This window comes from Panicum virgatum, chromosome 9K, assembly GCF_016808335.1.
Source record: "Panicum virgatum strain AP13 chromosome 9K, P.virgatum_v5, whole genome shotgun sequence".
Lineage (NCBI taxonomy): Eukaryota > Viridiplantae > Streptophyta > Magnoliopsida > Poales > Poaceae > Panicum > Panicum virgatum.
This window is the reverse complement of record NC_053144.1, coordinates 11,222,180-11,283,127: the sequence shown is the minus strand read 5'-3', so window position 1 is coordinate 11,283,127 and position 60,948 is coordinate 11,222,180. Positions and strand designations below refer to the sequence as shown.

Sequence of the window (60,948 nt, the reverse complement as noted above, 5' to 3'; positions counted from 1 at the left end):
AAGCTCGAAGGCAAAGGGGCGCAAAGGTTGGAAGGAAGAAGGCGAATGCGGGAAAGTAACCGCGGTATGCGGTTCGCCCCATTATAAAGCCTGACTCAACCGGCGCGCCCCGGAACCGTCGCCGGAACCCAAGCGACGCCCGCACCTGGTGTTAACCGCCCAGTCCATGACATGGGGGCCAGGCCCACCTGTCGGGGTGAGCGGGTAACCAACAAAGGTGTGAAAAGACGGGATCTGAACCGTCGCCCGCGCGCGAAGCGAGGCGGAAGCTGAGCTGACGTGCGCGTATTAAGCGCTGGCGTGGCCAAGTTTTTCGGGAACTGCGCCGATAGTAAATATCCCGTTTATTCCGGCCGCAACAATGCTGAGCGTCGCGCGTGTGACGAGGTGAACCACTGTATGTGGGGACCATGAGTCAGTAAGCCGTTGCGATGCGATGAGGCAGCAAACAACCCGATAGATGGTCAAGGCCGGTCAAAGACCCCTGCAGTGAGAAGCTTCAAGCTATGCAGAGCTAAATCACAGTAGTGGCCCCACCTGCGGGTTCGTACCTCCCCCGAGGTGGGCCCGGGGGCCACTGTCGGTACCCTGTAGCAGGGTACCCACTCTTACTGCGGCAGGGCAGGACCCGTGTAGTTATCCGTAACTGTGCGCAAAGGATGGAGTAGCCAAGCCCACGGGCCAGGCTCCTTCCTCACCAGGCCAATGGCCCCGGACCTGTTCCCCGCCTGGGGATGGGTCCGGAGACGCCACGTGCCCTTAAGGAAGGGAAGCTCCGTGTCGACAGCCGAGGCCTCGGACCCCCATAGGGGTCCCGGACCTCCCGCGTCCATCCGGACCCCCCTTACCGTGCGGGGGTCCGGAGCCGCCACGTGTCCCAGAGGCACGGGCGTCGGCTCGCGCGCAAGCCTTCCGCTGGAAGACTCGCCCACCCACTGCATTTAATGCGGATGGCTGAGGCGTGCTCTACCGCCGCGGCACGCGGGACAGCCTTTGTCACTCCTCACTGTGCACCGCGTATTAGCAAGGTACAGTGCAGCCGCCTGTGTCGCACCCACGCAGAGCCCGTCTGCAGCATTAAATGGATACGACGGCACGTCACCTTTCCATCATGCCGCCTACGCCGCAAGCTACACAGCCCGTTCAGCTACGTGGCAGGCGACGCCACTAGCTACGTCTGGCACCGTTCCGACAAGACAGCGTCTGGACATGACGAATGAGGGGCTCCAGGAGCAGGCAAGGGAATCCAGGAGAGAGATCTCCTTTGCCTGCGACGCCATAATGTATGAACAGTACGCTATTTTATACTACATCGTTGGGCCCACCTGTCGGGGACCCAATAGCCATGTACGCGCCTCCCTTGAGATATTAAAGGGAGGCGCTCGTTGTGCACTACAGGAAAAAAACGGACACACAACACACAAGCCCTCTCGAACTCTCTCGAGGCAAGGCAATACAACTCACAGTGGACGTAGGGTATTACGCTCCGGCGGCCCGAACCACTCTAAATCTTGTTGTGTTCATCGTGTTCTTGAGTGAGATCTAACTAGGACTAGCTAACCCCCGAGTACACACCCTCTGGGCTAGGTCGGGTGCCTTCCGCCACCCGGCTATGGTTTGCAGCACCACGACAGGCGGAATATCTGACATGCTCTCGGGGTATCTGAGCAACCCTTGGAATGAGGTAACGTTGCGCTGTGGACTGTTATTAGCATGTAACATGTAAAAAATAGGATATCCATCGTGCCAGGTGGCCAGATCTTCCGCACAATGTACTATGTAAATGTAATACACCTACAATATTGAAGTGCTGGTACCATTCCTCTTAAGTATTACTTGGTGTATCATGAACTGCTGATTGTCTAATTGAGTTGCGTTGCTTATAAACTAGGCTTATGCTGAAATTGCAAGCTTGTATTTTCTTTTTTCTGCGACCTTAATTTAACTGCTGAAGCTCGATAGCCAAATGACGGTAGCCAAAGATTGTTCGCGCGGTGCTGCCTAAAGCTTTCTACAAATGACGAAACGGGCAACTTCATATCTGCCACCTGTTCTCAAATTTCAAGTGTGGAACACTAGAAAGTTGATGAAAGTGTCGGGTACAAATCCACAAAGATAACGTGGCAATCAAATGTCCACAAATGTACAAATGCGACAGCATCTTGCTCAGTTGCTTGTAAAGATCGTGACGAACGGCAGTGTACCAGCTTGTTCACAGCTCGAACAATCCTCTCAGGGTGTCGAAGGCAGAAACTACAGGAAGTTTAAGAAAAAGGTTAGTGATGATAAGATAACAAACATCAGATGCTTTAGACAAGACAGTTGCTGATCCATTTATGCGTCAAGAAGTGGGCAGACCACAACTCATTTTTTAAGGCTTCAATATTGTTTGGAGGGCCACATCCATCTGGGGGACTGCTGCAGTCCGGCTGGTTGCCGTGTTGATGCTACAGTGCACACAGCTGGAAGTGGAATCAGCGCCCGGCTGCAACGGCTCCAGCCCAGCCCAGCCATAAGTATACCAGCCGAAAATGAATCAAGTTTCTAGTGAAATCGACCAATAAAAGCATACTGCTGGGATGGTGGGATCCCCCCCCCCCCCCCCCCCCCACACACACACAGACACAAAAGGAAATCGGTTAAACAAACTCTAGAGAGTGGTGAAGTGGTTTGCTGCGATCGGAAATAGGGAAACAGAAATACAGCCCAATAACAAGTTTCCAGCCAAACTGTTTTCTAAGCAAAAATATCCCTTACCAAGTAGATTGCCATAAATTATTAGATAGATGATTATTTAGCAGTATGAAAATGAATGATCAAGGGTTATACAAATGCTTTACCTCACGCGATACTGGACTTCCCCCATCCCCTAAAATTGGGCAAAGAAGTCCTGCAAGGACCAAAACAGTATTAGATCAACCAAACTCACACAGGTACCAAATACCATATAGAAAAGGTCATCAATTGCATGGTGAGTCAACCAAGCACATCAAGTGCCTATATACTGAAACAATCATATCATAATATTTTGTTTACATGTCACACACAGAATTCCGAAAGGAAATTAAATGCCAACGTTGACAAGTCAGATTCCCGAAACATTATGTTTATATGTAGCAATTTGCCCATAAGTTGAATCATTTATCCTAATCATAAATGGGATTTTTTCCTCCATTTCTCCAATTTCATATTGATCACTCTAAACAATAATAACTCTTGCTTCGGCAGAAAATACATTGTTACAGAATACCTGAATCAATAAATCAATTTCATTTCCATTCACCTTTTACGCTGCAATTTTCATGTCCAATTCATGATTTCTGTATATCAGTATATGTAATATACCACTTGAGAGACCTAAAAATCAAATTAACTTCCGCAGACACAATTCACAGCTGTATTGTGCAAACAAAGCACACACATGAACTATCAGTAAACTAAACAGTAGACAATACACTTGGACAATTATTCATAAACATAACTCATTCAAAAGAAAACTTCAGCAACCACACGGCTAATAATTCATAAGCTTACAAATCTGTAAATGGTAACAACCAGGCAATAATACAAAATAAGAAAATCACATAGGTAGAGTATCTCCTTTGAGCAATACTCTGATACTACCTGACTAATCTCACAAATTCACTCCTAAATCTTCAGCGCAGAAATAAGTTTGTGGACTATACCGGTCCTGTGGTAGCAAATCATGACCTCAAAACTAAGTTGTGCATTGTGCGACCCTTTAAGACTGATTTTTTCCCCTCTCCCTTACAATAAAGCATAAGTAAGGATTCGAGGAGTTCATCCCCTCCACTACCACCAATACTTTGGTCTTTCACTTACAGTGTAAACAGTAACTAATTGCTCTTCCATAGAGAAGCTTACTAAAACTGAGATGAATGGTTTATGGTCATCTCAATTTGTGAGATCTTAATGTAGTACCTTCCCACCTCAAAGTCAACACATGATATATTATTATTGAACAAAAAAAAAAGGTTAGGACCACTCTAAAGAACTTCCACGCGATGCAGTTATGCATATTATTTTACAATCACGTGCCGTTCCTTTAATACCCATGTCAGATTATCTGCAATAAGCAATTCTCAGTTGTATTCCCCCACAACCACGCTACCTCCTTAGTCTATTGGAAGTCAAAACCAGCCACCATAGACACCAAACAAACCTCTAGAAAGAATTCACGAGCCAACAAGAAAAACACCCAACAAATTGACTTGGCTAAGTGGCTAATCACTTGTCATCAACTCAGTTTGTACTGAGGGAGCAAATTCATCACCATAGAAATTCCAGTAAGCTCGAACAAGGAACCGGTTGAACGCAAATGGCTGCTCAAGTCACAAAAGCATCCGGGGAAGGAGGGTGATTGCTCCTTACCTGGAGCCATTTGGCGGCGACTGCGAGGGCGGAGGAGAGGCGGCAGCGGTTGGATTCCTCGCAGGAGTGGACGGACTGGAAGTCGGAGGCGGGTAGCCTGCGCGTGATCCACCCGATGTCGAGGTAGACGTAGCGCGGCGGCGGGGGCAGGTCGACCTTGATGCGGATGACGTTGAGCCAGATGAGGAAGCGGCGGACCTGGACGCCCTGGAGGTCGGAGAGGGAGCCGTAGCGAAGCACCCCCGTGACGCGGGGCGCGAAGTAGGTGAGGTACTCGAAGTGGACGTAGCAGGGCCCCGCGAGGTCGACGGAGATGCTGCCGTTGTTGGCGAGCGAGAAGGCGGTGACGGTCGAGGGGAAGACGCCCGGGGGCAGGCCGTACAGCGGGAGGAGCTCGGCGAGCGTCGCGTTCTTGTGCGGGGACGGCGGAGTCGGAGGAGGAGGGGGGGTGGAGGTCGCGGGCCCCTCCACCGCCGCCGCGGCGCCGGCGGCGAGCAGCAGCGGCAGCAAGAGGAGAGCGAGACGCCGCATTGGGAGGAGACGGAGAGCGAGCACGTTTTCCCCCCCTCTCTGTGTGTGTCTTGGTGGGGCCACCGTGACGGCCTGATGGGGGAGGGGTGCCGGCTGGGCTGGCTGTGGGGTTTTGGGCTCGATGCTTCGAGTATATGGTTTGGGTTCAAGACTTCAGGTCTTTGCCAATTCTTTTTGTTTTGTTTTGATCTAATAAAATATTTTGCTCTCTTTATTTCTAAGATAAGATTCTTTTTGTTTTGTTTTAAGTTGTATGGTCAAACACTCAAGGGTGACAGAAGCTGAGAAATTGCTTTAAGTAACAAAAGATCAGACCAGACGGAATCCCAGTGATGCATATGCCACGGCGCTGTCTAGTTACGTACTTACGTGGCACGCAGATCAGGAACTAGAGATTCGAAATGTTCTATCTAGTACATTTCTACTCTGAGCTGTTTGGCCGAAATGTTCTATCTAGTACATTTCTACTTCCGACCGGCCATTCTTCTTGCTTGCTTCAATAGTGCAAATTAGAACTTTCCAAGTTTGCTACTGCTGTTTCTTTCGTGGGGTTTGGAATGCTATTGCTGATGGCGTGTCAAATAATGTGGCCAATCCCCTAAGAAACGCATTAAACTTTTTTCTTTTGAGAAACAGCAATGCCTTGGGCGAGTTTTTTGGTTTTTTTTCTAAGGCTTGCACTACACGAGTTGCTGAGTTGAGACTTGAGAGGAAAGAAGGATGATGACAGGCCTGATTTCTTACGGGCCTCTATGATGATGCACGCACGGCCTGATCGGATCAGAGCGGGCCGAAAACACATCCAAAGCCTACCAGGAAGCCCAAAAGAGTGCAAAAACAAACGGAGGATTCGCCGTGCTTTTGTTGGTTTCTTAGGAGAGGTCGATGACAGAGTCTCAAAGAAAAGAGGCAAAACTTCATAGAGTGGAGTACAATTTATCATGTTTACTAATTTTTATTCGTGTATATGCTTCTCAGAGAATAAATTTCCTACTAGTGTGTTGCTGATGCGTGTGAGTTCAGATTGTGCTCGGCATGTTTGCCAGCGAGAGATGCATAGCAGTGGTGGAGTGCAAGCGGGGCTTGCCTTTTTTTACTGAACTGGTCCGTAAAACGCTCATCCTGGTTCCCCAGAATTGTAAAAAGAAAATATTTTATATTATTTTTTTGGAAGTAACCGGCAAATGTTTACTGCATCCAACTGTACATCACTCAGCTCATGAATCCTTCCTTCCATGCCAAGCATAGCCAAATCTCGAATCAGCAGGAGTGACCTTGGATCGATGCAGGCCAGTTTCAAATGGGGCCCAGCTCATGCATTGCTCGTAGCCTCAGGGCCAGAGCTTTGCTCATACCTCCATATACACGTAGCAGGATGAGACAGCGGTTACTGTCCTGATCAATGGTGTCTTCCAGCCTTGAGAAAAGGTGTCGTCGCTCGCTTGTACAACTGGGAACACGCATCCGGCGAGTTTGCCCGGCCCGTCACATGTTATATGAGGTGATCGTCGTCGTCCGAATCCCCATCCCCATCTCTCCATTGTTGCGACTCTGCCAGAGAGAAGAAGAGGAAGAAGAAAAAGAAAAAGCAGCAGCCATGGCGCATGTCCTCGTGGTGCCGTTCCCCGCCCAGGGCCACATGAACCCTATGGTGCAGTTCGCCAGGCGGCTGGCGTCCAAGGGCGTGGCCACCACGCTCGTCACCACTCGCTTCGTCGCGCGGGCGGCCGGCGGCGTGGACGCGGGCCCGGTGGCGGTCGAGGCCATCTCCGACGGGCACGACGAGGGCGGGCTCGCGTCGGTCGCGAGCGTCGCCGAGTACCTGGAGAAGCAGGCGGCCGCCATGTCCGCGTCGCTGGCGGCGCTCATCGAGGCGCGCGCGGTGTCGTCGCCGGCTCCGGGGCAGCAGGGGCGCTTCACTTGCGTCGTGTACGACTCGTACGAGCACTGGGTGCGGCCCGTGGCGCAGCGGGCGGGCCTGCCCGCCGTCCCCTTCTCCACGCAGTCGTGCGCGGTCAGCGCCGTGTACTACCACTTCAGCCAGGGGAGGCTCGCCGTGCCGCCGCCGGCCGAGGACGGCGGCGCCGCACGGAGCAAGGCGCTCGAGGGGCTGCCGGAGATGGAGAGGTCGGAGTTCCCGTCGTCCGTGTTCGAGGGTGGGCCGTACCCGATGATCGCCGAGAGCGCGCTGAAACAGTTCGCCCATGAGGGGAAGGATGACTGGGTGCTCTTCACCTCGTTCGAAGAACTGGAGAGCGAGGTGAGTGAACAAAAAACTGGAAGCTTTCGTTTACTCATCCTTCAATTCAGTCATATAGTTCATACGTTGCTCAGTGGTTTAGTATGCTTGTTTCGGGGGAATTTCAAATGCATTTTTTATTTGATTTATTTTTTTGCAAACTACGGCGTGACCATTGGTTAGAACAGTATCCCTCCATTCTAAATTATTATAATCGTTTTAATTTTTTTAGATATATTAATTTTACTATGCATCTGGACATTATATATATCTAGATATATAATAAAAATTATGTATCTAGAAAAGTCAAAATGACTAATTATTTAGAAAAAAAAAGTATTAAGAAAAGCGGATTACACAAGAAGTACATACAGGGGAAAAAAACCGACTAATAGTCTGGACCGCTTCTTCATGTACCGTGCCTACTAGGTCTTGGCAGGACTGACAAACTACATGAAGGCCCGAGCCATCGGCCCGTGCGTGCCGCTGCCAGCCGCTGGCACCGGCGCCACCGGCCGGATCACCTACGGCGCCAACCTGCTGAACCCGGAGGACGCCTGCATCAAGTGGCTGGACACCAAGCCCCCGGGCTCCGTGGCCTACGTCTCCTTCGGCAGCTTCGCGTCCCTCGGCGCCGCCCAAACGGAGGAGCTCGCCCGCGGCCTCCTCGCCGCCGGCACGCCGTTCCTCTGGGTGGTGAGGGCCACCGAGGAGGACGAGCTCCCGCGCCGCCTCCTGGACGAGCCCGCGGCGTCGGGTGCCGCGATGATCGTGCGCTGGTGCCCGCAGCTGGACGTGCTGGCGCACCCGGCCGTGGGCTGCTTCGTCACCCACTGCGGCTGGAACTCGACGCTGGAGGCGCTCAGCTTCGGCGTGCCGATGGTGGCGCTGGGGATCTGGTCCGACCAGCCGACCAACGCGCGGTGCGTCGAGGCCGCCTGGGGCGCCGGCGCGCGCGCGCCGCCGCGGCGCGGGGACGACGGTGTTCCCGCGCGGGGAGGTGGAGCGGTGCGTGCGCGCTGTCATGGGCGCGGGCGGGGCCGCCGCGCGCGAGGCGGCGGGGAAGTGGAGTGTCAGGGCGCGCGCGGCGGTGGCGCCCGGCGGCAGCTCCGACCGGAGCCTGGACGAGTTCGTGGAGTTCGTGCGCGCCGGCGCCGCGGAGAAGTGGAAGGCGCTGGTTCTGGAGGGAAGCGAGGGTGCAGGCTCTGAGATGTGATTGCGCGATGCGTGTCTGCTTTGCTGCTTTGGTTTATGACTAGCCGGTCGGCGGCCATAACAAATAATTTGCTTGAGACTTGTTTGTGGTTTGTTTATAAAGCCGGTTTTATTTCCGAGTACTGCTCTGGATTATTACTATTCTGCACTCTTTTGTTTATCTTTTTCGCAATCGTGTCTGGACACGTTTTTCATTAAGAGGAAGGAAAAAAAGTTACGTTACAGAAGGCTGGGTCCGGAGAAGTGGAACCAGCCCGAAACTCAGGACCCGATTACTCGGTAATAAAAGCGCGACCTGAAAAAACACCAGTAGTTATTAAAGCCAACCCTGCATGGGACCACGCTACGACCTCATCGCACACACTCAGCACAACCTCATCTACTACTCTAACCCGACGATCAAAAATTCTGTCATTTCTTTCTTTCCACAGTAACCAAGATATTAAGATAACCAAAGAGTCGAAGCTGCGTCAGTCGACTTTGGGAAGCTCCTTTCGTGCCTCAGACCACCAGGAAGCAAGGCTGTATGTGTGTGTGTTGGGCATGACTCTCTCCCACCCAACCTTGCGTAGAACTTTGAACCAAACTTCAGGGGAGAACGGGCAGTTAGTTAGAAGATGATCAATTGTTTCTGGCAGCTGAGCACAATGCACACAAGAGTCATCGTCCTGCAAGCCATGCTTTTTTCGTCGCACGGCCGTCCAACATCGGTCATGGAGCACAAGCCAGATGAAGAATTTGCACTTGGCTGGAGCGCGGGCTTTACGGAGCAATTTTGCACCTTCGATTGGGTGCTGCCCAATGAAGAAAGCCAAGTACGCTGAGGAATTTTGTCTGACGTCCATTTCCAACAAATCCTATCCGGTTGGTTCTTTGTTAATTGAATCGAACGTGTCTGATCCCAAATTTGCAGGTAGTCCAGAAGCACCTACACCGTGAGAGCCCCGGAAATGTCCCTGATCCATTGGTCCCCTAACAGTGCTTGAGCCACTGTTCTTTGTCCCTTGATTCGGGCGCCGACTGCGTTGCAAAGGGATGGCGCGAGATCAAGCAGGGATTGGCCCTGTAACCATCGATTAGTCTAGAATAGAGCCTTGCACCCATCGCCCAGCTCAACATAGATGGAGGATTGGAACATGGCCTCTACTAGAGGCTCCTTCTCCATGGGGAGCTGATGCCACGACCTTGAATCATCCGTTCGTTTCATCCAGAGCCATCTCATTCGTAAAGCATAGCCGAACCGCTGTAAATCAACAATTCCCAACCCACCAAGGTCGGGTGGTCTGCACACACGTGGCCAGTCTAGCAAGCAATGACCCCTTTTTGCAGATTGAGCCCCTTTCTAGAGGAAACTTCTCCTGTAATTGTCGATGTGCTTGGTCACCCAAGGAGAAAGATTGACCGCAAGGGCTGTGTGAGTAGGGATGGCTGATAGTGTACTCTTGATTAATGTAGCTCTACTAGCCTTGTTTAGAAGTCCGGCCTTATTCCAGGTCGTTAACCTGTTCGCGACCTTGTCAATCAAAGGCTGAAGATCATTCTTGGACAGCTGCCTCAACCCAAGTGGTATGCCTAAATAGCGGATGGGGAAGGGGTCGATTTTGCCTGGGAAGTGACTGATGAGTGTTACCGTTGCCTCCAGATCGCACTGTATAGGGGATATCATGCATTTTGACATGTTTGTCTTTAACCCCGAGGCTCCAGCAAAGATCTCTAGAATTGTTGTTGTGATCAACAAATCCTACTGCACCGGTGATAGGAAGACGACGACATCATCGGCATACATGAAAGTTCTTTCCTTGATCTTGGGATGCAGAACCCATAGGAGTCCCTTATTGTCGGCCAACTTGAGTAAAGCGTTCAGTCCTTCCATAACAATCACAAATAATAGTGCGCGACAATGGATCCCCTTGACGTAAGCCCCTGGCGTGACATATCCTCCTCCCTGGCGACCCATTTAGAATTACTTTGGTGCTTGCCGAGGACAGCATGAGGGAGATCCAGTCAATCCACAGTCTAGAGAAGCCAAGGTACTGCAGCAGGCTGAGGAGAAAGCGCCAATTCACCATGTCAAAAGCCTTAGAAATGTCCACCTTGATGAGAGCACTCAGAATCCTGGCACGATGCAGTAATTTTGCAGTCAAATGAACTGCCTTATAATTCTCATGAATGAGCCTTGACCGAATAAATGCACTCTGGTTATGCTTGACGAGGCCATGCATGTGTGGGGCGAGGCGACGTGCCAGCACCTTGGTGAAAAGTTTAGCGAAACTGTGTATCAAGCTAATTGGCCTGTAGTCACCAACAGCACACGCATCCTGTTTCTTGCGGAGTAAAACCATGAAGGCCTGATTAACCAAATAGAAACTGCGACCATCAAGAGACCAAATGGCTTGAAAGGCCCCAACGATGTCCCCCTTGATAATCGGCCAAGCCGTTCTGTAAAAGAGGCCCGTGAACTCATCCGGACCCGGCGCCTTGTCCGTGGGCATCTCAGCGATAGCCTGCCAGATCTCATCTTCACTGAAGCAATGATCAAGGTGCACATCCTGTAGTGGTTGCAGATCCAGCTCCTCCAGTTTAATGTGGTTGAGGAGTTCTCCTCTGGAACCAAAGATGGAGTCGAAATGATTGAAACATTAAACTAGTACCAATCAAGGTGCACTCTTTTGTTTATCAACTAGTACCAATGAATGGCAAAACTCCTACATTTTATTTTTTAAAAGAAAATATTCGATTCCATCGCATTGGTTTCTTAGACATAATCAAACATTAAAAATCACACATATATGTAGTTTCATTTGTTACATCACACATGAAAAATGAGCAAATACATTTTGATTCCCCGACATAGGTAGTGAACCTCGAGGCCATTGGCTAACGTACAATTTGAATATTTGAATATCAAATATTCAAATTGTACGTTGTTGATCCGATGGGCTCCAATTTCCTAGGGATATAAATCCGCGAAGCCATGATGGGACCAGCCGGCTTTCATCAGTACCCACCGGTGAACTTGGACTTGAGGAGATCGACGACCTCGGCGTCCACCCGGAGCGCCTTGACGAGCACCGGCGTCGGGATCGGCGGCGAGGACCCGAACAGCGTCAGCGGCACGAAGACGATGCCGGGGTTCTAGCTGTTGAACGACACCACCATATGGTGGCCGCCTCCCTGCCGACGTTGAACTGGAAGTGCATGAGGCCGCGCGGGATGACGAAGGTCTCACCGGCGCGACCACCTTGGAGTAGTACCGGTTTCCGGAGTCGAGGCTGCCGATGATGCCCACGAGGAGCTCACCGCGGGTGACCAGCCCGACCTCGGTGGCGCGCGGGTGGATGTGCGGCGGGTTGGTGCCCCCGGGCGCGAAGTCGACGCGGTTCATGGACACGCCGGGCCACTCGGACACGTCGAGCTCCGTCACGTTGGAGCCGTTCGGGTTCGCCAGCGGGTCGCCCCCGGCGGCGATCCTGGTCGAGAAGAGGAACTCGTCGCCCGCCGCCAACGGCGGCAGGCACGGGTGGCCGTTCACCGACGGCGTGCCGTTGAGGTCGGCGACGCAGAAGTCCTGGAGAGGGTCGGGGTCGGCGGCCATGACGAGGAGAGGAGCCAGCAGCAGCAGCAGCAGCAGCGTGGCGGACAGCGCCGTTAGGGCTTTGCTGAAGTGCTCCATCGCTAGTGAAAGTGAACTAGGGCGGCTAGTGACAAAGCAGCTAGCTCGTGACTGGTGTGTTGTGGAGAGCTGATCGATGAGGTAGCAGGGAACCATGGTGCCCTTTATATAGGCCGGGGCGCATGCTGAAAGATGACAGTATCGTTCGTACCTACGCCGAACACTGCTGCATTCGAGACCACCATTTAGAACAAGCTAATTAGTTTGTACCATACTACCTGGACATCCATTTTTTCAGCGACAAGATCTCCATGTGACAAAAAAAAAGAAGACAAATTGAGCTGCTTCTGTGCTACCGTTGTTGGTTAAGGCCATACCGGCTACTAAGGCTATCTCTAGTGGTAGCGTGCATTACTGTAGCGCGCATCACTGCAGCGTGAGAGGGGTAACGTAGCAACACTGTTTAACACTGTAGCAGACACTGTTTACAGAGTGGAGTTTGAAATGAGGATGGGGATGGGGAGCCTGTCTAGAGATAGCCTAAGGAACGGAGAATAATTGTTCTGCATGCAAGACACTCAGAGAGACAGAGAGAGAGAGAGTGTATTGCAATTGGCCTCGCACCTTTGTGCTCTTGTTCCAAGTTCAGATTCTCGCCGGCTACGACAGGTCGACAGCTTCGGGTTGATCCAGAATTCACTATCCATGCTAATATAACGGCCACAAAACATTTGCTAGCAGACTGCACTTCGGAAGTAACACAGAACGAGATCAAAATTCAGAATGGCAGTCCATGTTTCTCACCGTCAGTTAAGTTAGCTTCAACATTTGTAGGTGGCGGCTAAGGTTTTGTTGGTGGGTCAAGGAGACAAGCAGGAGAGGCACAGTGGATAGACAATTCTGATTTATTTATTTAGTAGCTTGCATTGGCGTCTCTCTCGCTTCGGTCAAATGGAAAGGAGCTTGCATTAGGGATTTTTTTTCCTTTTCTTTTTCTTTTTTCTTGAGACTTGAAGTTGGACTGGTACAGGCACACCGTTCTTTTTTATCAAGGAGAGAAAGTGGGTTGGAGTAGATACGACAATCTCTTAGAAGGCACCCTCTTAGAATATAGTATGTTCACACAAACACCTCATGATTATCATGCAAAATCATGAAGATATACCATCTTAGCATATTTTTAGTTCATTTCATTAGATTACCGTTCGTGTTTCAACAGACTAAATAAATGGACTCGAATAGCTTGAAAGGTGTCCCCAGAAGAAATCACACATGATCATGTTTACTATTTTGGCGGCATTAATGGTGGCTGAGCTCAACCCAATTTGCATGGACAGCCCGTTAATTTGGAACACGAGAATTCGCCTAGTTTCTCTGCGTATACAGTGGTGGATCATCACCGACTTCTGTCTTGATCATTCATTCAGATTCGAAGACTCCCCGGTGAACCAAAATCAGAAGGCTCCATTGCGACTGAAGGACGTCGACCAGCTTCACGTTTGGCACGAGGTCGCCTTCTGGAAGTAGCGAGACATCATCCCACATCGCTATCGTTTCAGCTGGAGGGGTCCCTCCTAATCTGTTCTTGACCTTTATATCACAAAATGAAAAAAAAAATTGTTCCTCACCGGCCGAAGGACCCGGTTCGATTGATTTCAGCCACCGATCAGCTCAAGATGCCTCCCGAATAAATCCTAGGTATATAGAAGTAGTAAAGACAACAGCGATCAGGTAGACGGAGTAGTTGAGGCCTTGATCGCTGATCCTGTCCTTGCAGCCTCACTGACTGACAGGTGCCGATCCTGACAAGTAGAATTGAAGTATGACAGATCTGTTTGCAATGCAGAGATTTCTTCTCAGACACGGCCAGTTTGCACCCTGAATCCTCACACGCGATCGGTTTGCACCCTGAATCCGTAAGAGAACGTAATTTAGTGTGAACGTAATTTAGTGCTTGCGTGCTGCTACCCGTTCCTCGGGAAGTTGCATTTGCTAAAAATTGCTTTCATTGCGTCCACCCTTTGGGTGTGATGTGATGGCATTATAGCCAATTGGAGTTGCCTCGTGGTAATGGTCTCGACGGCTAAATCCACCAAGACTACCTCGTTTGTGCTATTGGTCTCGGATGACGCTAACGATACAGGACGTGGCTACTTTGGCTCCTCATTCCTTTCAAAATCGAAACCTTCGAATCAACGACAGCCGGCCCGATTGATGCTTTGTGCAGAAGCCGTCGTTGGCTTGTCAAGGAGGACGTGCTACCTGGTTGATACTGCCAGTAGTCATATGTTTGTCTCAAAGATTAAGCTATGCATGTGCAAGTATGAACTAATTCGAACTGTGAAACTGCGAATGACTCATTAAATCAGTTATAGTTTGTTTGATGGTATGTGCTACTCGGATAACCGTAGTAATTCTAGAGCTAATACGTGCAACAATAAATAAGATGACTAAACTACAGTCAAATGGCTCCTTAAGACATTACGTTCTAGCACCTTATTTACATGCGAAGCTGCCTAGATCCCTCATAAAACGCTTTGTCCTACTGATTTGGCTCACAAATTTCAGGACTCAAGGCAAATACTCCAAAACCACCTGGTGGAGATCCTAGAGGGAGCCATCGCATTTCAGGATTCAAGTCGACTACAGGTCCTCTCAGAACATATTTTAGCAAAATCATTGGAGAAAATGCAAAAGCAAGTTTTGCTAAAAAAAATGTTCTGAGAGGGCCTGTGGTTGCAATTTGCAAGTAAATAAAAAGGAAAAATGGTATCAGCACAAATCAATACTGTAATTTAGATGAAAAGAGAACATTAGTTGGATTAGAAAACACACGCAAAATTAGATCCACAAAGGGTAACCAAATTACAATACAATGGCCATTGTGTACATATGTTGCCAATATCTCGTTTTCCATAATAAAATAAACTTGGCACCATATTTGTGAACAGGGAACACAAAACTACTAGCATTATGCTCTAATACATCAAGATAGATCGGATTGTTATCTTTGTCTGATCTGCATGTATAGGATTTAACTAAGCACCCAAATAATTTGTCTATTCGCATCTGATACAATTTTAATCTATATTTTTCTTTGGGGGGTTTCACTTATCGCCAAAAGGTATCATTATATTTACAACAACACAGCCAACTAATCATCAATCTGTGACATCCCGAAAACTCACCAAAATAAATCATGCGCTAAATTTATTTTTGTTGTTGAGCTCGACTCAAACCCTAACCCTAACTTCCCGGAAACCCTCCTGTTCCGATCTCCCGATCCCCGGAGATCTGACCCGACACCCGAATTCAATCCACGTCTCATCTCCTTCCCATCCAGCGCGACGCGTCGTGACCAGCCACCGCGAATCCCGCCCCCCCTCCTTTTTCCTCTCTCCCCTCCGACCGTGTGCCCCACCTCCCGTGGCCGCACGCCACGCGTGGCCGACCGCAGTCGCGGTCGCCGCTGGCGCGCACCGCCCCCCCTCCTTTTCCTTTCCATCCCTCCCATTTTCTTTTCCCTATTTCTTTTCCTTTTTCCCATTTCTTTTCCCCCTTTTCTCTTTTTCTTCTTTTCTTTTCTCTTCCCCCTTCCTTTCTCCCTCCTCTGCCTCGCTCCCGCTCGCCCGAGCCCCACCAGGCCGGCTCCCTCCCCGCACTCCCTGCTCCCTCTCCGGCCTGCCCTGGCCCTCCCTGGCCGCGACGCCGCCCGCCCGCTTGCACTCCACCCACTCCCCACGCACGCCCACGCGTGCGCACCCGCACGCGCTCGCCGCACCGCGGCACACCGAGCGGCGCACGCTCGCCGCCGCGCACGCGCACGGCGCCCGGCGCGTCGAGCCGCGACGCGCGCACGCGCGCCGCGTGCACCGCGCCGCGCGTCAAGCCGTACCCGCGTCGCTCGCTGAGCCCGCGTGCGTACCCGACCGCGCCGCGCGCCGCGCGTCGCTGCGCCTCCCCGCAGCAGTGCCAGCGCACGCGCTCGCCGCGGCCTCGCCGCCCGCGCCGCCCCGCTCGACGCCGCGACACCCACTGCTGGCGCCCTGCTCGGCCCGCGCGCGCCCACGTGCGCCCGCAGTGCCGCTCGCCGTGCCCTGCCTCGCCGCTCGCGCCGTCACTGTGCTGAACAGCGCCGCCCCACGTGCTCGACGACGGCCTCGCCGCCCTCGCCGCACGCCGCGTCACGACGCACGCGGACGGCCGCACGCCATTACTCCACCCCGTGCCGCTCGCCGGGCCACCTCACCGGCCACACCTACTCACGCCGCCGCACCGCCTTCACTTGGCTATAAAAGGACCCCCCGAGCTCCGCGGCCATCCACGCCACCTCACCGCCGACCCTAGCCTCCCCTCTCGGCCCGCAGCGCCGCCGCCGCAGCCACTCCCGCCCGCCGCCGCCTGCTCCCGTCGCCCCGCTGCTGCACGCCACCCTAGCTCGAGGTGAGGCCGGGGATCGGTCCCCCGTACCCCCCTCTCTCTTTTCCCCCGGTCCACGGCCACCCCCGGAGTCCGGAGCGGCCGGATTGGCCGCCGCCGGTGAGCCGGCGCCCCTCCCCTATTTTGCGATGGGAGGAAGGGGATGAATGGCCATTTTGCATTTAGGCCCCCCTCTCCTCCCATTCTATTAAAGGACCCTTGTCCTTATATCCTTTCTTTTCAAAAAGAACCCTGTCCCTTGTTTTATTTTCAAGAAAACCCTTTCACATGAAACATAATTCCAAGTATGCCCTAGACCTTTCCAGTTTAGTCCAAATATTTCTAGAAATTACAAATAGGTCCCTGCCTTCTCGAGGAGTAATTACAACCAGGCCCCTGACCGACCCCCGAACCTCTACTAAACCTATTATTTCATGAACCTAACGACCTCTAATCAACCCAAAACCTTACCAAGTATCTCTTAACTCAGTTTCGGCCTTACCATTAAGAAACCACTCAAAAATGCCACTTCTATCTTTATATTTTATGTGTTCCCGATTCGAGCTCAACGATGAATCTTTGTTTTGATTGGACGCTTGGTTGTGTGTGCTGTAGACCGCGGAGTGAACGAAGGAGAGCCCGTCAACGAGCAGTTCTGTGAGCAGGAGGACGAGGACCAGTTCCGCGACCCCGAGCCCGAAGGACAGGACTTCCCCGAAGGCTACGAAGACTGCAAGTTCAATCCCATCCTTTGATGCATGTTTCTGTCCTAGTTTTTATGAACACAACCCAATGGCCTGCTTTATAAAAATTGCATATGTTTTGCTTGCATGAAAACACGGTTGGATAGCCACCCCTTGATTTGTGATGACCATTCCTTGACTACCTAGATTAATGTCTGATTTTGCTTGGACGTTAATCGATATTAGAACGCTTAGGACTTTACTCACATTACTATTTATTTTATAAAGAAAATGCGTGCGTATGGGATGGGATAAATGTGGTGTTTTTGTAAAGAAAGTGTAGACGGGATGGATGGCATTTCTACGGATTTGCCATTTAGTGTGCTTGTGCCAATGTGGCAAGGCAAAAGAAGGGAGATATCCATCTTGTCGTGTCTAAGGACCGAGTTGGTGTGTCATCTCACCTAACTCCACTATCGTGCAAACCACTCGACCGTTGAATGGGCAACGGCGTAGCATAAATCCCATTAGTTGGTGTGGTAGCCATCAGGAGAGCTGAGAGCAACGGGTGACTGAGGAAAAGGGATAAGCCCCGAGTGACTTATACCCGGTTATACCTAAGTAAACGGTCGATGACCCCTTGGTGCATCCTGTGATGGCTAGTCAGGCTTAGCTATGGTGGGTAATGGCTATGTTGGGATCTACACCGACACGACGGTGTTCGAGTTGTGGTATCCTGCTTGTGGGTAAAGTTGCACACCTCTGCAGAGTTAAGAATCTATTCGAATAGTCCGTGCCCACGGTATTGGGCGAGTTACGGTGTGGTCACATAACTAGTGTTTCCTTGGGATGGGCTGGTGTGAGTTGTTTTGGAATTATGTCCGGCAGTTGTGCCGTGTGCTACGACGGACGGGGAGTCCGGTAGCAGTTTTAAAACCTGAACTCTGTGTTACTACAAAAACTGTTTTAAAAAAAAAGGTTTTCTGTTAAATGAACCCCTGCATAAAATATCGTTTTTCTGCAAATTAAACCGTAACCTATTCCTTGATTTACTTATGCATATTATTCTGTGATAACCCCCTCCGTGGGTGTGGTTGGACTTGCTGAGTACGTTTGTACTCACCCCACTCTTACTTTTTACAGAAGAAGACCCAGACTTCATACCAGACGACGCCGAGTAGGGTTATCGTTCTACACCCAACCTTGCCTGTGGTACCGGCCTTGTCGAGATGCCTCCGCTGTCGCAGTACTCTGAGCCTGTGGTAGACCCCATGTGGTTTGCGGTCTGGTGTTATGTCGTAGCTTGGTTAGTTATTATTATTATCTGTATCGAGTGTCCTCCAAGGTTTGTACGGTTTTGAACCATCTGATGTAATAAATGTGGCATCAGCCTCCTGGGACTGATGTTTTGTATCACATTTAAGTCTTCTCTTAGGAGGGGACGCTTCACAATCGTCATGAATGTGAATGAGCATGGAGATAAAAAAAATTACTAGTTTGACATAGGCTGACAAATTCAAGCGCAACCATCCAATGCTACATGATAAACATAAACAAAACTGACAAAAGGTATCAGTCTATCTGCAACAACACAGCCAACTAATCATCATGAATGTGAATGAGCATGGAGATAAAAAAAATCACTCGTTTGACATAGGCTGACAAATTCAAGCGCAATCATCCAATGCTAAACATAAACAAAACGGAGTAGCTAACCAAGGCCCACAAATAAAGAGGTATACTCCACTGGCCGCTCTGCCAACTATTACAACCTACACAATAAGAAATTATGTGATCTGTTTAGCAGTTTTTCTATTCCACAATCCACATGCGAGGTAAATAGGAGAAAGATATCTTCAATTTCGGTAGGAATTTTATAACTTTCTTGCCAAACATGAGCGGGCCGAAAATTCAAGGGTTGTCTCGCAAAACCAATAGTAGAATAACAACTTGTTCAGACTAAGATAACTTGCATACGAATCTAAATTACTTAGAATTGTGGTGAGCTTCAGAAAAACTAGTTAGGTTGGCGCGCCATGCGCGCCCTGCAGAAAATTACAAATAGTTGTACTTCAAGCGGTATGTCGTGGTGTGAATTTGAATCTAAATATTAAGATAAAATAAAGAAATAGGTTGCATGGAATTCATTTTTGGAAAAAAATAGTTATGTCGTTTTGTTCATTGCGGAGCCGTAGAATAGGTTCTTTTCTTGCAAATTGATTACTTTTTAAGGCTTTTAGTTTATGTATTTTGTTTTATAGGAGAAATTGTTTTGTATACATTACATTGAATTGGTTTATGGATTTGATAATTTGTTGGAGTATATGTTGGAGTTTATCATTTTTTATAGGAATTTAAAATTTAGAGCGTTGTTTATATGAAGATGGAAAATTGAATATTGTAATGAATAAACGGAGGGGGGAAAACTTGGAGGAGAAGGCTAATATTATAAGGGAAGGGCGTTGGAGAAACGGTGTGGCTTGTTGTCGATAGTAGTGTAGAGTTCATTTTTTTCTAGAGGAATATTGGAAGGTATAAAAAAGATGTTATCGCAAGAAAAGGAGAAGACACAAATCGGTTGGTCCGATAGGAAAGAACAGATTTATATATGTTATAGAAAAGTGATTTATGGTTTTGATAATTTTTATTTGTAGTATATGTTTGAGTTTATGTTTATTTAGAGAGGTTAAAAAAATTGGAGTGTTGTTGTATATAAAATTTAGAAATCAAATATTGGAAAGAATTAAAAATAGAAAGGGGAGCAAATAACAACAAATTAGGGGTCGGCTGCAGTACCGTGAGGCCTACTCTGAACAGTAGTAGGATCTACAGTACGGTGGGCCCCACCGTGAACAGTAATGGGTCTACTATAAACAGTGTTGCGCGGGCCCGACGTGGGCCCCGCCGTGAACAGTAATGGGTCCACTATGAACAGTATTGCGTGGGGCCAGAACCCATGGCAGGTCGCGAAATCTTGGCGCGTTAGTAGTAGTACTTAATTAATTTGGTTCAACATAAAATTTCCAGTTACTTGACTTATTTACAAGAAACACAACAACAAAGTTTGGTTAGACATCACAAATAACCTCAGTTAATGCTGAGCTCAATTGCATCATAGAACCATGCTCCCAACTTTGAGGTATCATCCAATTTCACTTGCACCTATGTACTGTGAGAAAGAAGATATAGTTTGATAGTTTCTTCGACGCTGGAGGCGCTCAGCTTCGGCGTGCCGATGGTGGCGCTGGGGCTGTGGTCCGACCATCCGACCAACGCGCGGTGCGTTGAGGTCGCTTGGGGCGCCGGCGCGCGCGCGCGCCGCGACGCGACGGGGACGGTGTTCCCGCGCGGGGAGGTGGAGCGGTGCGTGCGCACCGTCATGGGCGGGGCCGCCGCGCGCGAGGCGGCGGGGAAGTGGAGGGACAGGGCGCGTGCGGCGGTGGCGCCCGGCGGCAGCTCCGACCGGAGCCTGGACGAGTTCGTGGAGTTCGTGCGCGCCGGCGCCGCGGTGAAGTGGAAGGTGCTGGTTCTGGAGGGAAGCGAGGGTGCAGGGGTCTGAGATGTGATGGCGCGATGCGATCGATGCGTGCCCAGACTGACCTTAAGAAGCCTTCAAATATTGGTGCTTTGTCTGGTTTGTCCAACTTACTATTACTAATTGAAGACTCCTTTTGAGATCTCCAGATGGAGCCATCTAGAATCCTAGGTGGATAGTCTAAAAAAATAGAGAAATCCTACAAATTCTCATAAAAATCAGAAACATTCGGCCATCAATTCAGCAACTCTAATCATAATAGCCATTGGATCTGTTATCTTTTTCTAATAAATTACCCACCTTTATAATTATAAAAATAGACTAAAGTAACCCCTAAATATGTATCTAAATTACACATCTCTGCCATTATAAAAATAATCTAAAATAACCCCTTAATCTTCATGTAAATTACCCACTTATGCCATTATAAAATAATATAGAATAACCCTAAAATTTTTATATATATTATCTAATGATAACATTATAAAAAGTTAAAATAAATCCTAAATCTGAATCAAAATTATATTATTATAATAAAATCTTAAAGCACATCAATATAAAATTTTAAGTTACCATTTCTATCATTTTTATATATTATTTATATAATTATTTATATAAAAATACTAACTATAATATGTTTATCACCATATATTCATGTATAAGAGAAGAGATAAAAATACCAATTTTTATGTTATTTACATAACTCAAGCAAAGCGTTCAATTAAACGCATATCAAATATATATATGGTGTGATGCAAAGTGAAAAAATTATTAGTAACTAAACCTACTGCATTTATTACAATTACATAGTGATAAATATGTATCTTTGCAGTGCTATATTAGAATATTTAATTGGTTGAAGAGAACATGTGATAGATACACTTATGCCATTATAAAATAATATCGAATAACCCTAAAATTTTCATATATATTATCTAATGATAACATCATAAAAAATTAAAATAAACCCCAAATCTAAATTAAAATTATATTATTATAATAAAATCTTAAAGCACATCAATATAAAATTTTAAGTTACCATTTCTATCATTATTGATATATTATTTATGTTATTATTTATATAAAAATACTAACTATAATGTGTTTGTCACCATATATTCATGTATAAGAGAAGAGATAAAAATACCAATTTTTATGTTATTTACATAGCTCAAACAAAGTGTTCAATTAAACACATATCAAATATATATATGGAGGTGTGATGCAAAGTGAAAAAATTATTAGTAACTAAACCTACCGCATTTATTACAATTACATAGTGATAAATATGTATCTTTGCAGTGCTATGTTAGAATATTTAATTGGTTGAAGAGAGCATGTGATAGATAATTATTAGATATCTCTAACTAGCCCGTGCGGGAGTACGGGTTGATAGACTAGTAACAATAATTTGCTTGAGACTTGTTTGTGGTTTGTTTATCTAGCCGATTTTATTTCCGAGTACTGTTCTGGATTACTACTACTTTGGACTCTTTTGTTTATCAAGTATCAATGAATGGCAGCGCTCCTACATTGTATTTTTAAAAAGAAAATATTCGATTCCATCGCATTGATTGGTTTCTTAGGCATAATCAAGCATTAAAAGTCACGCATATATGTAGTTTCATTTGTAAAATAACACATGAAAAATGAGCAAATACATTTTAATTCCCCGACTAGGTAGTGAACCTCGAGGCCATCTAACTTATTCCTTATTATCACAACTTCTTAACCGAAGCATAATTTCTGACATCGACATTATTTATACTAGCTGTGATATCAAATATTCAAACTGTACGTTGTTGATCCGATGGGCTCCAATTTCCTAGGGATATAAATCCGCGAAGCCATGATGGGACCAGCCGGCTTTCATCAGTACCCACCGGTGAACTTGGACTTGAGGAGATCGACGACCTCGGCGTCCACCCGGAGCGCCTTGACGAGCACCGGCGTCGGGATCGGCGGCGAGGACCCGAACAGCGTCAGCGGCACGAAGACGATGCCGGGGTTCTAGCTGTTGAACGACACCACCATATGGTGGCCGCCTCCCTGCCGACGTTGAACTGGAAGTGCATGAGGCCGCGCGGGATGACGAAGGTCTCACCGGCGCGACCACCTTGGAGTAGTACCGGTTTCCGGAGTCGAGGCTGCCGATGATGCCCACGAGGAGCTCACCGCGGGTGACCAGCCCGACCTCGGTGGCGCGCGGGTGGATGTGCGGCGGGTTGGTGCCCCCGGGCGCGAAGTCGACGCGGTTCATGGACACGCCGGGCCACTCGGACACGTCGAGCTCCGTCACGTTGGAGCCGTTCGGGTTCGCCAGCGGGTCGCCCCCGGCGGCGATCCTGGTCGAGAAGAGGAACTCGTCGCCCGCCGCCGACGGCGGCAGGCACGGGTGGCCGTTCACCGACGGCGTGCCGTTGAGGTCGGCGACGCAGAAGTCCTGGAGAGGGTCGGGGTCGGCGGCCATGACGAGGAGAGGAGCCAGCAGCAGCAGCGTGGCAGACAGTGCCGTCAGGGCTTTGCTGAAGTGCTCCATCGCTAGTGAAAGTAAACTTGGGCGGCTCTAGTGAGAAAGCAGCTACTAGCTGGTGTCTGGTGTGTTGCTCTAGTGAGAAAGCAGCTACTAGCTGGTGTCTGGTGTGTTGTGGAGAGCCCTTTATATAGGGAACCATCGTGCCCTTTATATAGGGGCGCATGCAGAAAGATGGCACTATCGTTCGTACCTACGCCGAACACTGCTGCATTCGAGACCACCATTTAGAACAAGCTAATTAGTTTGTAACATACTACCGAGAAAATTGTAAAAATAGGACTCGAAAGAATGCGCTTCGCAAATTTGACATTCTAAACGTCGCCATCGTAAAAATGGGACTCCAAACATTAACCACTTGACTATACTGCCACTTGGGTATTTTTCATCATTTGTCTTTCTTTTTTCATGTATTTAGAGTGTGATATATCCCTTTTGCCCTTGTGCATGGATTACAACTGGCCGGAGCATTCACAGGGCAGTCAGGGCCGCCGCCGCCGCCATCGCCGAGGAAGGCCTGCCGCCGGCGCCGTCCTCTGTCGCCCCGCCTCCCGCAGCACCGGACGACGAGTACGGGGACGACTGGGGCGACCTTGTGCGGGGCGATCCCGCACACACGGGGCTCCTGCAGGACGCGACCCTGCTAGCCGGCACGCGACCATGAGCCGGCGCCAGCGGCAACCTGCTAGCCGCTGGCTGGCGGCAGAGCGGCCGTGCTGATAAAGCAGGAGAGGCAGGACTCGGACCGTTCTTCGACGTCGACGAGGAGGGGGGCGGAGTACCTGATGATGCCGACATGATCCAGCAGTACCTATGTTCGTGGAGATTGTGGCGGCGCCGTCCACTCCGACGCGCCGTGGCCACAGGGGCTGATGGCTCCGGCGCGCCAGCGCAATGCATCCATGCGGTGGGTCGTGGGTGCAGGGATCCCATGGCTGTGGCCTAGTATGGGGAATGAAATGGAGGGTTCGGTGCTTTTGGGGGACCATTACTTGCTTGATTCCATGGCGACTGCTACCTAATCAATCAATCAATCATCTACACTCATCTTGGATTTTGCTAGCGATCTCATAGATCGATGCGTCAGTAGGTGCGTGGTGTCCGTGGCCGTGGGTGCAGGCTGGCTGGCTGCCCGCTGCCGCCCCTGGCAGGCAGACAAGCCGCTGCCCACGCGCCATGCCTGGTCGCAAAGGCGGCCCGGCAGGCTGCTGCAGCTTGCTGCGGGCGTGCAGGCAGGCCTGGCGGCCACCGCCGCTCGGTGTCTGCCACCGCCGATCCCATGCAAAATACAGAGGGGTAAGAAGGTCATTGCACCCTGCCAAATACTTGAAAAGAAAAAAGAAAAGAGGAAAAACCCTAAATTGTAGTATAATCAAGTGGTTAATGTTTGGAGTCCCATTTTTACGATGATGATGTTTGGAATGACAAATTTGTGAAGGACATTGTTTCGAGTTCCATTTTTGCAATTTTCTCCATACTACCTGGACATCCATTTTTTCAGCGACAAAATCTCCATGTGACAAAAAAGAAGAAGACAAAATTGAGCTGCTGTTGTTGGTCAGGGCCATACCGGTTGCTAAGGAACGGAGAATAATTGTTCTGCATGCAGACACTGAGAGAGAGAGAGAGAGAACTCATCTGGAGTACTGCAATTGGCCACGCACCTTTGTGCTCTTGTTCCAATTTCAGATTCTCGCCGGCTACGGCAGGTCGACGGAAGAAAATTATATGCGGCGGTGCCGCACAGCCCTCTTGCTGCGACACCGTCCAGGATTGTGACGCGTGGCATATCTAGCATATCATATCTATCGTCCTATACATACTAGTATAACTCAAGAAAACCTAGGATTTATACAACTAGGGTTTTCAAACAACTCCTAAACGTAATGCACAAGTAATAAATACATACATATGTGTCATAATTTAAATTAATAGGATGTGCACCGGAGCTTGCCATCGGGCTGCTGCTCAGAGCTCGGGTCAGACGGGCCTTGGGCCGGGTTCGCACGCCTCTCCTCATGGGCTTGCTCTGGCTGCTCCTGCGGTGCCGCAATCACCTCATATACGGCGCCCTCAGCTGCGGATGGTACACGAATGCATATGAATGATTGAGTGCAACTCAAACTATATAATCACTATACCCGAAATGAATTGTCCTGCGGACTGTCCGCAACCACATGGCGGACCGTCCGCGCCTCAGTAGCGGACTGTCCGCAACACACTTCTGCAATTCCCCCCAGAACCAACTAGCGACTACCGAGAAGGCAAGCCCCGGACATAACATATATTTCAAATTATTACCATTTATTGTTATTAATTACTTGTGCATTTACAGTTCTTAGGATTTGAATTGAAACCCTGGATGTATGATCCTAAGAAACTATGTACTGAACACTAGACCTGAGTTCGAATAACTGCTAAGCTTATAGGACCGGTAAAAGTCGAGTGATTGTCTGTCACTCGCGAGCTCTATAGGAATTGCTTATTTACTTTCTGTTATCAATATAAGGACGACGGATGGGGTTGTGTTCGACATCATGACCTTGTGTGAGACCCCGTCTGTATTGATGAACTTGCTAAGGTCGCGGTGTGTGGTAGTGCTAGTTAAGTTTTTGAACGTACTAGCCACATGCCGTAAATATGGTACGCGGTAAGCCTAGTAGCCGATTGGACCGGGGAGTGGATATACCTTTCATTATCTCTTAGAGATAGGTTTTATTTTTATGTTGCACAACACTGCGGCTACAAGGGACGAGGTTGGACCTTGGTGCCCTGTAGTCGGGGAGAGTGACCCTATCCACAAGACGGAAAGAAAGGTAAACAGTTGTTTGGGAATGACCCGACGGTGTTCCAAATGTGTGTGTTAAGTCTGCCTGGCCAGGTTAACAAATTCGATTCGAATCGTTCGCTTCTCACAATTTTAGACTGCTTGATCTCTTTGCCATACAGAGTAATAAGAGCAACATTATTATAATCAATCTTGATGTTTGCTTAAAGATCTACCATGGTTGAATAGTAGTTGCTTACATAGAATGGTTAATCAACTAGAATCTTGGAAGCTGAAATTTGAAAGTAAGGACCTACTCTTTATTGTTTTTCAGCAAAAGGAAAACCAGAGCCACACAGAACCTTGCATAGTCTAGTTAGGTGGGCTACGTATACCCGTTGACGGTTAAGTCTTGCTGAGTATTAGAATACTCAGCCTTGCTTTTGAAACCCTTTTCAGGTATGAGTTTTGAGGACCAGGTCGCTAGTTTATCTTGGCCCTGCTCTTTGCCTCCTGGCTGGTCCGTAGAGTGGGATCCGTCTTCGGCCAGCATTGACCCTGACAAGTGATACCATGCTTGGTCTAGCTTGGTATACCTTTGCGACGTGTTGTAGCCGTCGTTTTCTCTTTCCGCTGCTTTTCCAACTCTGAACTTAAAGTTATGGTTTGTATAACCGTTTTACTAAGTTTGGTTTTGTAATAATGTCTTGAACTGGTTGTAATCACTACTGAGCTTGTATTATAAAACATGTGGTTGTAATATCTCTGGACTCGCCTTCGTGCGGGGTATGCTTGTCCGATCCGAGAATCGGTGGTTGTATCGGGACGTTACCCGACAGACCAAGAATTGTTCCGTTTGAAGTGCGTCTGAGCCGGTGTTGCCTTTATGGTGATGGCCTGCGCACTTGAGCCAGGATAATTCAAGTGGTTCTGCCACAGCTGGTATCAGAGCTGCAAGCGTACACCAGAGGTGTTGGAACCTTAAAAATCGCTTTCCGTATAAAATTTGACCAACAAGGTATTTCTAAAAACTACGTTGGATTCTTTAAGGGTTATGCATAGAACGTAAAGTCCTATGGAATTTACGGGAGTTACTAGGTGGCTATTTATGTATGGTTTATGTTATCTGACTTCCAGCACTTTACAATTTTGTCAAACCTTACTCACAAGCAACCCTTAATTTCTGTAACGACGCATCTACGTTAAGGTAAGAAGGTAAGGATCCTCAGTCAGCTGAGGGAGTCTGACCTTCCCGTCGGTGATGCGAGCCGAACGCTGCCCTCAAGCAGTGGCTTACTTGAGGTGCTCCCAATATACCAACTATTAGTTGACTATATTGGAAGTAAAGTGTACTCAGTCAGCTGAGGGAGTCTGACTTTTCCGTCGGCGATGCGAACCGAACGCTGCGCTCAAGCAGTGACCTACTTGAGTTGCTGCCAATATACCGATCTTGGTCGATTATATTGGGAGTAAAGGAACTCGTGAATACGCTATCTCAGTGGCGTATGTTAACGTTGGCCATACAGCGGAAATTGTATGGCATGCCGCTTCTATAGTGAGCGGTAATGTATGGGGACGCTTTCATGAGTGCTGGCATGAAAGGTTCAATGGATATATATATATGTTCTGTCAATTTTCTGCAGGTACACTAACCGTGATTCGATAAGTTAAGAACGGTTAGAATTTATCGGCTAGCTATATAGGGAGAACCGTATCTATGTTATGCCACCGTGCTAATCACGTAAGCCCAACCATAGTTGGCAATTGTTTATCTTGTGAGGAACGAACAGGACGTCCATGCATATTTGGTTGATGTTTGCTTTGATTCCTAGAATTGGAAAATGTTACATGAGTCTTCTTAAGGAATCTATAGAGTTTGTTTTCATGAATATGTTTTAGTGTGGTTAAACAACGAGTTGAATGAAAGCTTGGTTTGGGGAGCATGTTATTAGAACACTTAGATTAAACCCAAGAAAGTCTATGGTTTGAGAGAGGGAGTTTGAGTCATGACTTTATCCTTAGTTCCATCTTGATGTCTTGATGATCTTTTCGTTCCATAGAATCTCAAATGATGAACCAGTACCAATTGTGGTTTGTTTACTTCTTGAGCTTTGTAAATATTTGAGTTAGAATCACATTTTTTTCCGCAGTCTTCTTAAAGTTATATTTGAGAAGTCTTGAGATAATCATATTACTCACATTTGAATCCATTTTGATTCAGATGGCGGACTGTCACAATGTCTTTTGGGATGAGGAGGGATGTGCTCATACTGATTGCTTATACTGGGAGGGCTTTCCGAGGATTTTGTGAGATACACTCCGTATTTTTACTACCCAGACCCACCCCGGTACAAGGGACGCCGGTTTTCTGAGGATGGAGTTCAGAAAAGCAGAGTTACCATGACCATTCCTCAGCACCCCACTTTGGAGTGGCCACCTATTGAGATTGAGGTGATTGGGTATCGTCTTGTGGATGCTTTTGAGACAGCAACTCTCAAAGCTATCACTACTTTTTGTGAGCACCATTCCGAGGAAGTAGCTGCATATCCTATTGGTCTGTTTCCGGCAGTCAATGCTGGCAACGCAGAGTGGCTTTTCAGGACCACCCACTTTGGACACCTAGTTGGAAATGTAGTGGAGGAGACTATTCAGGCTGTGACTAGGTATATGAATGCTCAGTCCCACTATCAGATTCTCCAGCAGAGGCACATGGATCAGGTGATAGACTTGGCCCAGACTTTTCAGCGAGGTCTTCATTTGAGAGACACTCAGATTCAGGGGCTTAATGAGGCCGTTGCTGGGAGAGATCACGTCATTGCACAGTTTGAGCTTCAGGTTCTGGAGCATGGTGCTGAGATAGTGCAGCGTAATACAATGATTGGTTTTCTTCAGGGGCAGGTGCATGAGCTTCAAGCAGATCTGAATGATGCTATGGCCCATATTGGTATGCTCCATGAGCAGCCAATACCTCCAGTTGTTCCAGCCGAGCCTGCAGCAGCAGAAGACCCAGATGAGATTGAGGGAGTTTCTGATTTAGATTCAGAGCATGCGCTTGCCGAGCCTAACCCTTAGCCGGACGACTCTTCCTCCAGTAGTGCTTCCTCTGTGGGCAACCTCGACGACTTCTAGGCACCTTAGGTTTGTCCTAGATAGCATGTGTTTTTTCCGTTGTAGTATATGTACATAGGGAAGAAGATGTTGTAAAATAGCCCTAGGAAGGAGTACCACTTGTTGTAGTATATGTGGTAAGGAGGCTTGATGCTAGGTGTGTACTATAAAGACTACCTTGGTTGTAATATGAATAATAGCTATCAGTTTGGAAATCTGGATCTTCTACTTGCCACATTCTTATCTCTTCATCGGTGCATTTTTTTAAGCTGTTTGATGCATATCGAAATGAAAAGAGAGATCGCCAGATATGTTTCTGAGTGTGATGTCTGTCAAAGAGTTAAAGCTAGTCACTTGAAAGTAGCTGGTATTCTTCAACCTTTACCCATTCCATCCTGGAAATGGGAAGACATTAGTATGGATTTTATTGTCGGTTTACCCAACACTTCGGAGAAGCATGATTCTATTTGGGTAATCGTTGATAGACTCACAAAGACCGCTCATTTTATTCCAGTAAATACAACTTATTCTGCCAAGAGGTATGCCGAGATATATCTCGATCAGATTATTCGTTTGCATGGAGTTCCAAAGACGATCATTTCTGATCGTGGGGCTCAGTTTATTGCACGTTTCTGGGAACAATTGCAAGAATCACTTGGAACCAAATTGATTCGTAGTTCAGCTTATCATCCACAAACTGATGGGCAAACTGAACGAATCAATCAAATCCTTGAAGACATGTTGAGGGCATGTGCTATTCAATATGGCAAGAACTGGGGTAAGTGCCTAGCACTGGCAGAGTTATCATATAATAACAGTTATCAATCCAGCTTGCAAATGGCACAATTTGAAGCATTATACGGTCGAAGGTGTCGAACTCCTTTGAGTTGGTCACAAGCTGGAGAACGCAAAGTATTTGGGCCAGATCTAGTTACTGAGGCAGAAGAGAAAGTCAAGGATATCCAGTCTAATATTAAAGTAGCCCAATCAAGACAGAAAAGTTATGCAGACAAAAGAAGAGATCCTTTACAGTTCAAGGTAGGGGATTTCGTATATTTGCGAGTATCTCCTACTAGAGGTGTTCAATGCTTCGGCATCAAAGGGAAATTAGCACCCCGATACATCGGACCATTTGAAATTATTGAAACTTGTGGACCAGTTGCCTACCGACTTCGTCTTCCTTCTCAGTTGGCCGCCATTCATGATGTCTTCCATGTATCACAACTCCGGAAGTGCATCAAGGTAACCACTGAGATCCTTAAACCACAAGATATCGAGATTGAATCCGATCTATCATATGCGGAGTATGCAATCAAAGTTCTTGACACCAAGGAAAGAAGTACTAGAAGGGAGAAAGTTAAAATGTACAAGATCCAATGGAATCATCATACTGAGGAAGAAGCCACTTGGGAGACTGGAAATTTTCTCCAAAGAAACTTTCCCAACTTTCTTAGAATAAATTCAGGTATCAAACCTTTCCATTCCTTAGTCTTCCTGTAATCTAGGGGCGAGATTCTTTTTAGGGAGGAAGGTTGTGACACCCTAGGTGTCTGCACAAGAAAACTACATTTATTTCCTATGCTTCATGTGTGAAATTGTTTGAGCAAGGGCCTATTTTAAAATTTTAAGGACCTTTGTGTAATTATGAATTGTTCCAAGGTCAACTTTATAGTTTTATTTGAATAGGATGTGAGTTTATAGCTTTTGTGGAGGGTTTATTTGCAAAATGTAGTGTAATCATTGCTTGGCAGGAAATCTTTTATTTCATCCTAGATTTAAAGTGAATTTGCATTGAAAAAGACAAAAGTCCTTTGAATTTAAATTCTCCTTATGTTTTCAAAAATAACTCTTTAACCTTTGATCAAATCAATTTTTGCACAACATCAAAGTTGTAGATCTTGAAAAGTTGAACAACTTTCATGTTGGACACTTTTTCATTTGAGCCCTAGACTAAAAGTTATTGGTGGTTTACATTAAGATACCTTAAATTTTGGAAATTGCAAACTAGTCCTTTCTTCCACCTCCAGCCTGCCTGCCTGCTCCTCTGCTCCACGCCGCCGGCAGACAGCGGCGCTGCCACTCGCCGCTGTGGAACCCGCCGGGAGGCCACCTCCTGCTGCCAAGCTGCTCCACGCATCGCGCCCAAGCTTCAACCGCCCCCTACCCTTCGCGCTGGAGTCCTTAAGCCGTGCCACGCGCCCAGAAAACCCCTGCCGGCCGCCACCTCGCCGCCACCATGGCCCGGCCAAGACAGCGCCCCAGAGCCCTATCTTTCGCGCGCACCAGCACTACAAGAAACACTGCAACCCTGTCCCCTCATTCTTTCGCCATTTCCCCAACCCCAGACCCCAGAACGTCGTCGCCGCTCCGCCCGAACGCCGGCGAGCTCGACGCCGCCGTGAACCCGCCACTGCAGCCCTCCTCCGCTCGCACTGACCCCTCCATCAGCTGTGCCTCGACCTCGCGCAGCTCACCCACCCCTCCTCCTTGCCCAGAACTCAGCGGAGCGCCGCCTCCGCCGTTCTCCTCCGCTGTCGACCCACCTGCTCTCGTCGCGCCGCCGCTACAGGCCATCCTGACCTCAACCCCGGGCATCTACAGGTGCGCACGGACTTGGTGAAGCTCCCACGCCCCTCCACCCTCGCCGCCGACGATCACCGTCGCTGGATTTGGCCAGTCAAACCCGCGCCCTTCCTCTGACCACAGCCAGGGACCTCGGGTTGAAAGAAACAAAAAACCAGGGGGCTATCTGCGAAGCCCGTGACTCAAGTGAATAGTGTCTTCAGGGACTTCTTTGTTATTTTTGTTGCAAACTTTGAAATTCCATAGAAATTCATAGAAAAATCAGAAAAATGTAAATCCTGATGTTTTGGAATCCTCTTGAAGAGATCTTTGCAGTAGAATCATAATATGTTGGGTTTTAGATGAAAGTTTTTGCTGTAAAAATTGATTTGTGTTACTAGTATTTAAATGCTAGTTGTTTTTATCTTTTTATTAACTGATGATTGAAACCATGTATTGCTGTGAAATTTTTATGGTGAGATTTTCATGTGACCCTAGTGTTTCTATAAAAATTTCGTGGTCATTCCTTCTGTTTAGCTATTTCTTTGATTTAATATTTTTTAAGTGAGATTTAATCATGTTAAATAGTTTACTTATTTAGAAATTCCTGGTAATTTTTGTAGAGCCTTGTTTTAGTCATATGTTACTGTCTGTAAAATTTGAGCACTAGTTCATATTTAGAACAGAAGCTACAAATGAATCTTGTTAGTTTGCTCCCAGTTTTGTTTATTTTCTCAGAATAAATTCTGTGTAGATTAAATCTTGAAAAATTTACAGTAGCTAATTTAGCTCAGTGTAGACCTCCTGTTAAATTTCTATATTCTAGGTTGCTCTGGTCTATCCTATATAATTCAATCTTGTTCTAGTAGTTGTCTGAATAAATGATTTGTCCTGAATAAATGGCTGCAGGATTTGGTATGAAATCTGCAGGGTAGATCACTATGTTTACCTTCTGTTTGATGTAATTTTTTTCTAATTTTACTACTGAATGTGTGCTGAGTGGTTGATTTATTAGCAAACCATGTTTTACTTGCTATAGGAAATAATTACCACTTGTTTATGAAGTTAGTGAGCTTCTTTTGTGCTGTTGATCATGATGCCTTGTGTAGTTAGAAAAGTTAGTTATCTACTCTATAAACGATTGCCCATATACTAAGTTGTGTTGCTATTTGTAGACTACAACTTTACCATGAAATGAGCGTGTTTGTAATTTCATCTATTGCATTACATATAGATACGACTGCTCTATCGGACGAAACATACGAGCTGATCCCGGAGTCCGAAGGAGGTGTTCACGAAGCTCAAGTGAATGCCGCCGTACTGACTGAAGACCCGGACCAAAGCCCGGAAGAGCCCAAGGCTAACCTAGCTAGGGACTACCAAGAAGGCAAGCCCTGGACATAACCTATATTTCAAATTATTACCATTTATTGTTATTACTTATTTGTGCATTTACAGTTCTTAGGATTTGAATTGAAACCCTAGATGCATGATCCTAGGAACCTATGTACTGAACACTAGACCTGAGTTCGAATAACTGCCAAGCTTATAGGACCGGTAAAAGTCGAGTGATTGCCTGTCACTCGCGAGCTCTATAGGAATTGCTTGTTTACTTTCTGTTATCAATATAAGGATGATGGACGGGGTTGTGTTCGATATCATGACCTTGTGTGAGACCTCGTCTGTATTGATGAACTTGCTAAGGTCGCGGTGTGTGGTAGTGCTAGTTAAGTTTTTGAACGTACTAGCCACATGCCGTAAATATGGTACGCGGTAAACCTAGTAGCTGATTGGACCGGGGAGTGGATATACCTTTCCCTCTCTCTTAGAGATAGGTTTTATTTTTATGTTGCGCAACACTGCGGCTACAAGGGATGAGGTTGGACCTTGGTGCCCTGTAGTCGGGGAGAGTTACCCTATCCACAAGCCGGAAAGAAAGGTAAACGGTTGTTTGGGAACGACCCGACGGTGTTCCAAATGTGTGTGTTAGGTCTGCCTGGCCAGGTTAACAAATTCGATTCGAATCGTCCGCTTCTCACGGGTTGAGACTACTTGATCTCTTTGCCACACAGAGTAATAAGAGCAACATTATTATGATCAATCTTGATGTTTGCTTAAAGATCTACCATGGTTGAATAGTAGTTGCTTACATAGAATGGTTAATCAACTAGAATCTTGGAAGCTAAAATTTGAAAGTAAGGACCTACTCTTTATTGCTTTTTAGCAAAAGGAAAACCAGAGCCTCATAGAATCCTGCATAGTCTAGTTAGGTGGGCTACATATACCCGTTGACGGTTAAGTCTTGCTGAGTATTAGAATACTCAGCCTTGCTGTTGAAACCCTTTTCAGGTATGAGTTTTGAGGACTAGGTCGCTAGTTTATCTTGGCCCTGCCCTTTGCCTCCTGGCTGGTCCGTAGAGTGGGATCCGTCTTCGGCCGGCTTTGACCCTGATGAGTGATACCATGCTTGGGCTAGCTTGGTATACCTTTGCGATGTGTTGTAGCCGTCGTTTTCTCTTTCCGCTGCTTTTCAAACTCTGAACTTAAAGTTATGGTTTGTATAACTGTTTTACTAAGTTTGGTTTTGTAATAATGTCTTGAACTGGTTGTAATCACTACTGAGCTTGTGTTGTAAAACATGTGGTTGCAATATCTCTGGACTCGCCTTCGTGCGGTGTATGCTTGTTCGATCGGAGAACCGGTGGTTGTATCGGGACGTTACCCGACAGACCAAGAATTGTTCCATTTGAAGTGCGTTTGAGCCGGTGTTGCCTTTATGGTGATGGCCTGCACACTTGAGCCTAGATAATTCAGGTGGTTCTGCCACACCAACCCTTCTCCTCCCCGCCTCGAACTACAGAACTGCCCCACCTACATATAGTCAGTCGAGCTCAACGTGAGACCATCAAAATTAAACATATGCATCTCGTTTCTCCGCGACTACTTGACTCGCCCTAAGGGGTGGTGATGATGTTCTGTACTTTCGAAGTGAGGCAGTACTAGGCTTACCGGTTTCGACTATCTCCTACTCCCGACATGCGGTTAGTACAGTTCAAACATGATCAGCAGGGCCAACAATGGCTCGGTACTTAACCGACACAGGCGGAACTACACCTCTCCCGCCCGGTCTCAGATTCTATTCTTTCTTCCATTCCAAGACTTTCATTCCAAGGTCAGTAACTCCTATATGGAAACATAAAAATATCCTATATCTCGCGAGTAATTGGAAATTACTCGACTTTTACCAAACCCTATCTAGCATAGCATATCTATCGTCCTATACATACTAGTATAACTCAAGGAAACCTAGGGTTTATGCAACTAGGGTTTCAAACAACTGCTAAACGTAATGCACAAGTAATAAATACATATATAGGTGTCATAATTTAAATTAATAGGATGTGCACCGGGGCTTGCCTTCGGGCTGCTGCTCAGAGCTCGGGTCAGACGGGCCTTGGGCCGGGTTCTCACGCCTCTCCTCCTGGGCTTGCTCCGGCTGCTCCTGCGGTGCCGCAATCACCTCATATACGGCGCCCTCAGCTGCGGATGCTACACGAATGCATAGGAATGATTGAGTGCAACTCAAACTATATAATCACTATATCCGAAATGAATTGTCTTGCGGACTGTCCGCAACCACATGGCGGACCGTCCGCAGATCAACTTCGCAGACTCACCAGAACCAACTACCTCTCGGGACAATTTCTAGACTGACTGGCGGACTATCCGCGCCTCAGTAGCGGATTGTCCGCAACACACTTCTGCAATTCCCCCCAGAACCAATTACCTCTCTGGTCACATTTCAAATCTATATTGCGAACTGTCCACTCCCCATTAGCGGACCGTCCGCAGTTCAACTCTGCCAAACCAACAGAGACAACAACGTCTCTGGACAAAATTCCAGATTCTACGGCGGACTGTCCGCTCTCCATTAGCGGATCGTCCGTGAAAGGATCTTAAGATGCCTAGAGGGGGGGGTGAATAGGCAATCTGCAATTTAAAACACTTAACAAAAGGAGTCAGACACAGACTAGCCCGGATACTCCGGGTTTGGTGGTCCGGAGTATCCGGAGCTATATTCGGAGTCTCCGGGTTTTAACAACCTCAACCGAACCTGCAAGAATCTCTGTATGAAAAGTAGATCGAGCTAGAGAATGAGTACCAGGGGTTCCTTAAGGTTGATATCCAACAAATAAAGTTCACTAGAAACTCGTGAGTGAATAGATCGAGCTCAAACCCTAGAAAAGAAGTCTCACAAGCAAATGACAACGAAATTAAGTAAACTAAGACAAGGAGACAAGGATTTGTTTCCCGAAGTTCACACCCGAAGGTGCTACGTCTCCGTTGAGGAAGGATTCGAGAGACGGTGCTCAAGAACCCCTATGCTCCTCTCCCAAGGGCGAGATCACCTCTCAAGCCCAAGGTTACTTACTATGGATTCCTCGGTGAGGAATGGAGATTACAAACTTCTTGTGCAGCTCACAATCTTGGTTGAGCAATCACAAGCACGCCTAGCCGTCTAGGAGCACAAGGCTCCAAGAGTAACAAACTTGAATCCGCGGGCTTGACCAAAACCAAGCGCTCAAGAGATGGGAATGAGGCTCACTCGCTTGAATCCTTGCTCTTGCTTGCTTCTCACTCAAATCCCTCAAGGGAATCACTCAAGAATGGAGAAGGGAGAGTGAAGGAGCTCTTTTTGGCTTAGGTTTGAGTTCTGTTCGTCCAAAATGGCAAGAGTGGGGGCTGAAGGGGTATGGAGGGAGTATTTATAGTCTTCAGCCCAGAAATAGCCGTTGGGCGAAAGGGTACCCGGAGACTCCGGGTATATGCCCGGAGACTCCGGGCAACCCTGAGTTTTCAGCCCAGAAACAGCACCCGGACACTCCGGGCAATGGGGTCCGGAGTATCTGGCCCTATACCCGGAGTATCCGGGTAAGGCAGGGAAAAATCTTCGGTTTATGGCTCCTTTGAGTTGTTTTGTGGCTCACAAATGTTTGTATAGGTTCTCTTGAGCACAAGATCTAAATCAAAACCCTTGAACCAAATCCCTCTTGATAGTACGGCGTTCCTATACTCAAATTTCAAAATCAAAATCTAATTTCTTGAGTAAACTTGAACTTCGCTTTTTCATTTCCTTTTCGAGGGTCGTATATCGTCACTTGATTCACCTATACATGTTCACCACCTGCACACATGCTCAATTACACGATTAAACGCACATGTGTTTTGTCATTAACCACCAAAACCCACTTTAGGGGCCTAGATCACTTTCAGTCCGCAGTTCAACCCTTCTAAACCCACCAGAGACAACATCGTCTCTGGACAAATTTCAAGCTTCAACGGTGGACCGTCCGCTCCCCAATAGCAGACCGTCCGCAATTCAATTCTGCAACCCCACCAGAGACAACATCGTCTCTGGACAAATCTCGATCTCTATGGCGGACTGTCCGCTCTCCAATAGCGGACCGTCCGCAGTTCAGTTCTACGAAACCACCAGAGACAACATCGTCTCTGGACAACTTCTAACTTGACCTGCGGACTGTCCAGCCCTCCTAGGTGGACCGTCCGCAGTTTATATCTTTTGACACTGCGCGCCGCCACCAGTGAGGCCAGCGTGGCGCCGCGGCGTGCCGTTCCCGTTGACGGTGGCCCGACCGACGGTGAGGATGACACTACACCATCTACTAGACGAGGCGCGCACGGGCATGGGTGATGCACACGAAGACATCAAGCCTGACCTAGTCGACGACGTGCGGCCCGTGGCGGTCAAAACGACATCGTCGTGAACGTGCGTGGAAACAACAAGAACTTGGAGGAACGAGGGGAGCACGAGCACGAGTGGCTCACTTACAGTCGATTTGAGACATTGGACGGAAGAAATGGTGGCCCCACAATGGAGTTCCACGGCGAGGTCGAGTTTGGGCGAACTCGAACTGGCGGCCGGGATTCCCGGCGAGGTGGGGGTCGTGGCTATGGTTTGAGGGGTCGAGGAGGAAGCTAGGAAGGTGGTAGAGCTTTGGGTGCGGTGGATTTGAAATCCATGGAGAGGAGCTCGCGAAATCGGCCGGCGAACGGAAGGAGTTCACGCTCCGTTCATGGTGTCGGGAGGGAGAGGGAGAGTGAACCGAGGGAGAGAGAGTGAGAGAGTGGGCGTGGGTGGGTGAGGAGGATAGTGCGCGACTTCAATGCGGCGTACTGGGAGGCCGGGGATGAGCTCGACGGTCGGGACGTGACGGCGACCGACGAACCTCGGTCACGGAGCAGGTGAAACAGAGCATAGGTACGAACGCAGCAGTGTTCGGCGTAGGTACGAACGATAGTGCCATCATTCAGCATGTGCCCCTATATAAAGGGCACGATGGTTCCCTACTACCTCATCGATCAGCTCTCCACAACACACCAGACACCAGCTAATAGCTGCTTTCTCACTAGAGCCGCCCAAGTTTACTTTCACTAGCGATGGAGCACTTCAGCAAAGCCCTGACGGCACTGTCTGCCACGCTGCCACTGCTGCTGCTGCTGCTGGCTCCTCTCCTCGTCATGGCCGCCGACCCCGACCCTCTCCAGGACTTCTGCGTCGCCGACCTCAACGGCACGCCGTCGGTGAACGGCCACCCGTGCCTGCCGCCGTCGGCGGCGGGCGACGAGTTCCTCTTCTCGACCAGGATCGCCGCCGGGGGCGACCCGCTGGCGAACCCGAACGGCTCCAACGTGACGGAGCTCGACGTGTCCGAGTGGCCCGGCGTGAACACGCTCGGCGTGTCCATGAACCGCGTCGACTTCGCGCCCGGGGGCACCAACCCGCCGCACATCCACCCGCGCGCCACCGAGGTCGGGCTGGTCACCCGCGGCGAGCTCCTCGTGGGCATCATCGGCAGCCTCGACTCCGGAAACCGGTACTACTCCAAGGTGGTCCGCGCCGGCGAGACCTTCGTCATCCCGCGCGGCCTCATGCACTTCCAGTTCAACGTCGGCAGGGAGGCGGCCACCATGGTGGTGTCGTTCAACAGCCAGAACCCCGGCATCGTCTTCGTGCCGCTGACGCTGTTCGGGTCCTCGCCGCCGATCCCGACGCTGGTGCTCGTCAAGGCGCTCCGGGTGGACGCCGAGGTCGTCGATCTCCTCAAGTCCAAGTTCACCGGTGGGTACTGATGAAAGCCGGCTGGTCCCATCATGGCTTCGCGGATTTATATCCCTAGGAAATTGGAGCCCATAGGATCAACAACGTACAATTCAAATATTCAAATTGTACGTTAGCAAATGGCCTCGAGGTTCACTACCTATGTCGGGGAATCAAAATGTATTTGCTCATTTTTCATGTGTGATGTAACAAATGAAACTACATATATGTGTGATTTTTAATGTTTGATTATGTCTAAGAAACCAATGCGATGGAATCGAATATTTTCTTTTAAAAAATAAAATGTAGGAGTTTTGCCATTCATTGGTACTAGTTGATAAACAAAAGAGTGCACCTTGATTGGTACTAGTTTAATGTTTCAATCATTTCGACTCCATCTTTGGTTCCAGAGGAGAACTCCTCAACCACATTAAACTGGAGGAGCTGGACCTGCAACCACTACAGGATGTGCACCTTGATCATTGCTTCAGTGAAGATGAGATCTGGCAGGCTATCGCTGAGATGCCCACGGCAAGGCGCTGGGTCCGGATGAGTTCACGGGCCTCTTTTACAGAACGGCTGGTCCCATCATGCATTCGCGTAATTGGGGTGGGGCCCATCGGATCAACAACGTACAATTTGATATCACGGGCAGCTATAAATAATGTCGATGTCAGAAATTATGCTTCTGTTAAGAAGTCGTGATCGATAATAAGGACCATTGTTAGAACAGTACCCCTCCATTCTAAATTATTATAATCGTTTTAATTTTTTTAGATATATTAATTTTACTATGCATCTGGACATTATATATATCTAGATATATAATAAAAATTATGTACCTAGAAAAGTCAAAATGACTAATTATTTAGAACAAAGAGAGTATTAAGAAAAGTGGATTACACAAGAAGTACCTACAGGGGGAAAACCGACTAATAGTCTGGACCGCTTCTTCATGTACCGTGCCTACTAGGTCTTGGCAGGACTGACAAACTACATGAAGGCCCGAGCCATCGGCCCGTGCGTGCCGCTGCCAGCCGCTGGCACCGGCGCCACCGGCCGGATCACCTACGGCGCCAACCTGCTGAACCCGGAGGACGCCTGCATCAAGTGGCTGGACACCAAGCCCCCTGGCTCCGTGGCCTACGTCTCCTTCGGCAGCTTCGCGTCCCTCGGCGCCGCCCAGACGGAGGAGCTCGCCCGCGGCCTCCTCGCCGCCGGCACGCCGTTCCTCTGGGTGGTGAGGGCCACCGAGGAGCACGAGCTCCCGCGCCGCCTCCTGGACGAGCCCGCGGCGTCGGGTGCCGCGATGATCGTGCGCTGGTGCCCGCAGCTGGACGTGCTGGCGCACCCGGCCGTGGGCTGCTTCGTCACCCACTGCGGCTGGAACTCGACGCTGGAGGCGCTCAGCTTCGGCGTGCCGATGGTGGCGCTGGGGATCTGGTCCGACCAGCCGACCAACGCGCGGTGCGTCGAGGCCGCCTGGGGCGCCGGCGCGCGCGCGCCGCCGCGGCGCGGGGACGACGGTGTTCCCGCGCGGGGAGGTGGAGCGGTGCGTGCGCGCTGTCATGGGCGCGGGCGGGGCCGCCGCGCGCGAGGCGGCGGGGAAGTGGAGTGTCAGGGCGCGCACGGCGGTGGCGCCCGGCGGCAGCTCCGACCGGAGCCTGGACGAGTTCGTGGAGTTCGTGCGCGCCGGCGCCGCGGAGAAGTGGAAGGCGCTGGTTCTGGAGGGAAGCGAGGGTGCAGGCTCTGAGATGTGATTGCGCGATGCGTGTCTGCTTTGCTGCTTTGGTTTATGACTAGCCGGTCGGCGGCCATAACAAATAATTTGCTTGAGACTTGTTTGTGGTTTGTTTATAAAGCCGATTTTATTTCCGAGTACTGCTCTGGATTATTACTATTCTGCACTCTTTTGTTTATCTTTTTCGCAACTGTGTCTGGGCACGTTTTTCATTAAGAGGAAGGAAGAAAAGTTACGTTACAGAAGGCTGGGTCCGGAGAAGTGGAACCAGCCCGAAACTCAGGACCCGATTACTCGGTAATAAAAGCGCGACCTGAAAAAACACCAGTAGTTACTAAAGCCAACCCTGCATGGGACCACGCTACGACCTCATCGCACACACTCAGCACAACCTCATCTACCATTCTAACCCGATGATCAAAAGTTCTGTCATTTCTTTCTTTCCACAGTAGCCAAGATATTAAGATAACCAAAGAGTCGAAGCCGCGTCTGTCGACCTTGGGAAGCTCCTTTCGTGCCTCAGACCACCAGGAAGCAAGGCTGTATGTGTGTGTGTTGGGCATGACTCTCTCCCACCCAACCTTGCGTAGAACTTTGAACCAAACTTCACGGGAGAACGGGCAGTTAGTTAGAAGATGATCAATTGTTTCTGGCAGCTGAGCACAATGCACACAAGGGTCATCGTCCTGCCAGGCATGCTTTTTTCGTTGCACGGCCGTCCAACATCGGTCATGGAGCACAAGCCAGATGAAGAATTTGCACTTGGCTGGAGCGCGGGCTTTACGGAGCAATTTTGCACCTTCGATTGGGTGCTGCCCAATGAAGAAAGCCAAGTACGCTGACGAATTTTGTCTGACGTCCATTTCCAACAAATCCTATCCGGTTGGTTCTCTGTTAATTGAATCGAACGTGTCCGATCCCAAATTTGCAGGTAGTCCAGAAGCACCTGCACCGTGAGAGCCCCGGAAATGTCCCTGATCCATTGGTCCCCTAACAGTGCTTGAGCCACCGTTCTTTGTCCCTTGATTCGGGCGCCGACTGCGTTGCAAAGGGATGGCGCGAGATCAAGCATGGATTGGCCCTGTAACCATCGATTAGTCCAGAATAGAGCCTTGCACCCATCGCCCAGCTCAACATAGATGGAGGATTGGAACATGGCCTCTACTAGAGGCTCCTTCTCCATGGGGAGCTGATGCCACGACCTTGAATCATCCGTTCGTTTCATCCAGAGCCATCTCATTCGTAAAGCATAGCCGAACCGCTGTAAATCAAGAATTCCCAACCCACCAAGGTCGGGTGGTCTGCACACACGCGGCCAAGCTAGCAAGCAATGACCCCCTTTTGCAGATTGAGCCCCTTTCCAGAGGAAACTTCTCCTGTAATTGTCGATGTGCTTGGTCACCCAAGGAGAAAGATTGACCGCAAGGGCTGTGTGAGTAGGGATGGCTGATAGTGTACTCTTGATTAATGTAGCTCTACTAGCCTTGTTTAGAAGTCCGGCCTTCTTCCAGGTCGTTAACCTGTTCGTGACCTTGTCAATCAAAGGCTGAAGATCATTCTTGGACAGCTGCCTCAACCCAAGTGGTATGCCTAAATAGCGGATGGGGAAGGGGTCGATTTTGCCTGGGAACTGACTGATGAGTATTACCGTTGCCTCCAGATCGCACTGTATAGGGGATATCATGCATTTTGACATGTTTGTCTTTAACCCCGAGGCTCCAGCAAAGATCTCTAGAATTGTTGTTGTGATCAACAAATCCTACTGCACCGGTGATAGGAAGACGACGACATCATCGGCGTACATGAAAGTTCTTTCCTTGATCTTGGGATGCAGAACCCGTAGGAGTCCCTTATTGTCGGCCAACTTGAGTAAAGCGTTCAGTCCTTCCATAACAATCACAAATAATAGTGGCGACAATGGATCCCCTTGACGTAAGCCCCTGGCGTGACAGATCCTCCACCCTGGCGACCCATTTAGAATTACTTTGGTGCTTGCCGAGGACAGCATGAGGGAGATCCAGTCAATGCACCGTCTAGAGAAGCCAAGGTACTGCAGCAGGCTAAGGAGAAAGCGCCAATTCACCATGTCAAAAAGCCTTAGAAATGTCCACCTTGATGAGAGCACTCGGAATCATGGCACGATGCAGTAATTTTGCAGTCAAATGAACTGCCTTATAATTCTCATGAATTAGCCTTGACCGAATAAATGCACTCGGTTATGCTTGACGAGGCCATGCATGTGTGGGGTGAGGAGACATGCCAGCACCTTGGTGAAAAGTTTAGCGAAACTGTGTATCAAGCTAATTGGCCTGTAGTCACCAACAACACACGCATCTTGTTTCTTGCGGAGTAAAACCATGAAGGCCTGATTAACCAAATGGAAACTGCGACCATCAAGAGACCAAATGGCTTGAAAGGCCCCAACGATGCCCCCCTTGATAATCGGCCAAGTCGTTCTGTAAAAGAGGCCCGTGAACTCATCCGGACCCGGCGCCTTGTCCGTGGGCATCTCAGCGATGGCCTGCCAGATCTCATCTTCACTGAAGCAATGATCAAGGTGCACATCCTGTAGTGGTTGCAGATCCAGCTCCTCCAGTTTAATGTGGTTGAGGAGTTCTCCTCTGGAACCAAAGATGGAGTCGAAATGATTGAAACATTAAACTAGTAATCCCTCCGTACCCAAAAAACCTGATGTTTAGGACAGCGACACGGTCTCCAAAACACAACTTTGACTTCTTATTCCTCTAAAAATATTTATCAAAAAGTGATATATGTATACTTTCATAAAAGTATTTTTCAAGACAAATCTATTCATATAATTTTTACATTTTGAAACTCCAACAACTTGAGAGTTATTCATGATTTATATTCTCAAGGTTTGACTCAAACTTTGTCCTAAACGTCAGGTTTTTTGGGTATGGAGGGAGTACCAATCAAGGTGCGCTCTTTTGTTTATCAACTAGTACCAATGAATGGCAAAACTCCTACATTTTATTTTTTAAAAGAAAATATTCGATTCCATCGCATTGGTTTCTTAGACATAATCAAACATTAAAAATCACACATATATGTAGTTTCATTTGTTACATCACACATGAAAAATGAGCAAATACATTTTGATTCCCCGACATAGGTAGTGAACCTCGAGGCCATTTGCTAACGTACAATTTGAATATTTGAATATCAAATATTCAAATTGTACGTTGTTGATCCGATGGGCTCCAATTTCCTAGGTATATAAATCCGCGAAGCCATGATGGGACCAGCCGGTTTTCATCAGTACCCACCGGTGAACTTGGACTTGAGGAGATCGACGACCTCGGCGTCCACCCGGAGCGCCTTGACGAGCACCGGCGTCGGGATCGGCGGCGAGGACCCGAACAGCGTCAGCGGCACGAAGACGGTGCCGGGGTTCTGGCTGTTGAAGGACACCACCATGTTATGAATTCTAGTACATGAGTTGTGTATTCGATATGGAATGAATGGAGAATTGAGACCGGACGGGAATGATAAGGATATGTAGGTATGGCAGCAAGACAGGGTTTCTGGGTGTCTTAGCCCCGTCTGTGTCGATTAAGGACCGTACCATTTGTTGGCCCTGGTGATCATGTTGAATTGTACTAACCGCATGCCGGAAGTAGGAGGTAGTCGAAACCGGTAAGCTGAGTACTGTCTTGCTTCGAAAGTACAGGAACCCGCACCCAATTCCTAGGGTAGTCGAGTGGCCGCGGAGAAAGGGGTTGCATATGTTTACTTTTGGTGGTCTCACGTAGGGCTCGGCTGACTATATGTCGTTGGGCTGGTTCCTGTAGTTCGAGGCGGGGAGAGGAAAGGTTGGTGCGTGGGGTCCGACGGGACTTTTGCGTGCCGTGTTCGTTAGATCCACGTTAGATCCACCTTGCAAGGTTAAATCGGATCGATTCGCCGTCAGTCGCTCTCGGATATGAGCATCTTGATCAACTGCGTCACATCGTAGTAATAAGATATGAAACATGGATTATATTATATATGTTGATGTCTACTTTAAATTGTGATTAATATTCTACCATGTTTACTATAGCTAGTTTATGCAAATGATAGATTATGGTTAATTTATATAGAATCTAGGGCTAAAATGATGAAAGTAAGGAATTACTCTAGTCGCTTTTTCTGCAAAATAATCACCAACCAGATGTCTTGTATGTCTAGATATGTGGGCTAAGTTATACCCATTGGTCGGGTAAGTCTTGCTGAGTATTAGTTGCTCAGGGTTTGTTGTTTACCCTATTTCAGGTATAGGAGCTAGTTAGGGTTCACATCGGTGGGCTCGATGTGGCGCCTTATTTTCACGTCTCGGTAGTTCTCGACTTATTTAGTTTGTTTTATTTATTCTCTAGTAAAAATGCTCTGTAAGTTAGATTCTCTTCCGCTGCTAACTTTTCTTTTGTAAATTTTAAATTTAAAGTTGTTTTGTAAAAATCTTAATATCATTTACTATTTTTGTAAGATTCTATTATGCTAGTATCGTCTGCGCTCGGCGTCGTGTGAGACTACTGGTGTGTTTCGATCGGCCTGTTGGTTGAAAACAGTCTGTCAAATTATATTTAGTTAAGCTAATGCGAAAGATGATGGCGGTTATATTTAATTAAACATTTTAACACGACGGGTCTGTCACATGTCCGACCTGCCGACCAACGCGCGGTGCGTCGAGGCTGCCTGGGGCGCCGCCGCGCGGGGGCGACGGTGTTCCCGCGCGGGGAGGTGGAGCGCTGCGTGCGCGCATGGGCGCGGGCGGGGCCGCCGCGAGCGAGGCGGCGGGGAAGTAGAGGGACAGGGCGCGCGCGGCGGTGGCGCCCGGCGGCAGCTCCGACCGGAGCCTGGACGAGTTCGTGGAGTTCGTGCGCGCCGGCGCCGGCGCCGCGGAGAAGTGGAAGGCGCTGGTTCTGGAGGGAAGCGAGGGTGCAGGCTCTGAGATGTGATGGCGCGATGCGATCGATGCGTGTCCAAACTGATTGGTGCTTTGCCTGCTTTGGTTTATGACTAGCCTGTCGGCGGCGGCCATAACAAATAATTTGCTGGAGACTTGTTTGTGGTTTGTTTATATAAAAATCGATTTTATTTCCGAGTACTGCTCTGGATTATTACTATTCTGCATTCTTTTGTTTATCAACTAGTACCGTACCAATGAATGGCAGAACTCCTACATTTTATTTTTTAAAAGAAAAATATTCGATTCCATCGCATTGGTTTCTTAGACGTAATCAAACATTAAAAATCACACATATATGTAGTTCCATTTGTTACATTACACATGAAAAATGAGCAAATACATTTTGATTCCCTGACTTAGGTAGTGAACCTCGAGGCCATTTGCTAACTTATTCCTTATTATCGATCACGACTTCTTAACAGAAGCATAATTTCTGACATCGACATTATTTATAGCTGCCCGTGATATCAAATTGTACGTTGTTGATCCGATGGGCCCCACCCCAATTACGCGGATGCATGATGGGACCAGCAGCCGGCTCTCATCAGTACCCACCGGTGAACTTGGACTTGAGGAGCTCGACGACCCCGGCGTCCACCCGGAGCGCCTTGACGAGCACCGGCGTCGGGATCGGCGGCGAGGACCCGAACAGCGTCAGCGGCACGAAGATGATGCCGGGGTTCTGGCTGTTGAACGACACCACCATGGTGGCCGCCTCCTTGCCGACGTTGAACTGGAAGTGCATGAGCCCGCGCGGGATGACGAAGGTCTCGCCGGCGCGGACCACCTTGGAGTAGTACCGGTTCCCGGAGTCGAGGCCGCCGATGATGCCCACGAGGAGCTCGCCGCGGGTCACCATCCCGACCTCGGTGGCGCGCGGGTGGATGTGCGGCGGGTTGGTGCCGCCCGGCGCGAAGTCGACGCGGTTCATGGACACGCCGAGCGTGTTCACGCCGGGCCACTCGGACACGTCGAGCTCCGTCACGTTGGAGCCGTTCGGGTTCGCCAGCGGGTCGCCCCCCGTGGCGATCCTGGTCGAGAAGAGGAACTCGTCGCCTGCCGCCGAGGGCGGCAGGCACGGGTGGCCGTTCACCGACGGCGAGCCGTTGAGGTCGGCGACGCAGAAGTCCTGGAGAGGGTCGGGGTCGGCGGCCATGACCAGGAGAGGAGCCAGCAGCAGCAGCGGCAGTGTGACGGACAGTGCCGTTAGGGCTTTGCTGAAGTGCTCCATCGCTAGTGAAAGTGAACTAGGGCGGCTCTAGTGAGAAAGCAGCTAGCTGGTGGTGACTGCCTGACTGGTGTGCTGTGGAGAGCTGATGAGGTTGCAGGGAAACCGCATGGTGCCGTTTATATAGGGGCTCACGCTGAAAGATGGCACTATCGTTCGTACCTATACGCCGAACACTGCTGCATTCTTGACCACCATTTAGAACAAGCTACCTGGACACATCCATTTTTTCAGCGACAAAATCTCCATGTGACAAAAAAAGACAAAAATATTCTGCCGCCGTGCTGCTGTTGTTGGTCAGGTCCATACCGGCTGCTAAGGGCAGGTACAGTAATCGGCGAAACGCCGAACGCGTCAGCTGCCTCACCGAGCTGGAGGAGAGAGAGCGCCGAGCTTGTCGCCGCTCCCGTCGCCGAGCGCTTTTACTGTCCACATACTGTTTATATCACTGTTCATCGCACTGTTCCACTGTTCATTCACTGTTCACCCGCGCATAGACAGTGTATGAGCCCATCCGCTTGTCGATTTTATTGGCCATGCTCTAAGGAACGGAGAATAATTGTTCTGCATGCAGACACAGAGAGAGAACTCATCTGGAGTACTGCAATTGGCCACGCACCTTTGTGTTCTTGTTCCAATTTCAGATCCTTGCCGGCTACGACAGGTCGACAGCTTCGGGTTGATCCAGAAATCACTATCCATGCTAATACAACGGCCAGGGGCGAAGCCACAGTGACTTTGCCTGGGTGCACGTGCACCATGGTGAAAAATAATTTTCTAGTAGTAGTTAACTTAATTTTTTACCATGTAAATTATATAATTTTGTTCTATGTAATGGAGAGTGCACCAAGATTATTTCAATCCTAGCTTCGCCCCTGATAATGGCCACAAAACATTTTTGCTACCAGGACGAGATCAAATTTCAGAATGGCAGTCCACCTTTCTCACCGTGAGTCAAGTTAGCTTCAACATTTGTAGGTGGCGGCTAAGGTTTTGTTGGTGGGTCAAGGAGACAAGCAGGAGAGGCACACTGGATAGACAATTCTGATTTATTTATTTAGTAGCTTGCATTGGCGTCTCTCTCCCTTCGGTCAAATGGAAATGAGCAAATCCAAACAAGTAGCCTTGAAGAATTTTGTTTCTGTAAAAGCTATTTGGTATCCACTGCCATCTATTCAATTCAAACATAGACAATGGGTGAAAAGTTAAAAACTTTTGGATACACAAACAAACAAGTGCCAAGAAATTAGCATTGATCTTGCAATTTTTTTCTTGTAAAATAACATTCTTGAATTCAATCAGCTTTTACCAAGATCCAAATTTTTGGCAATGCATTCAATGGACAAAAGTTACACATTGCCTGCCATTGCAAACTCAAAGCTCAAGGATGGAAAAACCGTTCCAGGCTTCCAGAAAGAACTGGGAACCCAACCCAAGACAAGATTACAGGAAAATATGCAAGCGCTGTTCCCCACAAGAAAATGTATACAGCCAGTAGCGTTTTGCATCTCTATGATTTTATCAGCTGGTTCACAATGCATCGGGCATTTTTTTGATAATTCGTTCATCATCACATTTTGTTATTTATGTCCTTCTGTACACGCTTTGGTAATTCTGGCTTAACAGCAACAGCAGACTCTGCATTTCACTATGTTTTGCATCTGTATATAAATGAAGGGGCATTACGTGGTCAACATTTTCTTGAGAAATCACATGGAGTGTGTTTGGATAACTGACAAGGACCTGATGAAAAGACAAATGGAGTAAAGCTCTGAACATCTTTCACCTACGCATCAGAACCAACAAAGTCGTCGCTCTTGAGAAGCTGTACCAGATGAAGGAAAATACATTATTGAAATTGCAGCTTCAGCCTCACAACTACCGCAAAGGTGAAGTCATTGTATGAACATCTGTGGCTTTTCATCAGGATTCAGGAGTGATTTCCATGCGATGCTTGTCTGGTCGAAGGTTTAGAAATTGCAATGCAGAACTTGGGAGTTGTTTTCCGTTTCTCAATTTGCTCTGACCAATGAAACAAAGGCTTTTGCAACGTCGCTGATGCATCTCCGGCTCGAGCTCGCCATGGCGGCAGCATCCGACCGATCGGCCATGGAAGCAAAGCGGAAACGAGCTGCGACTGCGATGTGTTCAGGAATCATGAGTGTATGCATAGAGAAGATCCGACCGCGCGCACGCAGGATGGGGGCTGCAAGTGGCCGGCCGCCATGGCGTCCCGTCGCACGGTGTGCCGCGTCCAAGTCCGGCGTGACGCCGCGGTGGATGCACAAGTCCGTGGCGCGGTGACGGGCGGACGGACGGGACGATGGGCCGTCGCCGCCGGGCGTACTGACAGATGTTGTTGCGGTGAGGTGCGGGGCGACGCATGGCGCGGTGACAAAGGGGCGCCGGAGCTTCAGATTGACGAGAACGCGGCGGAGTCCATGCCCGACATGGTGCCGTGGTGGATGCAGATGCCGACCGGGGGCGCGGCGACGGTGAGGCGGGCGTCGTAACTTCAGGATGGGCGGTGGCACGGCGTGCTCTATCTCCTCTGCTTCAGGCTTCGCGGCTCGTTTGGTTGGGGGGTAGGGATGAAAACGGTCGGGAACGGTCGGGAAAACCTCTAAACCATTCCCGCAATCATATTTTTTGACCGGGAACGGGATCGGGAATGGGAAAACGAAAGCGGTATTACGGAATATCGGGAACGGAATAGTCCGATCGGGAGCATGCCGATTGCGATCGGGAATCGGAAACTCAATACGGGAAAATACATATAACCACTTCAAACATTAAGTTCGAGAAAATACTCACAACTATGCATAAGTTATACTCAAACAATAGACATAACCAAGCATTCAAGTAAAGCACAGGATGATAGGCACACAGCTACATAGCACCAACATATTACAGTTTAGTAGTCTACAGACCACAAGTTCACAAGTCCAAATTTAAAAATAAATGCCACGACGGGAAGCAGTATCATGACACTCTCAAGTTCACAGGCCACAACTCACAACCATACTGACTAGTGACTAGCAAGTCCAGCATACTAATAGACAAGAACAAGACAAGACATCAAAGCACAACTCAGCAAATCTAGTCTATGCCATAGTAATCATGCTCATTTCTTTGTGCCCCATCCGTTTCTTCATCACTGTCAGCGACATCATCATCCTACGAGAAGAGGAAGAAGCATCACTGCATCAGATTGACAAGCACAAATTTTTGAGAAGCAAAGATTAACCAAGCCATAAAGATTCAAGGTTTACAAGTAGTTCTACAAGTAGTAGTACTATACAAATCTTTCTACTCTGATTTACCTGTTATTGAAGGTGGAGGAAGAGTGGTGCTCTGCAGCACCACCGGCGGCTGTGGCGGCTCTAGGATGAGCTGGCGCTCGCGCTTGGATGCCGACGAGCCAGCTCCAGATGCGGATGCGGAGGTAGTTCGTGGCAGCTTCGTCATCGCCTCCTTGGTCGTCGACCGGCGGCGGGCCTTGGTGCGGCGTCGGCCGGTAGCGGGCCTGGGGGCGGCATCCTGGCGCCTGGGGGTGGCGGCGGGACTGGGGGTGACGGAGGCCCACGGGGCGCCGGAGGCCAGGCGCGGTGGCGCCTGGGATGGGAGTGGCTGCGACGCAAATCAGAGAGCAGAGTGAGAGACAGAGAGAGTGGAGAATGGATTTAGGGTTAGGTTACGGGTTACCCAGGGGTGGCATGGGCGGGTAGGCACCTCCGCGCCTGGCGGGCGGGGGCAAGGCGCGCGCCTGGTGGGTTACTGGGTTGGGCCGGAGGAAATAGCAGTTGAGCTTATTTGGAGGTTTGGTCGTTCTAATACGGGAAGTTCCCGCGGGAAGGTTCCCGGTAAAATACGAGAACCGCGAATTCGGTTGGGAAACATCCCTAACCGATTCCGTTCCCGAATCCCGCAGTTTTTCCCAGTTTTTTCCCGTTTTCCTGTTTTTCCTGCCAAAGCGATATTCGATCGGTTTACGCGGTGTGCGGTAGCGGTCGGTACGGGATTTTCCCGTTCCCGCTTTCATCCCTAGTTGGGGGTAAAAGCGACTGAGCTATTGCATCTTTTTTTTTTAGATCACTGAGCCATTGCATCTTCATTTGTAAGCCAATGCACACGGGCTATCGAATCTCGGAAACTAATAGATGGTTAGGGATGAAAATGGACGGGAACGGGCGGGAAAACACCTCAACCGTTTCCGTTTCCATATTTTATTACGGAAAACAGGAACGGGAGCGAAAACGGGATATTCGGGTTACGAAGACGGGCGGGAACCGGAAAATTTAATGGAATGGACTATTATTTATTCACCATTCACCTTGTATGAATATAACACTATACACTCTTTTGCGCAAGCTATTTTTCTAAAAATATAATCAATGTTTCATGTTTCCTGTGATTAAATCGTGAAGTACATCGATTGATGTTAAGGAACAAGAGAGGATATATAGTGTGCCAATTAAATCTTTACCATATTTTATAAATACGGGACTAATACGGGATCATCCCGGCTAAAAATGGGATCCCACAAATACGGACGGGATACATCCCTTTCCGCTTCCCATACCGTTTTTCGTATTTTTCTGTAAATACAGAAACAGGCGGGATAAATATAGTAATACGGACGGGACGGGATTTTGTCCGTCCGTTTTCAACCTTATATATGGTTGATTGTTGGCAGTGTTGGGCTTCCCTTCTGTCATCAGATGGGTAGTTTTGTGCCTCGCTCGTGCATTGGTACAAGCTGAAAAAAATATCTAGAGACTGCATATAGTAGGTAATAAAAGTAAGGCATTGTTTAGTTCGTAAATTTTTTGGATTTTAACATTGTAGCACTTTCGTTGTTATTTGACAGTTAATGTCCAATCATAGACTAATTAGGCTTAAAATATTCGTCTCGTGCTAATCAGTTAGATTGTGTAATTAGTTTTTTTCCCAACTACATTTAATACTCTATGTATATGTCCAAACATTCGATGTGACGGGTACTGTTGAAAATTTTTTAGAAACTAAACAGAGCCTAACATCATGTTGAATTTCAGTGGCCACACGCCTTGACCTGTCAAGTTGTTCAAGGTGAAAAACAATCAGAGCCGCTCAATTAGACATGGGAACACATAAAAATACGGATTTTCTAAACATCTCTCGAGTGATTATCGTTTCTGTTTTCACCCATATTTGTACGGTTCTGATTTTCTAAAGACTCTTACGGCTGATTGAAATTACGATGTGTGGGGTGCTTATTGGGCCTTTCTTCCATTATGCTCACTGGTCCGTTAGCCAATTTGTTGTTGTGTAGGCCATTGACCCTTTCATTATGTCTTTTTTGCTTGCTGCTTCAATTTTTTTGTGAGGAATTAGATGCTCCTTCAAAAGGTAAGCTAAGGCATCGTAGGTATATCCACTTGCTCTCTATCAGCTCGACATGGTGGAGGCAAATCCATTAGCTTTTTTGCATCAGCTATGTGCAGAATGAAAAAGACGGCATTTGTGTTATCTCAGATGGGACCTCCGAATACGAACGATGGCGCCAAGGAAAGATGGCAATGCGTCGATTTTCTTCCTGTACAAGGCACACCTTTTTCAAGATGCCCAAGACCTCTTATTCATGTATACAGTGGCACGCAACTCCATGACAGTGCAAATGTACGTCAACACAATCCACACAATCCACCGTGACAACCTTCATGCCCTTGAGGAATCGCCATGCTCTCAAGCCTGGCTAACAGCAAAGTGCCCTTTGCCAAGTGCCGCAAGTCATTGATGATGGTAGCACTGCTGTGCAGAGTTTGCCGACCTCCATGTACCTGGTCTGGCGTATTGTTGGATATCTAAGGGATTTTCTTCCTTGTTTTCATTTATATTTCTTTATATTATTTAGTTGAACTTTTTGTGTTAATTATGGTGGTGTTTATTGGGTATCTCAGTGATTTGCTTCTTTGTTTTCATTTCAAATAATTTTTGTTATGTCTTGTTTGTTTCATCAAAAAAATATTGTTGTATCATTATTTTTTTATTTGTTCTTGTAATATTTTGCGTACCATTTCATTTGATAATAAATGCTGGTGATAGTAAATAAAAATGTCGGGTAGCTTTTGCAACTTGTAGAATAAATCCAAGTGATTTATTCCTTCATTCTCACTCGTTTTTTCATTGTTTTCCTATTTGTGTATTTGAGTGTTAATAGTAGTTGTATCAATCACTTTTTCATATTTGCTATACTTATAATGTGTCAGGGTTCTATTGGGTTCGAGAAGAGTGAGTGATATTCACGTAGAAAATCACTCGGGTGACTACTAGTAACTCCCTAAAAATAATAGACATAACTACAAGTAAAAAAAATACTATGAACATACAAAAATTGGATTCTAATAACTGAGAATTAGAGTGCCAATAGATATGTTAGATTTTTAGAAAAATTTTGGCACTAGTTTTTTTATTTAAAATAAATTATTTACATTTTTAGTTTAAATCTGAATATTTTAATTTTAACAAAATATAAAAGCACTCTAAGGGTTAAATTTGTCTGGTTTCAACAGTTGGATGACCTCTGTTAGCCAATTTTATAGTTAAAGGTAGAAAATCAGACTTTTATGATAGTTTAAGAGTGTAAACTAGACTTTTTCTATTTTCTTTGGCAATTTAAACCCGCCGCGAAAACTCCTTGTAAAACCATCAGGTCATTCAGATCCACCTCTATAAATGAATGAATCTGATGAGGATCTGTTGACCCTTCAAAGGAAACCCTCTGAATTTCTTTCAGAAAATGCGGGTTAAATAAAACCTTTTCTGTTGAATCAAAATCGAGATAAGCGGGCTAGGTCTTTATGTCGTATCCAGCCCAATGTTCTTCTAGCGTAAAAAGTTGGCCGGGAGCCCGGGAGGCGCCAATGTTCTTCTCTAGCGTAAAAAGTTGGCCGGGAGGCCAAGGAGCCCAACTGACACGAAGACGCTGAGATCCATGCTCAGCCCACTGGAAGCCGACCAAGGCCTATGCTTTGTACTAGACTCTTTTTCCTCTAAAAAAAAACCCTAGACTCTTTTAGGAATAGGAATGGAAAAAAAACTTTCATACTGATTGCAGATCGCTATTCAGTTTAAATTAGTATTTCAATTCAAACCTTACATGTGAGTATATACTCCCTCCGTTCCAAAATGTAGGTCGTTTTGGTTTTTTTAGATTTATAGTATTTGCTATGCATCTAGATATAACATATGTCTAGATAAATAACAAAATATATGAATTCAGAAAAATCAAAACGACCTATATTTTAGAACGGATGGAGTAATACACAATTCATGACTCCAACTGGCCGTCTGGGAATTTCACCCGCAGGTCACCGCGGTACACTACCCATGTTCACTTTTGGTGCCACTGTGCCAGCTGGAAGCGCCGTTTTCAGAAACGGACACGGATGACATCGACATCCCCGGATCTTCCTAATCCGGACGCACACTCCAAGCAGATTAAACTATCAGCATCTGCAAAAGTGCCATCCATGTCTCCGTCAGCTTGGATAACGCCCTGGCGGCTCCAAACAGCATTCTCCGGTCGCTGCAACTTCTTCAGAGCTACCATTCCTAATGGCCAACCTATAGCGACGTTCAGACAGACCAACAGCTCACTGGAAAGCAAAAGCTAGACGGTGCTGTCACTGGCAAGAGAAGTGCACGAGGTTTTGGTCTCTCGACGCAGAGCCAGCTCTGGAACCGGAGGAGGATGAGGCGGTGAGAGTGCGAGGCTGCATGCGTTCAGATGGAGCTGAGCTAGCTCGCCAACCGCAGCTAACAAAACGGAAAAGAAAGGGCAGGGAAGCTGATGGATCCGCTTGTTTTCCTACCTAAAAGCCTCGTCAGGGCAGCTACCAAACTGCGAGTCTCGGCTTTGCCACACCAAACTGGTCGAGAACCATATGAGATATTCAGAGCAACGGCTTTGGAAAAACGAGAAGTGAAAGTTTGGTGGTAGTAGTAGTAGTAGTAAACTAGTAATATATCAATAAGGATGCAAGAGGATCGGATTTGATATCAATCGAATATCCTATTTTCTACAAGAAAATAAACCTTTTGAGCTCTGAATGACGAACTGCACGTCTGCACCTGTACATTTTGTGACTAGGCTTTCCAGTTCGTTTTGCAGTCAGGTGTACATTATTGAGCTGAGGATGCCGGTTTTTACTCTTGTTTCCGAAACTTTGAGAGAACTTACAGGAGCCTGGAGCCAAGATGAAGTAGCCAAATATTGATCGCTCCGGCAACATTTTGCCCCCTACTAAAGGAGTGATTTTGAGGTTTTACATGAATTTTAATTTCTCTGAAGAGGGACGATAATGTGTGCAAGGATTATCTTCAGGCAAGCATGCTGAGAGAGATAACCTCTTTAGGCAAGGTGCTTGGCCCAAATGTTGGGGATGACAAGCACAAGCATGATCCTCGCAAAAACAAAAAAGGAGGAAGACCTTCAGCCCTTGAGGTGTTTTTCTTTTTTCCTTTTCCTTTTGAAATGAAAGAGGTTGATTAAACCTAAAAGCGATATATACAAAATAGATGCAAATAATGGTAGCTGATGCTTGTTCATAGACTTGTGCATACTAGATTTCGTCAGCGTTGAAGCTACACTCATTTGCATGTGTGTATCTCTTGGTGTATTCTTTTTCTAGAACATTGAGAAGCTCATATGCATGCACATAAAACCTACCCTATCAACATCTGCGGAAGACTGAGTCAGTAAATCTCGAAATTGACAAATTCACCATAAACACCTTATTGTCAGCGAGCACATCGCTAGCACTAAAAGAATAATGCTGATTACATTCTAAAATAAAATTCAGGAAAATGCAAACAACTATGTCAAGTCTAGAACTTGAACTCAGATCGGTAGGATCCACTAAAAGGAACCTCACTAGCTAAGGTACGCTTATAACGTGGATGTTGAGACTATATTACAATTTTGTGCCAAACTTCGAGATAACTTAGTTAATCTTCATCAAGGCATTGTCTATAATAGTAGGTCAGCAGGTCTATGATCTTCGAGATTACCTCCGATAGATTATGGCACTTTGGGGGTTAGGATTAGGAAATGGAAAAAAAGAATGGATGATTTTTTTAGGGGAGAGAATGGAGGATTTAGATCTATAGAGGAAGACTGGGGAAGAAATCTTGGCACCATGGTGAATCAAAGGTGTGGAGAGGGTCGTGGCAACATAAACTCACTCAGTGGAGTGGAGTGTGGTTGGGAGCGGCTTTGGCGATACCGTAGATGGAAGGAGGAGGGTGAAGTTAGGGTATTAGGGCTTGGTTTAGCCGCCAAGGCGAAGGAAAAAGGATGGTTAGAAAGAAAAGGAAACTAGATGGAGATGGAAAAAAAAGGAGAATAGATCTATTATATTTTGATAGAGATCCAAAAGTTCAAAATTCAAGCGCGGAAAAGAAAAAGTAAAATATCCAAATATAGAGTGAACATAAAAAAAATCATATCAATTGTAACAATGAAATATGGGATCCACAGTCGATCCAGTTACATGACATACATCACTCTAAGTCACAAGACCGCCCAACGGCTAGATCGCGTGGGGCCACCTTTCTTTTTTTTTTTTAATCGGAAAACAATTGAACTAAAAATCCAACGGAACTCGTGACGATTAGAATGTAATGTAGCGAAACATGAAGTCGAATAACTGATCTAGCTAGTGGTGAGGGCTATGATGGGATAAACTCGCTCTGTCTAGTTAGCGTGACAGCGGAGATGGGACCACCAGAGAGGGGATGAGAAAGGCGGGTCGGGGACGTCAGGACTGGCTTTGGACGCCATGGCTGAAGGAAGAAGACGGTTAGAGGAATGAAAAACTAGATGAAGTAGCTAGAATGGAGGAGAATTGTTGGATGGAAACATTGATGAAGATCGCAAAGCTCAAAATTCAAGCATGGAAGAGGAAATATAAATTACTCTAGTACATTGCAGACTAAAAAAGATCCATGCCAATTGGTACGCAATAGGTGAAGCCACCTAATAATTCCACTGTTGGCTACGCCGTTCATAGATCCATGGACCGATTCAATTTCTCTTACGTACTTTATTTAAGAGAGAAGATGTTTTTGAGTCACTGACACGCTCAACAGCAAGATCGCGTGGGACCATCTTTTCCTTTTATTTTATTTTTTTAATTGAAAACAGCTGAACTGAAAACCAAACTTGCCCCCTGACGATTAAGACCTCCTGTGATGCGAGCTGTGAAACGTGAAAACTACTGTAATTGAGGCTGCAGACGTCCAGTGCACCTGAAAGCCGGCGGCGGAAGCGCGAGGGGCGCGAGCTACATAAACGGAGCCGCGCCCCTGCGTTTCTTCCTCCGACCGCTTCACTGCAAGCCTCGCCGCCCCTCTCCCTCCCTCCGTCCTCCTCGCGCGGCGAGGAGGTAGGTAGCCAGCTAGGCTAGGCTAGGCCGGCGGCCGCCATGTCCCCCGTCAAGGCCGAGGACCTGGTGCCGCACCCCGTCAAGGAGCAGTTCGGCGGCGTCGACTACTGCATCACCAGCCCCCCGCCATGGCGTACACCACCTGCTTTCATTTATCCTGATCTGATCTGGTCGCTGCAAGCGACGGCGGTGAGCTCGCTCTGATCCCGGTTGCTGCTTCTGTTGCAGTGACGACGGTGTTTGTGGCCTTCCAGCACTACCTGGTCATGCTCGGCACCTCCGTCCTCATCGCCACCATCCTCGTCCCGCTCATGGGCGGCGGCCATGTAAGCCCACCGCCTCACTCTCTCCGGCCTTCCCCCCTCCCGTTTGCTTGGTGATCGACGAGCGCTGACGAGCGGTGGACGACGCGCGCAGGCTGAGAAGGCGATCGTGATCCAGACCATCGTCTTCCTCGCCGGGATCAACACGCTCCTGCAGGTCCACTTCGGCACGCGGCTCCCCGCGGTGATGGCCGGCTCCTACGCCTACATCTACGCGATCGCCGCCATCGCCGTCAGCCCGCGATACCTGATAATCATCGACCCTCTCGAGGTCAGTGCCGCACCGCCGTACCATCCACCCTCTGTTTTTCTGCAGAGCGTGACTGATCTGACCCTGATCCTGATCGACGACGGCTCGACGCCGTCCGTGTCTCCCTTCAGAGGTTCGTGTTCACGATGAGGTCGCTCCAGGGCTCGCTGATCATCGCCGGAGTCTTTCAGGTCGTCATCGGCTTCTTCGGCATCTGGAGAGTCTTCATAAGGTCCTGCTACGACTCCTCACTCCTCAGTCCTCCCTCGCCACTCCCTCCGTCCATGTCGCCTCTGTGTTCTTGCTTGCTCTTGTACTGACGCTGTCGCCGTCGCCGCGCCGCCGTGCGTGCCAGGTTCCTGAGCCCCCTGGCGGCGGCCCCCTTCGTGACGCTCTCGGGGCTGGGCCTCTTCTACTTCACCTTCCCCGGGGTGAGCTCGTCGGCACGGCAGGGTAATCTCCTCCTCTCTCGCCGGTGCAGCCCGCTAATCCGTCTCGATTCTTCTTCCCTGCAGGTCGCTAAATGCATCGAGGTGGGTCTCCCCGCCCTTGTTCTCCTGGTGCTCTTCGCAGAGGTACCAGACTAGACCACCGCACCGTACGCCGCCATGGCGGCATTACATCAGCAGTATCTGACGGCTAGTTTTTTTTCGCCCTCGCAGTACGCCGCCCATTTCTTCGTGAAGGGGAGCTTCGTGTTCGGGCGGTGCGCCGTGCTGGTGACCATCGTGATCGTGTGGGTCTACGCCGAGATCCTGACGGCGGCCGGCGCCTACAACGAGAGGGGCCCCGTGACGCAGTTCAGCTGCCGCACCGATCGTTCCGGGATCATCCAGGGCTCACCCTGGTAGGTGTGTTCTGCTTGGTTTTGCTTCTGGGTTGCTGTGCTCCGAGCTGATGATGTGTTCGACCGTGTGTTCTGCTCCGAGCAGGGTCAGGTTTCCGTACCCGTTCCAGTGGGGGTACCCGATTTTCTTCTTCCAGGATTGCTTGGCCATGATGGCTGCTGCTTTTGTGTCGCTGGTTGAGGTCTGCTCTTTATGCAATCATCATGTTATCGAGTTCTTTTATTTTCAGCAACAAGGCACGCACATCCTGGTCAATACAGCATTTCATCTCTGAAGCTTATGTTCAGTAAACATTGGCAAGATCAAGCAGAATAGTTAAGCATATAAGATCATGAAAAAAATAATTGGGAATCTTCAACAGTAACTTTTGCTTGTTCTAAGACCGATCAATGGGTCCTTAAGAATACCTTGATTTTACTCAAATGCCGAGCATTTTCCTCGCAGTCCACCGGTACCTTGATCGTGGTGTCAAGATACTCAGGCGCAACATTCTGCCCACCTTCAGTGTTCTCTCGTGGAATCGGTTGGGAGGTAAAAACACGAACCAAAAAATGTTCAGTTTCTTCTCTGACTGTATTTTACAAGGATTACACTAACTGGAATGCTACTTCCAAAATATATCAGGGCATATCCATCATACTGGACGGGATGTGTGGTACATTGACAGGCACAGCAGCTTCAGTGTAATGCACTCTACCCTTCATCTGCTGATATTCTCATTTCTCAGTTAGCGAACCAGTTCAAGCTGAAAATTTTGAAGTAACCTGTCTTCTTTGATTCCAAAGTGAGAATGCAGGTCTGCTGGCATTGACGCGAGTTGGAAGCCGACGAGTTATAAAGATCTCAGCCTTGTTCATGATTTTCTTCTCATTGTTTGGTAGGCTATCTCATTCTCTGAAATTTGTAGTGCTATCAGTCTTCAATGTTTCATGGTTGTGACTTTGCCTGACTCATATGAGCTGCAGGGAAATTTGGGGCACTTCTTGCATCTATTCCATTGCCACTTTTCTCTGCACTGTACTGTGTCCTCTTTGCTTATTCAGGTTAGTCTTATGGTCCCAGCCCATATCAGTTTTACTTTTACCTCCGTGATACTATGTACTCTGGAGTTTTGATATCACGTTTTGTTGATCTGAACTTTGCTTTCTGCTTGACACAGTTGGTGCAGGCATCTCCCTACTTCAGTACTGCAACCTCAACACCCTGAGAACAAAGTTCATCCTCAGCATCTCCTTGTTCCTAGGACTGTCCATTCCACAGTACTTCCGAGTCTATGAGATGTTCTTTGGCTTCGGGCCAGTTCACACCCATTCGGTTGCGGTAGGCGCACTTAACATGATTGCGACAAACAAATTCCTCTACTCTTCATGCTCTGATCACTTTCTCATCTTGATATTGCAGTTCAATGTGATAGTCAACGTCATCTTCTCCTCGCCAGCGACCGTGGCAGCCATACTCGCCTACCTCCTGGACTGCACCCACCTGTACTGGGAAGCTAGTGTGAGGAAGGACAGGGGTTGGCACTGGTGGGAGAAGTTCAAGTCCTACAGGCATGACTCTAGGAGCGAGGAGTTCTACGCTCTGCCTTATGGCCTGAGCAAGTACTTCCCCTCGTTTTAGGATGCAGAGAGGAGGAAGATGAAGTTCTATGTGATTGATGGAAAGTAGAATTTGAACATTAATTCAGGGCAACAGAGCCAATGTAAATATCCCTTTGCAAGCAGTTGAGAGGGAGCTAGAAGTTTTGCTTATAAAGCATTTTGGATATCGAAGTATTGTACTTTCTGGGAGACTAGAATGCTATTGCTGCCATCAACCAAGGGGAGATTTTGCAATAATTCAGTCACTAGTGCCCCCCCCCCCCCCCCCCCCCCCCAGCAGAGCCTCTATTTGAAGCAGAACACAAATGCCGTGTCGCCAAATAGATTGAGGAACAAGAACAACACTTCGATTCTTTTCCCAGATAATCCCATCAGCAGTGGAATTCACCCCAAGCTCCAAGCATTCAGTCGCAGCCCAATTATTCATCTACTCCGGCAATTTCAAAGCCCGGCGCCGGCAGATGATCCGGTCGCCGCCGCCTTTGGCACCCAAACTCGCCCGTGCTGCTCTGTGGCCTCATTGCCTCGGCCGCGCCAGGGCCTAGCGGAACACCTCGCACCCCGTGGGTTCAGCTCAGCCACGGCATGAACATCCACCACCTGCCGCCGGCGCTGCCCTTCCACTAGGCCCCTGGGCTTTTCCTCCGTGGTCTCGCGGAGCTCGCCGCCGCTCGTCGGTTTGCTGCTGCCGTCGGCGGCAGAGGGGGGCGGCGCCTGGGCCGGAGCCGCCTTCATCCCGTCCGGCGAATCGCTGCTGCCAGACATCACGTCTGCGCGCCTGGGAGCCGAGGGTTTCAGCTTCCCCATGTCGTCCGACTTGGCGCCTGGCGGCGGCGGCGGG

The 60,948-nt window shown here is 48.2% G+C and overlaps 5 protein-coding genes and 4 pseudogenes across 5 annotated transcripts in view; 4 read left to right on the top strand and 5 right to left on the bottom strand.

The window, feature by feature from the left end:
• Positions 1–2,018: 2,018 nt before the first annotated feature.
• On the bottom strand, positions 2,019–4,986 carry LOC120650120. The gene is made up of 3 exons (XM_039927139.1): positions 4,393–4,986; positions 2,841–2,890; positions 2,019–2,253 (listed from the first exon to the last, which is right to left on the bottom strand). Exons 1-2 carry the CDS (start codon positions 4,921–4,923, stop codon positions 2,870–2,872), a joined length of 552 nt encoding a protein of 183 aa, XP_039783073.1. The 5' UTR covers positions 4,924–4,986; the 3' UTR covers positions 2,019–2,253; positions 2,841–2,869.
• A 1,534-nt stretch (positions 4,987–6,520) lies between these two features.
• Positions 6,521–8,468, top strand: LOC120650117 (annotated as a pseudogene).
• Positions 8,469–11,037: 2,569 nt separating this feature from the next.
• On the bottom strand, positions 11,038–12,105 carry LOC120650118 (annotated as a pseudogene).
• Positions 12,106–22,426: 10,321 nt separating this feature from the next.
• Positions 22,427–23,213, bottom strand: LOC120650119 (annotated as a pseudogene).
• A 14,771-nt stretch (positions 23,214–37,984) lies between these two features.
• On the top strand, positions 37,985–39,434 carry LOC120650116 (germin-like protein 3-6). The gene is made up of 2 exons (XM_039927137.1): positions 37,985–38,762; positions 39,297–39,434. The coding sequence occupies exon 1, from the start codon at positions 38,057–38,059 to the stop codon at positions 38,747–38,749; it is 693 nt and encodes a 230-aa protein (XP_039783071.1). The 5' UTR covers positions 37,985–38,056; the 3' UTR covers positions 38,750–38,762; positions 39,297–39,434.
• Positions 39,435–39,665: 231 nt separating this feature from the next.
• On the top strand, positions 39,666–40,614 carry LOC120650115 (annotated as a pseudogene).
• Positions 40,615–45,695: 5,081 nt separating this feature from the next.
• Positions 45,696–46,745, bottom strand: LOC120650114 (germin-like protein 3-5). The gene has a single exon (XM_039927136.1). The coding sequence runs from the start codon at positions 46,656–46,658 to the stop codon at positions 45,972–45,974; it is 687 nt and encodes a 228-aa protein (XP_039783070.1). The 5' UTR covers positions 46,659–46,745; the 3' UTR covers positions 45,696–45,971.
• A 10,267-nt stretch (positions 46,746–57,012) lies between these two features.
• Positions 57,013–60,348, top strand: LOC120650112 (nucleobase-ascorbate transporter LPE1-like). The gene is made up of 14 exons (XM_039927134.1): positions 57,013–57,218; positions 57,314–57,411; positions 57,503–57,679; positions 57,790–57,890; positions 58,014–58,089; positions 58,174–58,233; positions 58,321–58,505; positions 58,591–58,687; positions 58,951–59,037; positions 59,131–59,189; positions 59,292–59,383; positions 59,472–59,549; positions 59,666–59,826; positions 59,908–60,348. Exons 1-14 carry the CDS (start codon positions 57,125–57,127, stop codon positions 60,124–60,126), a joined length of 1,584 nt encoding a protein of 527 aa, XP_039783068.1. The 5' UTR covers positions 57,013–57,124; the 3' UTR covers positions 60,127–60,348.
• LOC120650113 (eukaryotic translation initiation factor 3 subunit A-like) overlaps positions 60,167–60,948 on the bottom strand; it is a 1,653-nt gene continuing 871 nt past the window's right edge. The window contains exon 1 of the mRNA XM_039927135.1: positions 60,167–60,948. This exon is cut by the window's right edge and continues 871 nt beyond it. Within this exon, the coding sequence (XP_039783069.1) occupies positions 60,549–60,948 (400 nt within the window). The 3' untranslated portion in view covers positions 60,167–60,548.

Excerpts from the sequence above, each read along its gene's own strand:
- LOC120650120 (XM_039927139.1), bottom strand. The coding sequence starts at position 4,923 with ATGCGGCGTCTCGCTCTCCTCTTGCTGCCGCTGCTGCTCGCCGCCGGC. Across the intron at positions 2,891-4,392 it reads TCGCCGCCAAATGGCTCCAG|GACTTCTTTGCCCAATTTTA; the intron begins GTAAGGAGCAAT and ends TGGTCCTTGCAG.
- LOC120650116 (XM_039927137.1), top strand. The coding sequence starts at position 38,057 with ATGGAGCACTTCAGCAAAGCCCTGACGGCACTGTCTGCCACGCTGCCA.
- LOC120650114 (XM_039927136.1), bottom strand. The coding sequence starts at position 46,658 with ATGGAGCACTTCAGCAAAGCCCTAACGGCACTGTCCGTCACACTGCCG.
- LOC120650112 (XM_039927134.1), top strand. The coding sequence starts at position 57,125 with ATGTCCCCCGTCAAGGCCGAGGACCTGGTGCCGCACCCCGTCAAGGAG. Across the intron at positions 57,412-57,502 it reads CGCTCATGGGCGGCGGCCAT|GCTGAGAAGGCGATCGTGAT; the intron begins GTAAGCCCACCG and ends CGACGCGCGCAG. Across the intron at positions 59,190-59,291 it reads ACAGGCACAGCAGCTTCAGT|TGAGAATGCAGGTCTGCTGG; the intron begins GTAATGCACTCT and ends TTGATTCCAAAG.